The 72,089-nt window shown below is 39.3% G+C and overlaps 1 protein-coding gene across 1 annotated transcript; it reads right to left on the minus strand.

Annotated features, from left to right (window-relative positions):
* Nucleotides 1-26,118: 26,118 nt before the first annotated feature.
* On the minus strand, nt 26,119-39,389 carry TBX22 (T-box transcription factor 22). Its single transcript, XM_002720231.5, has 8 exons — nt 38,677-39,389; nt 37,905-38,085; nt 36,952-37,053; nt 35,434-35,608; nt 34,368-34,532; nt 33,938-34,002; nt 33,504-33,589; nt 26,119-31,205 (listed from the first exon to the last, which is right to left on the minus strand). Exons 1-8 carry the CDS (start codon nt 38,849-38,851, stop codon nt 30,592-30,594), a joined length of 1,563 nt encoding a protein of 520 aa, XP_002720277.1. The 5' UTR covers nt 38,852-39,389; the 3' UTR covers nt 26,119-30,591.
* Nucleotides 39,390-72,089: the final 32,700 nt, after the last annotated feature.

Below are 72,089 nucleotides of genomic sequence, written 5' to 3' on the forward strand. Positions count from 1 at the left end.
TTCAAAGCATGATTGCTTAGCACCAATGTAGTATTCAGATTTAGAACTTAAATATCATGAAAATATTTGAGTCTTACTCAACCCCTGCTACCCAATTCCCTGGTTGATCTACATGATTAGAAGTATTACAATAGGGGGCCAGCACTGTGGTGTAGTGGGTAAAGCCGCTGCCTGCAGTGCCAGTATCCCATATGGGCACTGGTTTGAGTCCCAGCTGTTCCGCTTCCCATCCAGCTCTCTGCTATGGCCTGGGAAAGCAGTAGAAGATGGCCCAAGTCCTTGGAACCCTGCACCCACATGGAAGACCCGGAAGAAGCTCCTGGCTCCTGGCTTCAGATCGGCGCAGCTCTGGCCGTTGTGGCCAACTGGGGAGTAAACTACTAGATGGAAGACCTCCCTCTCTCTCTGCCTAATTCTCTCTCTGTGTAACTCTGACTTTCAAATAGATAAATAAATCTTTAAAAATAAAATTTAAAAAGTATTATATTAAGCAACCCTCATGAGAGCTTTCAACAAGTCTTTGTTAAGTGGTTAATGTGTATCTACCGCAGCACTGAGCATCTTGGACGTATAAGAGCAATATAAAGAGTCATTCATCAGTTTGCTTCTGTGTAGCTCTATGATTTTAGTCAAATCCTTATCTTGCTCTTCGATGATTCTTTCATAAATTACAATGAGGGGAAATGAGAGATAATCTGTACAGTTCCTTTCAGTTGTAATATTTCATAAGCCTATAACTCTCAAATTATACATAACCAAATTGAATTCTTGATTTTTCTCCCACTTCCAAATCTATTGTAACCACTTTTGTCTCTAGCTTAGCTTAGCTTCTATCTTCCAGTTCACTCCTCAAATACCCACAACAACTGGGGCTGGGCCAGGTCTAAGTCAGGAGCCAAAAACTCCATCTGGGTCTCCTAGGTGGGTGCCAGGAATCCAAGTATTTGGGACATCATCTAGTGCCTCTCAAGTAAATTAGAAGGAAGTTGCATGGGAAGCAAAGAAGTTAGGAGGTGAACTGTTACTCTGTTATGGGATGTGGGCTTCCCAGGCAGCAGCTTAGCCTACTGAGCCACAATGCACAATCCTAGTGTAAACACTGAATTGGAGGGTTAATTTTAACCTTCTTATGCTTCTTCATAGTAATCCTTAACTGTTCTGCTTTATTACAGCATAATAATATTATTAAAGTATTATGATATAGTTCATTTTAGGTTGTAACTTGATTTGTTAAGAAACTGTGCATGGCGGGGGCGGGGTAGCTGTGGTGTAGCGGGTGCAGCCACCACCTGCAGTGCTGGTATATCATGTGGGTTCCAGTTCCAGTCCCCACTGCTCCACTTCTGATCCAGCTCTCTGCTATGGCCTGGGAAAGCAGTTGAAGATGGCCCAAGTCCTTAGGCCCCTGCACCTGTGTGGGAGACCTGGAGGAAGTTCTTGGCTTCTGGCTTCAGATCAGCAGAGCTCCGGCCGTTGCGGCCAATTCGGGAGGGAACCAGCTGATGGAAGACCTCTCTCTCTCTCTCTCTCTCTTTCTCTCTCTCTCTCTGCCTCTGCCTCTCTGTAACTCGGTGTTTCAAATAAATAAATAAATCTTAAAAAAAAAGAAACTGTGCATGGGAGAGCAATAAATACTTTATTTCTTACATAGCTGATCTTTCTTACATTTTCCTCAGATATTACTATTTTGCTCACCTTAATAAGTGGTAATTGTGTTTTCTATCTCTGTTTTTGCTCAGGTTATTTCTGCACCATCATGTGCTATACCTTACCTCCACCTATTCTACACCTACCCATTCCTCAAGTCCTAACTCAAATCTTATTTGCTTATGAAATTATCTACCATGAATATTTCAGCTCAGAGGAATCACTTTCTTCCTATTCTAGACTCTCACAGCACTTAATTGTTTTATTTAATAGTTCTGAGAGCATTTTCCAGTTTTCTCCCCTCATATCATAAGTATTTGAGAGCAGGGTTCATGTTTTATATGTCATATATCTTGCATGCTCTAAACATACTGCCTGTGGAGGTAGAGGTGTTTGCTATACCATAAATGTATTAATAGTTTCTAGAATAGCAATCCCAGAAGTGTCATGACTAAAGACATCTAGCCAAGATTCTGGATCTTAAATCTTCTTGGAAGCTGTTTCATCTCAGCACTAAAACACCACTGTTTACCCAAATGGGATTCACAAACCATCAGAAATTCCTTTTGTTGTTTTGGTTTATCCTGTACAAATCCCTGAGCTGAAACCTAGCTAAAGAAATTTGCTAAGGAAAACTCAAATGTATATAGACTGAATTTTGGTGCCAAAGGGGAGAAAGGAGGAGAGATTCAATGTTTGCCAAATGGAAGAGAGCAGATTTTAATTTGGCATGAAGTATTGATGATGACATTCGACTATCAGCATGTGGTAAGAAACACGCCAAGTGATAAACTAGCCAACCGTGGAGGACCTTTTGTTGGTATAAGTTTGCAGTGATGTTTGGTAGAAGAGGGCAGGCTGAATCAATGCCATCCTTTAATATATACTGGGCCTGGTATTGCACTGAGATGGGAGAAGGGCTGGTAACAAATGTCTCTTTGTACCTCTCTAAACCTCAAGATTTGAAGTCCCATGGAATCAAGTTGAGATGAAAATTAAAGGCAAGCAGGAAGAGTCACAAAAGGGTGACTGGAGAGGTGGTGTATATAACTCCGCACACCAAAGGTCCTTTCACACTCTGTCTCTGAAAGTAGAGGGAGGATGGTACTATGTTACAACTCAATGTATAAATGCCCTGCATTTTTAAGTAGTTTTTAAAAAACTAACTGGGAATAGCTCCCCTGTTTCTTGTCACTTTGCCTGAGTCATCTTGCTGGCATCCCCAGAAGGCCAGCAGAGTCTGCTTTGACATCCTAATTCATGGAGCTTTAGTATCAACTCCATAGGAAATCAGGACTCAGTAGGGCCCAGAACTCTGTAAACTCTGAAGCACACAATGGCACTCTCAAACATGTTGTCTATATGCTCTGTCTGGTTTACAGTGGGGCGAAAGATACAGTACAAACTGCAGACGTTCTGCTTTCTGCAGTCTAGCTCACATCCTTCTAGCATCCTTTCCGTCTTTCATATATAATAACCCTGCATTTTGGTAAATGTCAAAGATGCTGTCAGGACTATTTTAGGACTGGTCCCTATAGTTTCAATAACCCAAAAGAATATAAATTCAGTGTAGCAAGTTGTTCTGGAATTTCTAAGCTTGTGTGCTGTTTGCAGCCAGCAATACTTTGTTCAGTGATATCTTGATATATGAATTGAATAGGAAAGCAAATTAAGAACACTTTGAGCTCTCAGAGTTCTTGATTCCCCATATGGTGGCCCTTCTCTCTCCCCTGAAGACAGTGAACATCTTGAAGATCAATTTGCACACCCATGTCAACAAGTCATCCCTATGCAGTTATGGCATTTCCTCATGCAGCACTGTTGATTGGCATGTGTCTGTTGAAGAAGAGGTATCTTATTTCAAACAAAATACATGGCAGGTGCACATGTTGGAACAAGGCACTTATCTGCTTTAGAATTAACAACCTTCAATAATTTGATTTGGTTCAACTTATCAATTGGTAAAAACAAGCCAAAAGAATGTTGAGTTGAGATGATTAAATGTGATAGGTCTATTTTTTAAGCAGGGAAATAATACTATCAATCTGACCAAAGAATTAACATGCAGCCTCTAAATAGGCTCCAGGGAAATTTCAAAAGAGAAGCAAACAAAAATGAAAATAACCTCATCAAACATGTCTCATGAAAAAAAGCTGTCTTCGTATAAACATGACCAATTGAAATGGGCTAACTCAATTCACCATGTGAAACAAAGCTCCATTTCTCCTGGCACCTGGGAATTCCAAGATGAAAATAATACTCCCTAATGAAGATCTTGCTATGTGTTTGAGCTCTTGACAGGATGGCCAGCTGTCTCTGCCTATTTGGACAAGTTTGGCATTGGGTTACTGCTCAGTTTGGTTGAATGAGAGACCTCTTTTTGCTTTCAAGTAAACCCTTAGATTTTATTATCTGTTTAAAGTGTTGCCCACCATTTACGGAATAAACATTTCCACTCATTTTAATTTCATATCATAGAAGAATAATAAAGACAGTGCAGTTATTGGTCACAGCTGTGTTAATGTGCTACATGTAACCTTAAGAATTATGCTGTCAAATCCACAGAGCCAAGGTTTCTGGTTTTCCCTTACAATCTGGTCACAAGATAAAAAAGAGACTTTATTTAAAATATTCACGCAAATTAAAAATCTATTTTAAAGCAGAGCTTCTAAGTAATAAAGATTAACTCAAAGTAACAAATTTGTACTCCAGAACTCCCAATGTGTAACAAAATAACTTTGACATCAAATTATGAAATTTTAGAAGACTTTTTTTTCCTGATCCTGCATTCTTACACTGTAACATAGTACAGGGGTTCCTTGCTATACTTGGGCTCCTTACTTTTCAGGGTGAGATGGACAATAATTTCTTTCATCAAGAAATTATTAAAAATGTTGTGAAGTTTAGCCCTCACTAATATTGTCCACTTCAGCATCTGGACAAATTTAGCAAATAACAAAATCTTACATTTATATCTATAATACATTTATTTTTCTTATTAACAACAGGAAGCCTAACATGAATTGAGAAGGCAATCTTGAACTGAAGTTGAGAGTGATAACTTAGTTTTTTTTCTTTTACAATTAAACTAATAAATTGTTTCAAAAGTTATTCAAGTAAGGCTTGCTGTATCCATTTGGAATACACTGAAAAGGAATATAAAAGGCAAAACCAAGTCTGTTAACGTTAGCAAAGTCTCTTTATTCATAAACTTGTGTCAAGGGAATCTATCGGCCTTCACTTTGATTTTAACAGTAGTTCAAACGTGTTAGAAAGGAGATGTTATACAGTAAAAAGATGCAATACTGAGAGAGAGTCTGATTGGAAAGCATTCCACGAAGGTGGGATATTTTTAAGTGGGAAAGACTTTCCAGTTGGTCTTCAGATACGGTCTTTGGTTGGTTCCCAGGACACAAGCAATATGGGGACATTTCAAAAAAAGAGAAAATTTTTCAGTGTTAGGGGTGGGGGGGCTCTATGGCTAGTCTTTTCCTAAAAAAGCAAAGGTCAGTGGAGTAATTTTCTATAGAGATAGTTGTGTGAAACACTGACTGACGAAGCAGGCAGTTTCTCAGAGTGTTAACCCATCACAAAATCATGTCTCTACTATATTTGGAAGTGGTTAATCTACTATACCCAAAAAGTCCCAAATATTTTTATACTTCCTATTGAAAAAAAGAGCTCTGTATTCGAAAGGCAGAATGAGAGAGAGAGAGAGAGAGGAGAGAGAGAGAGAGAGGAGAGAGAGAGAGAGAGAGAGAGAGAGATCTTCCGTCTGCTGGTTCACTCCTCAAATGCTTGCAATAGCCAGGGCTCTGTCAGGCTGAAGCCAAGAACTCCATTTGGGTCTTCCACCTGGATGGCAGATACCTAAGTATCTGAGCCATCATTGGCTGCCTCCCAGGTGCATATTAGCATGAATGTGAGTCAGATATGTAGAGTAGCTGGCACTTGAATCAGGCACTCCAATATGGGATGTGGCTGTCCCAAGCAATGGCTTAACCTGCTGCACCACAAAGCCTGACGCAGTTTTCACACTTTCTGACAAACATGCAATCACAAATCCCACAGTGCTTGGCTGAATTAACATACACACATATACTGATACACATTCATATGTATACAAACACACATATGTAAACCCTTGACACTGACCTCTGTGTTTGAAGAGTTGTCTAGCAACAAACAACTGTTGAAGTTGATTACACTGATCAAAAGACATCTGCTGGGGCTGGCGCTGTGGCATAGTGGGTAAAGCCGACGCCTGCAGTGCCAGCATCCCATATGGGCACTGGTTCAAGTCCCAGCTTCTCCTCTTCTGATCCAGCTCTCTGCTATGGCCTGGGAAAGCAGTAGAAGATGGCCCAAGTGCTTGGGCCCCTGCACCCACATGGGAGACCTGGAAAAAGCTCCTGGCTCCTGGCTTCAGATTGGCGCAGCTCTAGCCATTGTGGCCAACTGGGGAGTGAACCAGCGGATGGAATACTTCTCTCTCTCTCTCTCTCTCTCTCTGCCCCCTCTTCTCTCTCTGTGTAACTATGACTTTTAAATAAATAAATAAATCTTTAAAAAAAGATCTCTCTCACTCTGCCTCTGCTTCTCTGTAACTCTGCCTTTCAAATAAATAAATAAATCTTTTAAAAAGTCATCTGTTGGTGAATCCCAGACAACAAATCATAACGTTATGTGATTACTAGAGAAAATCATATGAAAAGTTGCCAGCACTGTGGTATTGTGACTTAGGCTGCCACCTGCAATGCCAGCATCCCATATGAACACCAGTTCAAATCCAGGATGTCCCAATTCCCATTCAGCTCCCTGCTAATGCTCCTAGAAAGGATGTGGAGGATGATCCAAGTGCCTGTGCCTCTGCCACCCATGTGGGAGACCTGATGAAACGCCAAGATTCAGCTCTGCACAGCCCAGATCATTGAAGCCATTTGAGGAGTGAAGCAAAGGATGGAAGAGCTATCTGTCTCTCCGTCTCTCTACCTTTCAAATAGATAAATAAATCTTTAAAAGAAAAAAGAAAAATCTAATGCCAAATATATCACTGGCATATTGTCCAACTTTAGCATGTTTTCCATAACACATTGTGCTGGTGCATTTTGTTTTGAGAAGATAGTAGTGGATATAAAAGCAATAATTGGGCTGGGTCTTGTGTTATACCACATGTGATCAAATTATAATTATTAGTGGTTATAGTAAGTACATTTTGTTTTGCTGCAGCCATCTCTATATGATTGTTATTATTACCTTCAGCTCAATTTCAGCAATGAATGTGATTTGCTCTTCTTAATTGTATAGTTAACCTTATTCCTAGTTAACACTCACCACTACTACCAATTTCCGATTATTGATATTTCATTTTGAATGACAAATCCTTGTTTTTTCATGTGTTGTGTTGAAACATATTGGACAGGGGTTGGTGATTATATACCATAATAAAGGGATTTTTAAGTGTTTTATATTGCGGACCCTGGAGACAAAAACATAAAGGAAGAAATGAAATAGGGTGAAGCATACTCAACCCCACATTCTACCTCAACCTCAGGATCTAATAACAATGACTTTCTCAAGCAGCATAAAATGGTGGTTAAGGATTTGGGTTCTACAGCCACAGTTGCCTGCGCTCAAATTAAGAATCTGCTGCCTTATTAGCCATATAACATTGATTACATGTTTTAATTATCTGTGTCTGAGTGTTATCTCTTCTAAAGTAGAGTTAATGTTAGCAACCAGCTATTAGAATTGTTGTGAGGATTATGGTGAACTAATATCTGTTAAGTGCTTGAAAACATGACTGCTATGTAGTAAAGTAGTTTAAGTTTAGCTTTTAAGTAATTACATCAACTACTGACGGAATCAAAGATGCATTTCCAGACAGGCCCAGGTTTCTATTTTTACCTGAGATTGATTTCTCTATGCTCTATCCTCCTGATTTTCCTGCATCAAAAGTTTTTCTTATATGAGAGATGCTCATTAACTGACATTTGCCATACTCATTCATTCATTCAACATTTACTGAGTGCTCCTGTACTTCATTCACTGCAGAATGCTGGCAGTCCAGACATGTACAAAACTTGGATCCCTTACTCCAAATATGAGTGTTTAAGTGCTACCCCCTTCCCCATACAGGACTTTCCTCTGACTGTGACAGGCTAGAATCTCAGAAAAAGTGAAAGGTTGGAAGGAAAAGAAGATAAAAAAATCATACTTGTGGAGAATCTTAAAATTTCTAAGAGAATCTCCAGATGTATGGTGGTAGAGGAAATTAAGGAGCTAGTTTACCCACATACTCTGTTATTAGCCTGTCAGTGACTAGGTCACAGCTATTTTCATGGAGAGGAAGCTGAAGTCTTCTTCCATTTCCCACTCCCTCCTCCCCCAGTGTTGCTGAAGGACATGCTTTAGAAGTCAGGAGTGGAGAAAGAGATACAGAGTACTTTGGGTAAAGAAAAAAATAAGGTATCCATTTAAGTGATAAACCTTAAAATTTCTTTCAAATTAATATTGGGACAGATGGAATCCCACTTTTACTCTCCAAGCTCTAATATCTCTGTAATAGATCTTAGATGCTTTGGGGCTTTGATGATCACACTAAGGGCTAGAGGGGGGTTTTACTGAAAAACTTCTAACAGGGAAAACTCTAATTTAAACCAACACACACACACACACACACACACACACACACGGCAGCCTAAGGGTAAAAAGAGTATTGTATTTTATGTATGAGAGCCCTTGGATTATTTTTATCTGTCTAAATAAGATAGTTCTGGGACTTAAGAGTTTGGTTTATTGCTCAAAGCTTCATTCAGACCTCCATCGTATCTTCTAGAAGTTTATCCTTTTAGTTTAAGGATTGCACTGTGTTGTATGCAGAACCCAGCTGCTGAATACAGACAGCCCTAGAGTCTACTCCCCACTCAGCCACACAAAAGGTATGATTTCAAGTTATTGAACCATTCTAAGATTACTTCTCTTTATCAGGAAAATTGGGCCAATAACAGTCTGTGCAGTATTGTCTAAAGACTGCAACCCTCTGAAGAGCTTAGCATAATACTCGTCCTACAGCAGATGCTCAGGTTGAAGCATATCTCTCTCTGCCTTCCTTCCTTTCCTTCTACTAAATCCGTCCCTGAGCCTGGAATGTGAATGAATGCCTATAAAAAATCATTTGGAAATGTGGGAAAAGGCTCCATTCAGGGCAACTGAAACCACAGAGGATCTTTTAGAATTTTGCAAAGGGGCCACTCTGGATCCAGATGTTAATTTTTTATTCTTCAACTCTTAAGTCCCTGCACAATTGGATTTTGCTAGTTTGGTGTTTTATTTCTAGGCAGCACTTTACTTTTGTTACTAAATCATCACTTGTTCCCAATTTCATTTATTGAGACAAAGTTTTGTTTTATTCCTGGAAATGAGGCATCTGCATTCTTCCTGTGATTTGAAATGAATTTTTTTCCCTGCATGCTGATGCCTATGAGAAGCAAAATATATCCTAGTGTAGGTTAGTTCCAGAATTTATTTTATACAGGTATGAGGATCAGATTTCTGGAAAATCAGAAGCCCTCAACGCACTGCCCCCATAAATAAACAAGTAAATAAGTAAAAACAGGCAACTTCAAAGAAGCTCTGGAGAAAACAGCTGTCAGGCTAGAGTGGACTAACTTCCTCTGGGCAGATGAAGTCCAGGTCCCTACTGAGAGTCCAACAGATTCCTTCTCTAAGGTGCACAGAGCAGCTACCTAAAGTACTGCTTTAAGAAATGTATTTAATGTTAGTAAACACTAAGCACTTGTTGTGAGCCACGAATTGTCCTAAGTTTTTTATATACTTCATTTCATACAATCCTTCCAACAGTTCTGCTAGACTGGTATTACTAACCTCATTTCAAATATGAGGAAACTGAGACTCAGGTTAGATAAGTTGCTCTGGGTCACGCAATTAGGTAATGGAAGGAACTGGTAATTTGAAATCAGGTCTGTCCTGCTCTTAAACTCTGAAATATCTCATTGTACCTCATAAATAGGTACAAATTATTGTGTGACAACCAAAAAGATAAAGATTTCATGCAGGAAAAAGCATTGTCCCCTTTTGCCACCAATAACAAATACATTCCTCTTTTAATGAAGCCTGATTCCCTCTCCCCTTAAATTTGCAAATATACCTGGAAGTTATATAATATAAGATTTATCAGTCACTGACCTTTCTACTTGTGTGTTTCAAATACTTTCTTCATTACTTCCTTCATCCACTAAACATTTATTGAATATTTAGTTGGTCTCAGGGATTATAGATATTAAATTATAAACATAATATATAGTCCTGGCTCTCTAAGAATTCACGGCTTAGTAATGTTTTGCCAATGAACAGGTTTGATTTGCTGGGGGCATGTAGTATATTGATAAAAAAAAATTTCTGCTTTGTTGTTTATACCCCAGATCCTAGATTAGTGCTTGCCACAGAGTAGGTAGTTTAAATAAATGAACAAATGGGGTCTGGCATTGTGGCATAGCAGATAGAACAACCTCCTGTGACCCCAGCATCCCATATGGGTGCTGTTTCGTGTCTCACCTGCTCCACTTCCCATCCAGCTCCCAGCTCAGGGCCTGTGAAAAGCAGCAGAGGATGATCCAGTGTTTGAGCCCCTGCACTCCCATGGGGGACCTGGATGAAACTCCTGGATCCTGGCTTGGGCCTGGCTCAGCCCTGGCCATTGCCACTATTTGGGGAGTGAACCAGCAGATGAAAGATTCTCTCTCTCTCTTTCTCCCACTTCCTCTCTCCCTCTCCCTCTCCCTCTCTCTCTCCTTTTCCCTCTCTGTAACTCTTTCAAATAAATAAGTAAATCTTTAAAAAAATGAATAAATGAATTGGGGTGTGTATATCAAAGTTCACCATCACCATAGTTCTGTGAAGGAGATGTCCTCGTGTGAGATGTCAAGATAAAGATGCCAAGGGGTAGTGACCCTGAAGAAATGTGAAGAAAGAAGCTTCCTCCCCAGGTCATCAGACTAACAGCAACTTTTCCCTTTGGAATGGCCTGTACCTTGTACAGTCACAAAACAGAAAATGAAAGAAGAAATGAAACAAATACAATCTGTGTGTCAAACATTTCTGGGACTTACCTGGGAGTTTAGTTCATTACATTTAGCTAAGCAGTGTGGTCAGTGTTGGAGTAACTGTCTAATTTCCTATGTAGGCAAAGTGGTTGGCCATATGGTATAGTAGGAGATGCTACCACAATGCCAATCAACATTTTTGTATGCCTGAGATAAGGCCACTGCCTTATTCCTAGTACTAGCTGCTTTGGTGCTTGCAATTCCCATACTTTTAGTCTAGGATAGTATTTAAAAATTAAAAAAAAAAAGAACTGTGATCAGCCAGATATATTTTTAGAAAGATTTTATTTATTTATTTAATTGAGAGGCAGAATTACAGACAAAGAGAGGGAAAAACAGAGAGAAAGGTCTTCTACTCATCAGTTCACTCCCCAAGTGGCCACAATGACCAGAGCTGGGCAGCTCTGAAGCCAGGAGCCAGTAGCTTCTTCTGGGTCCCCCACATGGGTGCAGGGACCCAAGCACTTGGGCCATCTTCTGCTGCTTTCCCAGGCACATTAGCAGGGAGCTGGATTGGAAGTGGAGCAGCCAGGACTCGAACTGGTGCCCATATGGGATGCTGGCACCACAAGTGGAAGAGGCTTAGCCCACTATGCCACAGCTCTGGCCCCAAGCCAGATATTGATAAGAGCTATCAACAACTGAAAACTAAACTACCAGGAGGTATGAGGCATTGGCCAAGGTCCTTTTGATGAGATACGGAAGATGGTTAGCACTGGATATACTAAGACCAAGTTTAGGTATGACATCTCAGTGAGCTGGGTGAGACTGTGGCCTAACTAGCCTCAAACATCCCATGCGATTTGAGTTTGCCAACATCCTTTGCTCATAAATCTCCCATTCTATTTTACAATTCTTATGGTAACCCCATCTTCTGTCTACAAAGTCCTGGAGCACATACAACTCCTTTTCCTATGTAGTCTTGGATACTTCCAATAAGCTTGTGATGATCATACATCCAATAATTTTGCCACTAAAATCTGATAGTGCCATTACCTCTGTGGGAGTGGTATATAAACGCATCAGAATATTTACTGGGTACTGACAAAGTGATTGTGAAAGAAGGTATACACATATATAAGAATACTTAAAAAGTTCAAGGGGGTAGGCATTTTGCAAAGCAGTTAATACACTGCTTGGGACACATGCATCCCATATCCGTGTCTGGTTTGAGTCCTGGCTCCATTACTGATCCAGCTTCCTGCAGATGTGCATTGTGGAAGGCAGAGGTGATGGCTCAAGTAGTTGAGTCCTTGCCACCCATGTAAGAGACCTGGTTTGAGTTCCATTCTCCTGAGTTCAGGTAGGAATAGCCCTGGCCATTTGGGGCATTTGTGAAGTTAACCAATGGATGGCAGGTCTCTCCCTGTCAATCTCTCTTTCTCTCTATCTCTCTGCTCTCAAATAAATACAACATTCTGAAGTTCAGGAAAAATGAAATTAAAAGTTCATTTTAGTGAAACAATTTTTGAAATCCATGCATAGTTTTTTCATTAATAAACATTTCCCAAGAGGTTTTTGAAAACCCCTCATATGTGTGTGTATATTGTTGTAGAGAAGTAGATGACTGAAAACATCAATGAAATGTAAGAAATACATAAATACATAAATACAAGTTTGCCAACAGTCACAAAGAACATTTTTCTTTCCCAAAATAAGGAAAGATCGTTTTATTCATGGAAATATAAGCAAAACATTATAAATGTAGGCTTCTACTTAATGAAGCTATCTACATTCTGGATAAGTCAAAGGACAAACCTCGTTTCTGAGCAATATAATTGGTCAAAATCTAGCTCCTGAAGGAGAGTTAAGTCACGTGGAGTCTTACTATCCCCCCAAAACAAATGATCTACCTATAGGCATTTGTTCTGTCTTCATAATTTTTAATTATTGGAAATCATTGCCTTAAGAATAAAGATGCTGAGTAATGATAATACCTTATATTTTACAGTATTGTGCTGTTTACCAAATACATGGATATATATGATTTCATATCATCATGCCATCAGCTCTCTAAATTAGTTACTGTCCTGTTTCATAGTTGAGGGAACTGCACTGGTAGTGAAAAGACTGGCTTGTTGCTTTTGCAAGCAGAGCCACATTTAAACCCAGCATTTTGGGATATCATTCCAAAGCTTTAGCCATGACTCATTACTGTTGTTTTGGCAACCCCTTACTTCTGTCCATTGATAAGAAGTTTACTTCCAGTTCTTTGGTAAAAATTCCTGAAAACATTATGCCATGTAAGATTTTCTTAAATAGCAAATGTAAGAAAACTGCCTTCTGGAAAATATCATAAAGTGGCTATACATATTTTCCTATTTAAACGGATATTAGAATGCTTTGGAGGATAGGGCCAAGGGAGAAATAGTGAGCAGTTTATTGTTTATTATGGTTGCTAAGGCAACAGGAACTTTTCCCCTCTTTATGTTTTTGAAGTTCAAGTGTTTTGAATGAATATCAAAATAAAACAGGTGCTGAGTTGTTGCCAAAGGCCAGTGTATCTGAACATAGCATTTGATTTGAGGGGTCTTTATTTCTGAAAGAGAAAATACTTTCTATAGAATCATTAAATCATTTCAGCAGCCAAACACTAAGAGAAATGCCATACTTTCACAGGTAATCCACAGGGCAAGACATTGTGTTATAGACCTATGGGGATAACTTTCCTGGAAAATCTCCAGTGGCGTTTAGCAGAAAGCTATTCCAGGAAGCCTTGGACCAGTCTACCCACTACTCTCTACCTCAGTTTCCCCATCTACACAATGAAGAAAGGTTTTGCTAAGTAACATTTAAAGGCCCCTTCTAGCTCTGATACTTTATAGTTCTTTGAAATTTAAGCAATTGGCTTACCAAAGAGTTCTTTCTTGAGGTATAAAAAGTGTCCACATTTACGTTCTCCATAATTCAATCTGAAAATTCAGAAGAGGCAAAAGAGCAGAGCCCTCTTTGGCCTAGGCAGAGGTGTTGTTAACCTTGTGTCAATTCCAGCCCTGAAATTTAATGGAGAGCACCTGGACCTTAGATCAAGCCAGGCAGTTCTACCCCTGACTCTACTGACTCTAGACAAGACACCCTAGGCTTTCTTCTTTGATGTTGAGAGCAAACAATTGGGCTGCGTTATATAGGGCTATTATAAACGGGAATGAATGAATGACTGGAGAAGGCTGAAGCTTCTCAATTGTGAAGGTGTTTTTAAAATAATAGTTTCTTATTACCGCTAGACTTGGCAATAAGTAAAATGTATTTCATAGTTAAAAGCTCCTCATTGTTCTTCTGGGAAAATAAGTCTTTCATTGGCTGGGTGAGGTTTTTGATATTTTTATCAGATGTCAGCTTCCACACAGAAGCAGTGCAGATCAGTATCAAAGGATCTAAGTAAGAGTAAAAGCAAGTCAATAGTTTTTCCACCTTACCTCACTGACTGCCTGAAGTCTTGAAAAGCCACACTTCTTTAAAAAATAGTAATGATAAAGACAAAGGTTTGTTCTCCCCTAAGCCCTCAATTTCCATAACTATGCTTAACAAAACGTTACCCTCCTTGTGGGTATTAAAGACCTGCCCTTCCAAAAGATTTAGCATTTGCTTTAGCTATATGGCAATTGCTGCCACATTAAAGAGCTTTTACAAAGTTTTGTGTCTTTAAAAATATTTCAGCCCAGACTTTTCATTTTTAGCTAAATATTTTCTCAATTTCTCTTTTGGAATCCATATCTAACTTGAGTCGTTTGCACAATATTTGCTGTTGATAGCATTTATTGCCAGTAATATGGCAGCCATTTGTTGCTAGAAATATGAATTAAAGTAAATGAATTTTTAAAAACACTTTGTACCTTGAATTATGCTCAAAATAGCTGAAAGCAATCTTGCAAGTTCATTAGTTCTTTTCCCTTTAAGTCTCTTAACAAAAAAAAAAAAAAGAAGGAAAGAAAAAGAAAGAAAGAAAAGAAAAAAAACCTTGACTCAAAGCAGATGGAGCTGTCAAGGATCACTCACACAGGTGAGCTGAATTGAGCTGATTAGTTGTTAAGTGCTTACAGCTGTTAGGTTTGACTTTGAGGAAATTGTAGAAGATCCCCCCCTACCTTTACTGGAGAAGATTTGGAGCAAGCATCATAAAGGAAAATAGAATTGTTACAAGAATTATGTTTCTTGGATTCGCAAAGGAAAATAAAGGAAAATGAAAAGCAAAAACACAAACTTCCAAAGACTTCTTAAATTAACAAATACAGAAGGAGAATTTGAACAGCTTCTTGTCTTGAGAGCAAGTTTATAGTGGGAAGTAATTCGAACATCTTAAAACAAACTTAATGAAATGTAGAGTCCCTTTGTGAAATAGCTAACATATTCACCCTCAAATTTTGGTGACAGCCTGAAATTTAAAGGCTCTCATTGAAAGTTGAAATCTTGCATATTCTGTACAGATGCATTGAGGCCTCCTAAAAATTTCAAACACAGAAGCCTGTGTGACAGATCACCAAAAAAAATCCTCCATTTAATGTTAGGTCCATACGCATGTGGATGGGAAACTTGAAAAGTTTTTTTTTTTTTTAAGATTTATTTATTTATTTGAAAGGCAGAGTTACAAAGAAAGAAGGAGAGACAGAGAGAGAGATCTTCCGTCCCCTGATTCACTACCCAAATTGCCACAATGGCTGGAGTGGGCCAGGCTGAAGCCAAGAGCCAGGAGCTTCTTCTGGGTCTCACACATGGGTGCAGGGACCCAGAGACCTGAACCATCCTCCACTGCTTTCCCAAGTGCATTAGCAGGGAGCTGGACCAGAAGTGGAACAGTGGGGACTCATATGGAATGCTGGCAATGCAGGACCCACTGTGCCACAGCATAGACCCCAAAACCTTTTTATTTTTTAATAGAAAATTTTATTTAATAAATATAAATTTCAAAAGTACAATTTGTGGATTATAGTTGTAAGATCATTGCAAAACACACCAAACACCGGAGTTAGGGAAAGGGTTTATTGGGGAAAACCCAGAAGGCCAGAGGGAAGGGGCGAGGAAGGAAAAAGAGAAAGGGAGAGGAGAAGAAAGGAGAGGAGGGGAGGGGAGGGGAGGGGAGGGGAGGGAGGAGCGAGGAAAGGGGAGCAAGAGAGAGCCAAGAGAGAAGAGAGCTACGTGTTCAGGAACAGGTCCTTTTAAAACTTTGCCAGAGGGCAGGCAAGGAAGCAGAAGCAGTGAATCCCATTAGGATGAGGGTGGGCCACCTGGCCACCTGGCTTCCAGCAATGGCCTCGGGGGTGGGGTGGGGATAGAGCCTGGGACGGTGTCAGTGTGTAGATCGTGCCATAGATAAAACTGTGCCATTTTCCTAACAATAGTGGTCCCAAAACCTTTTTAAAAATAACCCAATAACCTTAGAGTTTTTTCTGACCATATAGCTTTATTGCCTAAAAGCAGAACCAAGCCTAGCAAAGTGAAATCTGGAGAGGTTGATTTCTGGATATTGACCATCTATAAGGAGCTTCCCAAAGTTCAGGAAATTTCACGTTGCTTTTTAATTCCATTTTTCCATGAACTTTCTGAAGCCCCCTCATATTGTCCTATCCATCCTGCCACACAAAATGCCACCATGATTGCAGGATTCTCTTACTCAGACACTTCTAATGATTTTGAGGCTTGAATTCTAAGGCTAATTTAGTAGACAAGGACCTCAAATGTCAAATCTTAACCTACATAATACTATATATCAGGACCCTGGTCCAAACTGAGGGATTTGGCAGCAGTCATGGTGTAAACATCTAAAATGTAAAGCCAAAGTTATTGATACATTATGGGAAAAGGCAAACATCGCACCTGTAAACAGACAAATTCCAAACCTAAGAAATTACAGTTAGAGAAAATGAATAACTGAAAAACTGGGTCAATAAACTTTAACTTGCTGAGCATTGGCAACCTTGTCCCAGGGATTAATTGTAGCTAGAAGGGGTGAAGGGTCCTAACCTCAAAAAGAGCAAGAATGGAGTAACCAGGGAGATATCGCCTTTCTTATAAAACAGCCTGCTCTTAGTCTACTCATTGTTCGTTAAGTACACTGTACTGTGTCTTTGTTCATGTGCTTCTTCCAGTTGTAGGATATCTACCAAGGGATAATACAGCATAGTGATTAAAACACAAATTACCTGCGCTTTATTCTACCACTTACTACCTGTATTACCTCAGGAAGTTGCCAAAATTCTCTGTGTTTGCTAGGGTGACTGAGTGCTAAACAAACTAATATGTAACATTCTGAAAAAATTGTGCCTAGCACTTAATAGCTACTATGTAAATGTTGGCTACTACTGCTACTACTACTACTTAAAGATTTATTTATTTATTTGAAAGGCAGAGTTAGAGAAAAAGAGAGAGATCAATTTTCCATCTGCTGGTTCACTCCCCAAATGTCTGCAACAGGAATCTGCAACTCCATTTGGGTCTCCCATGTGGTTTGCAAGGTACCAAGTACTTCTTACGCTGCTTTCCCAGGTACATCAGCAGAGAGCTGGATCAGTTGGGACAGGAACTGGTACCAATATGGTATGCCAGCATTACAGATGGTGGCTTAACCACAATACTGGCCCATGTTACTATTATGTTTGTTCCTCATTCCTTTAAAGGCCGGTTTGGCTACATCATCTTCAGACATATAACATCCTTGTGTTCCTTTAAACTTCTATCATGTGTAATCATTATGAGACACCTTTGGTATTTAATTTTGTCACCATGGAAAATAGTCTACACTATTTTATACTGTTTTTTAATATGTTAAGCCTTGCCTCTCCAAATATACTATATACTGGAGAAAATGAATCATACCTTATATTTTAATTCTCCTTATGAACATATCATTGCATAAAGTAGGTGATCAAGGAATATTTTTCACGTGAATATATCAATAGCTGGTCAAAACAGGTGGCAAGTTTCACAGGCTTTCCTCTAGAATTAAATAATTTAACTATAAGAAAGTAGTATTTCTTTGAATTATAGCAGCAGCAAATGCTGGGAAGTTCTGGTTTTTCTCTGAACAGAGGGTAAGCTTATATTATAATTACAGGTCCTCAGCCTCTTTTGAAGATTTATTCTATTTTAGTCAAGGAAAGTATTTCCTAATAGGAGAGCGAATGTTCAGTGTTCATAGCTTCAGCAAGATTATGAACAGTTTAATACATTTTATTGAATGAAAAATACAGATGAAACAGCAAAGATAAAATTCCCATGAAAGTTTTCTAAGATATTTCTTAGATACTGTACATGTAAAACAATACATTTAGGCAACCACAGAACTTGATTGAGTATTATACATTAACATACTCACAAAAATACTGAAAATTACAGAATGTGCCAGGTTCTACCAACCACTTCACATCATGACACTTGTACAGGTATGATGATATACTTACATGGCATGCTGAGGTAAGCAGAGATGGTTTCACAACACAAAGGTTGTGATCCTATGATCCTATGACTTTCATCACTTTGCCCCTTGTACTAGTACCTTTAGGTCCTGATTTGACACTCTGAGTGCCAAGGGAACACAAAATTCCACACACCTGCAACCCATCCACAATCAGTTGGGGTGAACTCTGCTGTGCTTGCAACATGCAGCTCTTCAATTTGTTCTTCTCAATACAGAACAAGAAAATTCTGTGATAAGAACATGTAAACCCAGATGTGGCATTCATTTGTTACATTCCTATGTCGGATACTCTCTGACTCTTGCTCAATTCAACAGTTGTAGAATCTGCTGCAAAGGGCAACTCCCAGCAAAAACTGGACTCATTACAAATGATGCTATGTGTCCTTTCCTTTTTTCTCATTTATTCATTAATATACTCAATGAGCATTGACTTGGTACAGCTATGTGATATTTTCTTAAAAGTGACAACATTGAATTCTGGTGGATAGTGCTGTGAAACTGAGCCTGACATACACCCCTAAAGCCATACTGGCCCCAAGCCAGAAATGCTGTCATACTGAGACTTAGAGAACTCCCTCAGCCATTAACTAACATGGGTCAGGACTCTAGGCAGAAATGATAAACACATGAAAGATACCTCTGTACTTTCAAGTCTGACCCTGTTCTGTATGGTTTAGCAGCAAGTGGGATGGGGCAAGAATGGAGGCTTCTGGTCACTAAGCTGCACAGACTTGGGGACTGTTCCAAGGTTCATGATATGCCACCTTGTCTCATCAGTGATGGACAAAGGCTCCCTGAAGAACACAAATGGAGGGGCTGGTGTTGTGGCATAGTAGGTAAAGCTACTGCCTGTGTTGCCAGCATCCCTTGCTCCACTTCTGGACCAGATCCCTGCTAGTATGTCTGGGAAAGCAGCAAAAGATGGCCCAAATTCTTGGGCCCTTGCACCCTCGTGGGAGACCCAGAAGCTACTGGCTCCTGGCTTCAACCTGACCCATCCCTGACTGTTGCAGCCATTTGCAGAGTGAACAGCAAATGGGAGATCTCTCCCTCTCTCAATTTCTCTCTCTCTTTCTCTGTTTTTCAAATAAATAAATAAATCTTAAAAAGGGAATATAAGTGGAGTACACAGTAGTTATCAGCCATCCATCAGTTGCTCTTCATTTTAGCAGTCCTTCATATTACAAGAGAGAAATGGTAGAGTAGCACATCACAGTTGAGCAACACAAAGTGTACACCACATTTCAGAAAGTTTACTGGCTGTTTATACAAGATCTGTGTGTACAATATGTGAAACTTTGCTGTCAACATTTGGTATAGTATGATAAAATTGAGTTAGAAAAAACACAGATCTTGTAAAACCAATTTGGTAAAATAAAATCTTAGAAATGTCTTCTGGAAATGACTTTTGGACATGGATATGATAGAACACCTACAGCAATGACACACTTTCATGTTTCCTCAATCCATTAGCCAATAAGATAATCTGAAGGCAAAAAAAATATGTATAACTAAATAAAAATGAAAATTCAGCATATCAAAATATGTGAGATGTACCTTAATCAAAACAAGAAGGAAACGTACATCAGTAAAGGCTTATGTTAGAGGTGAAGAAAGTCTCAAATAAATCAGGGAAACTCTAATATTAAAAAACTAAAAATAGAAGTGCAAAGTAAGCCCAAAGTATGTACAAGGAGGGAAATAAAGACAAAAGCATATAAATTAAAGAGTTTGAAAAGTAGCAAAAGCAAGATTGGCTCATTGAAAATATCAAAATTAACAAGCTTCTAGATAGATTGACAAAGAAAAAAAGAGAGAAGACAAAATTCACCAGTACTAGAAATAAAACAGGAGATATTGTCATCATTAGAAGGCCAGGGATGAAATGCTATAAAGAATTTTGTGTTCAAAATTTGTTAGTTTTAAAGAAATGGACCAATACCTCTAAAACCACAAAATACTAAAAATGAACCAAGAGGAAATGCACAGTGGTAATTATCATATAATGATGTTAGAAATTGGATTTGTAATTTTTAAAAGATCCCAGTGAGAAGCACTTCTGTAGTGGAAGAACAAGTAGTCTCAAAATCCATTTCTACATGAATCGACAAGAACTGGACAAAAGTTTGTCAAAGTCAACTTTTTAAAAATTCTGGAAGGCCAGTGCCGCGGCTCACTTGACTAATCCTCCGCCTGTGGCGCTGGCACCCTGGGTTCTAGTCCCAGCTGGGGCGCTTGATTCTGTCCCGGTTGCTCCTCTTCCAGTCCAGCTCTCTGCTGTGGCCCTGGAGTGTAGTGGAGGATGGCCCAAGTGCTTGGGCCCTGCACCCGCATGGGAGACCAGGAGGAAGCACCTGGCTCCTGGCTTTGGATCGGCCGTAACAGCCATTTGGAGGGTGAAGCAATGGAAAGGGAAGACCTTTCTCTCTCTCTCTCTCTCTCTCTCTCTCACTGTCTAAATCTGCCTGTCAAAAAAAAAAAAAAAAAAAGAATTCTGGAAAATAACCAAAAGCTTACTATCATCAGAGGAGTATTATTCTAGAAGCACAGTAAACTGTTAGTAAAAACAACTAGGTTTGAATTGTTCCTTGCCTTGCCCTAGTCCCATCCTCCTTGCAAGCTCAGAGGTAAGCTTAAAAAATAAACCACTGTTCTTGGGGCAGGCATTTGGTGCAGAAGTTCTGATGGTGCTTTGGATGCCTGCATCCCATATCAGAATAACTGGGTTTGAATCTCAGCTCCACTTCAGATTCCAGCTTCCAGCTAATGTGCACCCTGGGAGGCAGCAGGTGATGGCCTGTGTACTTGGGTCCCTGCCACACATGTGGGACACCCAGACTGAATTCTAGCTCCTGGCTTTGGTCTGGCTCAGTCCTGGCTGTTGCACGTATTTGGGGAATGAACCAGAGAATGAATGATCTCTCTGTCTCTCTCCCTTCCTCATTCCCTCTCTCTTTCAAATAATAAAAAAAAAAAACCAAGAAACTATTTTTAAACCAGGTCTCAATTATTGTAATTGTATCAATTAGAAGCCTACCGGACACTGGCTGGGAAAAACAGATTTAGAGCTTTACAAAAGTATAATCCCCAGTTCATCAAAGAAATACCCACATTACGCCATACTGTAGAACAAATGGACCTAACAGTCATTTATAGAACAATTCATCCAACAGCTGCAAAATACACATTCTTCCCAACAACATATGAAACATTCTCCGGAATAGACCATATGTTAGGCCACAAATCAAGTCTCAGTAAATTAAAACACAAATCAAGATCATCATGTATCTTCTCAAACAACAGTGAACTAAAGATAGAAATCAACAATAAGAAGAACATGAAAAATCTATAAATACAAAGAAATTTAATAACATGCTCCTTTGTAACAAATGGGTCATCACAAAAACTAAAAAAGGAAACAACTAATGAAAATGAAAACACAACATATGAACATATTGACTACAAGTGAATATCCCTGATGAACATCAATGCAACTCTTCAAAAAAATTCAAGGGTCTTCAAAAAGTTTATGGAAAATGTATATTATTTTTAAAAACTATGGGGCCGGCACTGTGGCATACCGGGTAAGGCTGTCACCTGCAGTGCCAGCATCCCATATTGGCACTGGTTCGAGTCCTGGCTGCTCCACTTCTGATCCAGCTCTCTGCTATGGCCTGGGAAATCAGTAGAAAATGGCCCAAGTCCTTGGGACCCTGCGCCCACATGGGGGACCCGGAGGTAGCTCCTGGCTCCTGGCTTTGGATTAGTGCAGCTCCAGCTGTTGTGGCCAATTCAGGAGTGAACCAGTGGATGGAAGACCTCTCTCTCTCTCTCTCTCTCTCTTTCTCTCTGGCTCTCCTCTCTCTGTGTAATTCTTTCAAGTAAATAAATAAATCTTTATAAAAAAGACTATGCATGAATTTTAATTTTTGACTGAAAATAAACCTTTTAATTGTATTTCTGTGAATTTGTTGAATTTCCCTTGTTTGCAGTAGCAAATTGAATTCAATACTACATTAAAAAGATCATAGGAAAAAAATATCATAGAAGTATGGGCATATGGTATCATGGTTAAAAGCCTCTTGGGATCCCTGCAGCCAATATTGGAGTGCTGGGGTTTGAATCCTGACTCCACTTCCAATATCAGCTTCTTTTTGATGTGCATTCTGGGAGACAGTGGATGAGAATTCAAGTGGCTGGGTCTCTGCCACCAACATGAGAGACCCTAGTCTTGGCTCTTGGTTTCACCTGGCCTACCCTTGGCTGTTAAGCACTTGAAGAATGAACTAATAGGCATGTGATCTCGCTTTCAAAATAAATAAATAAATAAATAAATAAATAAATTTATAGAGATCACTGGTAGTGAGCATTTGGCTTAGAGGTCATGAATCCCACATTCCACTTTGGAGTACCTTGGTTCAATTCCTGGCTCTGGCTCCTGACTCCAGATTCTTGCCAATACAGATCACAGGAGAAAGTGATGATGGGTCAAATAATTGGGTTCATACCACCCAGGTGGGATATCTGGATTGTGTTCTCAACTCCTGCCTTCACGCCAATCCAGCCCTGGCCATTGTGGGCATTTTGGGGAGTGAATCAGTGGATAAGATCTCTCTCTCTCTCTCTCTCTCTCTCTCTCTCTCTCTCTGTTTTACTGCAGAAATGTTCACAAAAGTCAAGCTATGTAATCAATGTAACTAAATTCCCATGAATTAATGCATGAGTGGGTAAAGAAAATGTTGTATATATACACAATGGAATACTGTTCATTCACAAAAAAATGGTGAAATCCTACATTTACATCAATGTCATGAGTCTTGAGAACATTATGTTAAGTGAAATAAGCCAGGCACAGAAAGAAAAATACCGCATATTCCCATGTGTGTGTAGAATACAGAAAATTTGATTTCATGAAAGTCAATAGTAGAATCGTGATTATCAGAAGCTTGGGAAAATAACAGAGAGGAAGGTTTGCAAAGAGATTCTGGTATTCTATTGCACAGTAGAGTGACTATACCTAGCTAAAAATAATTCTTAGTAAATATCAGACAGCTAGGACAGAGGATTTTGAATGTTCTTACAACACAGAAATAATAAATGTTCAGTGTGTTAGATATGCTAATTACCTTGATTGACCATTGCACAATGGACGCATTATCTAAGGATTACATTATTCCCTTTGTATCTGCAATTATTAAGTGTCAAAAAGTCTAAAAAGAACTTTGAGAAAAATAGGAATAGAGGGGAACTTCTTAAACTTGATAAAGAGCATTTACAAAAATGCTACATATTCACTGGTAAAAACCAGGAGCAAGATTAACGTGTTCACTCTCACCATTCTTATTCCCATTATTCCTGGAAGTCCTAGCCAATGTATAAGTCAAATAAAGGAAATAAAAGGCACAAAAAAAAAGTGAAATGGTCCCTACTTGCAAATGACATGGTCTACCTAAAAAATCTCAAAGAACATACAAAAATACTCTCAAAACTCAAAATATTAGTAATTCAAGTCATGATGTTTGCAGCATATAAAATCCACACAGAAAAAGCAATCACATTTATGTGTACTATAAATGAACATCCAGAAATCAAAGTTAAAAATAACTTACAAAGGCTCCAAAGAAATGAAGTATTTTAAGTGTAAACCTAAAATGACATATACAAGATGTACATTGAAAATTGCCAAATGATGATGAAAAAACTAAAGAAAGACCTATCCAAATGGATTGATACATCATATGTGTGGGTTGGAAAACTCAACATGTTAAAGTTGTCAATTCTTTCCAAAATTATCCATAGATTTAAAGGAATTCCTATCAAAATCTCATCAAGGTTGCTCACAGATTTAATGAAATTTATTATAAAAATATGCAGAAGGAAAGCAAGAATCAGCATAGTCAAAATACTTTTGCAAAATAATTAAGTGGGAAAAATTATGCTACCTGATGTTATGAATTATTATGTAGCTATTATAATTAAGGCAACATGGTATTTGGCAGAGAGCTGGAAACATGTATCAATGAAACAATATAGAGAGCCCAGAAATAAACCCATGCAAATATGCTCCACTGATTTTTTTACAAAGGCACAGAAGCAATGTAATGTTCAACATTCAGTGGATCAGGGGAGTAGGGAATTCAATGAATTATGCTGACATAATTGAATATCCATAAGATGCAAATTAAAAAATAAGGAAAAGCCTCAATTTAATACTCACACCTTACAGAAAACATAACATATAAAACTTAACACAAAATGAATTGTGGGTTTCACCTGGAAATTACTTATATGTTCATCCATGGATTAATAAACTACAGTACATCCATACCACGGAATGCTATTCATTGAAAACTTATCTTCTCACTAATATTTTAATAGTACTTTTCCCATAACAAATTTTCTTAGAAGCCACATTATGTTTATTGCACGCTATTGCTTCATGTCTCATTTTTAATTGAGCATTAAAGGAATGCAGTATTTTAACTGTAACTCTCTCAACATCTTTATCCAGAGGCCTGTTGCAATTTTTGTCTTTTAAAATAACATGTCCTTGTGAAAGGATAAGATTACATGTCTATCCTGTTAGCTTGGTTTAGTGCGTGAGGGACCAGCATTTAGCCTAGCAGTGAAGATGCGTGCATCCTGTATTGCAGTACCTGTGTTGGAGATACAGCTCCACTCCAGCTTCCTGCTAAAGCAGGAAGTGATGGCTTAAGTACTTGGGTTTCTGTCACTCGTGTGGGAATCCTGAGTTTAGTTTCCATCTCCCAGCTCAGCCTGAACCTTGAATTCATAATATTTGTGACATATGATAAAATGTTATTTGTACTGTGTGACCTCAGTCACATAAAGTGTATGCTCAATTGTATGTAGACATACACAATGACTAAACTGTATATGGCTAAGTATCTTTTTTGTGTTGTTTGCTTCTTATGTATTTCAGTTTTCGGTAAAATGCATATAAATTTGTAGAAGTTGGAAGATAAATATATTATTTTTGAAATTACCCTTTCTTCCACTCCCATAGTCTAGTAGGAGATACATTCCCAATGGACAACTAAATTAAAATATAAAATAATTTATGTGTAAAAAGTTTCAGGTTTTTGTTAGTATTAACTTGAGCACTCACCCCAACTATCCACTCCAAGATGTATCTTGACTAGCCAAAGGCTCAGGGCAACTGCCCTGATTCATCACATTCAGAGAAGTGCTGAATTTGGCTAGAGCACTTGAGTGAAAACACTGGATTAGTTTATCCTAATCCCATATGTGTGGTGCTGTGGCCCACAGATCCTTTTGTAATGTGACACCTCATCTCCACCTCTGCTTCACTAAGGTTACAACTACAGAAAAAGAGTCATGATGACAGGTTATAAAGTGATGACATTTTTGTCAAACAGTTATTTCTCCTGCCTAGCGTCACGATTTGAAGAGGATCCAAACTTGGTTTTGCAAAACAAAGCTATTAATCTACCAAATACTATTTGACCTACGTATGGGTTTCTGTTAAAGAACCAATACAAAGTCTATGTAGGTAAAGCATTGTGTAACTTTTCTACTTCAATTTGTGTCTTAGGGAGAAACCATGCCAGTACCAAGGAGTAATCTATTTTGTTTGTGTTACTATGAAAGCAATTTTTCTAAAATTTTCAAGATTCAATAAAGCAGAAGATCAATATGATTAGATATTAGTATAATTAGTAAGAAGGTCACAAAATCTTTGTGTCACAGAAGCTATATGAAAATTCAATTTTAGGCAAAATTTAAAGAAATGTAAATTATTAAAGCATCAGTATTTTTAAAACAATTACCATAAAAATAAAAGATGCACTAAATATATACTTAATGAAAAGCCCTTTAAAGATATTAAACAGTTTTCAATATAAACTCATGATTTTATTCCTTTTTTGTTCTAGTAATATTCTGAATTCTTTATAAAATTTCTACAACTGAAATGTCATTTGTACTTTATTACAAATCCAAAAAAAGATTCTGCCATATTTAACAATAACAAATAAGATAATTTGTTTAAGAACTTTAGTGATACAACTTACTGTACTGTTATTTCAAGGTTTTCTATTATATTTAGCATTAAATGGTATATCTCTTTTAGGTACTTCAAAAATAAAACCAATAGGCATTTCAACTAAATAGAAATATCCTGTAACTATTCTCTGTACATCTGCTTACCATAATGTATGTTTACATATTAATGTGCAGTACAAATTTGTAAACATGAACATTTGAAACTTTGAAAGGAAATGATACTAGTCTTTCCTCTCAATATTTTATTGAAACAGCATGTCAAAAGTTGGCCAGCACCACACATGTAAATAGTTTTAATATTGGATATGTTTCAAATGTTCTATGTATCTATTTGTTCTGTTTTATGTTGCCATCCAAACCATGTTTATTTGTACAGCTTTAATACAAATTATCATTTAATTGCAGTCCAAACCTAAGAAGATTATATGTATACCAAGGCACTTATATCAAAGCAGTTGCCACTAATGCCTAAGCTATGCATTTGGTTTGTTTGAAACTGCTCCAAAAAACATGCTAAATTCCAGTGAAATCAACTGGTAAACTGTTGCTGTATACCAGAGTATTATTGTTATTTTGGCTAATTGAAAATTTTTCAGCACAATGGCAACATATCTCTAAATTGGTGTAAAAACATTGTACTTCTAACCAGTTAATTCAATTCACATACCACAATACATGCAACTAGACATTCCTAAATATATTCACATTTACCTTTCCACATTAGTATATGTAATTTATAGTATATGTATGCAAGGAGTAGGCATTGTTTGTAGCATCTATTTTTAGGAAGCAAAGAGAGGAAAGGCAACACAGTGTAAATTATTTAAGAATAAAATTAAACTAATACCCAACTGGTGTTATATGTTCCCATATACATGAGAGGTCTTCAAAACGTTCATGGAAAGCGTGTCTTATGAAGTAACTATGCATGAATCCCATTTTTTGCACCACAACAGACTATCTTTTAATTCAATTTTTCCATGAGCTTTTGGAGGTACCAGTGTATATTAATATTATAGTGTGACATATACAATTTATCAAACCGCACATTCAGATAGGGAAAAGACTTCTAGTGAGATTCAGCAAGGAATACACGCACTATGACTACTGTCTCAAAGCATCTAAATTTGTCATTGGCATGCATGTAGAATTTTATAAATGTTATTTTAATATTTATAAAAACATTTACTTCTGTCATGTTCTGGCTCAGCATTATACAAGGAATACATATAAGGTACATATTACCTGCTTTATGTGTAGTGTGATTTTCTCCAAGGTATATAACATAAATGATTAGGAGAATGAAAAGGAAATCTTCCACAATGTCTGATACAGATGCTTGTCTTTATTTTTGTTGGCACTTTGTCAGGTTGTCAGCGCATCATAGGACTATGATGGTTCAGACTGATTCACTGACTCATCACTTGCAGATTCTAATTCTTCGTTTATTTTCATGCCACAGACATGCTTCATCCTCACAAAAGAATGAAGTCATGTCCATTCCAAGACATATGGGGAAATCATGCCTAATAGCAGTGAAATATCCTTAACTTTTATTTTCATAGCTTAGGGAAAGTAAACCTCTTCATTTTCATAGTGCAGTGAATAGGAACAGTGATATTCATGAGTTTGAAGGCTCTAAAACTATGTAAAACCTGAAGTTCTATATCACACTTTAAAATGTAATCTCCAGATGGCTTAGCTATTTTGTATAGTGAAAAGAAATAATAGTATCAAAGAGTTTGATGCCCTAAATTGTGTTACCAGTAGTTATATATCTCTTTTTAAAATGTAATTAATAGATCTATCTATCCACTTAGACACGAGTTTTACAACGAGGTTCAAATTTTCAGTTCTTAATTTTAGCTTCACAAAATATTACCTTCCTGACCAAGGAATCTGACTGCAAGTCTGAGCTTGATTGAGCATTGTGCAAACATAAGGTAACGTGTTTTCTGACTTATTTTAGAAATTTTACAGAATTGAGGCAAAGTTTGCTTTTTCCTTAGATTTCTTTTGGGTTAAGTCATATGGGCAAGTCAGATTAAGAATCAGACTTTATCAATTCAGTTACCTGAATAAAGACATTTTCTTTCAAGAGGGAGGGGGTACTCATATATGTGTGGTCAAACTATATGGAAATAGAGGTTTTAATTAGTAGATTTAGAGGCCTATTAAGTATAATTTGGCCACTTTCACTTGTTAACTATTTCACATCTTGTCTACGTACCTTTTGATTTTTGTAGGCTTTTAAATCAAACCTAATGTTTAGTTCATTCAGTTCAAAGTGATAGTATTCTATCACATTTTGTTTTTATTCTGCCACCAGAGAGTCAATTTACCAAGTTACTCGGGTTTTGCAGAGTTAAGGAGTAGGAATTTCTTCAAACAGAAAAAATAAGGGCACTATATAACTATGTGTATTAATTAGTTATTTACAGATTCCTACAGATTTATAACTTTCTCAGAAGCAGGGATTATTTGCTACACCTCTTGAAATTTCTTCCAAGCCTAATTTTATGTGAAGGCTTTTCATTGGGTACTTTTTCAATTAAATGTGTGAAATGATAGTTTATAAAAATGATACAAAATAGTTTAAGATATATACATACCTAACTTCTAGCATTCAGACTTTGATTTTTTATATTAATCGCCATTGTCAATGTAATTCCATATTATCAGTTTTAAGTGGGAAATACACAGCAAATCTATCTGATACATAAAGTATGGGCTATTTGTACTCTGTACTATCTATAAAATTAATGCCTCTCTTAAATAATTCTTTTAAAAAACAGATTTTCTTACTTGTTCAATTAGATACTTTCTCATCAATTACTGAGGTTCTTCCTTTTAAGCCCTTGGAGTAAGTTTCAGTATAATCTGACATGGGAGTTTCTGCTAAAAAAAACTTCCTAATTATTACACTGATTGAAGTTAGCCTACAGATTTCCTGTTTTGGAGTAGACAAAGATAAAGTGTGCTTGTTGCTTTTAATCCTGTTTTAACAAATTTAGATTAAGACAGATTTTATGCCTTGAAGACCTTTGTAACAGATCCCTACTATGTATAGGCCACAAATACTTCTTCTTAACTAGAATACTTATTTTGAAAACTGTGTGCTATTATATCCATATTTCCAAGAGTGAAGAACATATAATTTTTATGAATACATAGCAGGGCACATTTATAAGGCATATTTTGGATTAAATAACCATTTGAACATAATAAATAATACTTATATGTTCTTCCTAATTTATTTAGGAAAATCTTGAAAACTCAGTTTAGCAGTTTGGGTAAATTGTCAAAAGTCAAGTCATGTCATTGTGATATTAAGGCCCTTGAATTAATAAAATGGCTAGAGTTACTGGCATAAAAAATTACAATCTGATTTATGTAAAAGACATACAGATTTTATATATAGATTGTAGTTCATAATTCTGTTCAGAATTTTAGGATCTCATGAAAGAAAACTTTTGAATTTTGTGTTACTTATTCTACTTTCATCTTGTCTAATTTAATGCTATTGATACACAAGAGTGGAATTAAATTATACTCATGTAATTCTATCTTCATAATTATAGCCTCAAATGTAGTTTCCTCCTTCAAGCCATAGTTTCTTAATCTTTTTGGAGAACTATAATCATTTTTTTTTTAAATTTGTTTTTAAATATCAAGTTTGTTAAAGAAGTAAATAAGCTTCATCTAGGAATGATCATCGAAAAAGGAAATAAAAGATCACATTTATTTAGAATAGTTTACTTTTCTTTTGATCTTTGTGCTCCTTCAGGATTAAATAGTTCTTAGGCTACAAGGATTAATAAAAATAATTCTAGAAAGTTTATTTCCTTATTTGTACCTTGAAATTAGTATTTCCTTCAATAGCAAAGTATAAATGTATAAGGCAATTAAATTTTCTTCTACAATAACTCTGATAGATAATCACAGTGAAGCCAATCTTCATTAATGAGACTGAAATTGTTTCACCGCTTTCATAGGAATGACATACGTCTCTTGGTTATTGTCAATACGCTAAAAAAAAAAGTTGGTATGGTAAACTGGCCTCACCATAATTGGAGAGCCCATCACTCGACATCAGTTTCACTGGAGGACTCTCTCATCAAATAATATTTACCAAGTTTCTTATTTTGGAGCCCAAGGCCACTGTAATCAGCGATTCTGCAAGTCACATTTGAGTGTATACCCAACTTCTTGTGAACATTAGATAAGGCACTTAAAAAACTTAACAGAGCAATGCTGTCTGGTTATGAAGCTTTTTAAGCTCAATAGCAGTTTATCTTTCTTTGGCTACAAATAAAGAAAATATGTGCTTACATGTAATTGTATTAGAAATTGATTGTTCCATTAAAGACAATGGTTAATTGTTGAATGCCAATGAGCATGATTACATTTGCTTTCTCTAAAGGAAACTTGACTGTTGTCATTCACTTTGAGATGGTTGGCAGCATTTACCAGTCTAGATGGCATAGAGAAGTTATACCTATAAAAGCCATAGGGAGGATGGAAAGAGCAACTGAGTGCTTCTCGGGCAATGGAGTTGGGTGGGAAAATGTTTCCAGATGCCTGTAATCCATACAACATTTGACTGGCAGAATTAGATGTTTGAAGACACTGCCCATTGAAGTCTTCAGAGGAACCACTTTTTGAACCAACAACCCCCAGAGAAGATAACATGGGCACTTCCATCATGAGTGGGGCTAAAGGGTGAGAACTGTTGCTGCTTGCTAGCCTTTCAGAAGTAGGTAAGACAAAAGGTTGCTGTCGCCAAAAATCAGCTGGACAAATTTTGTAGCAAAGGGGCAAGTTGATATTGTGCAAGTATGTCTCCGGACAGGGCATTCCAAGGGAGCTTGTAGGTAAGTGAAACGTTGGTGGAGAGCAAGGTGGAGAAAGTAAGGAGTTCAAAGGAGAAGGAGCTCCTCCACTAGACGTCACTGGAGATGAGCCACTGCTTCCACCTGTGAATGACAGTTCAGTCAATGAACAATGAACTTAGTATCCCAGTAGGATCAGTAATCATATCCATCACCACCCGTTTCGTTTTTAGATTAATTGTCCATGCAATTTCAAAGCTCTTTTAGCTAGTGTGATAAAGGACGTGCTCATTTCTTTAATCAGAGTTGAGTAGAGCATCTCTGCTACTACCATGATTACTTTTAGCCTGACTATTATGTATCAGGTATTGAGCTTTCACTATGCTCAAAGACTGTACTAGGCACTTGAAACATATTTAACCAAAGAATTACAGAAGAAACCCAATTATTATAAGATCAGGAGTCAATTACATCTTATAAATCCAAACTAGCTTTATATTTTTAAACTTTAAAATATTATAAAATAAAAAAGTAGTTAAACAGATTGAACAAATGGATTGCTTGTTTTGGATTCTATAGAATGTTCCAGTTTAATAAAATGTCAGTGTACATGAAAATAAACTTGTATAAATGAAAACAGCACATTTAGAAACATTATTCTTAAATTTTTCTTATATGAGAATTATGGATGGAGCGACTTCCATGTCACACTGTATCAAGAGTTTGAGACAATTTTACAAGTTAAGAGACATCAAGAAGTGAATGGAAGAGTTTGTATCAGTGATATCTGATACAATTCTTTTATGGTTTTCTAGAACCTACTAAAACTAGGGGTAATTATAAGTTCTAGGAAAATCTAGATTCTTAACTATTTTTGTAAATGTTTGAATTAAATAAAACAATTGGTTATTGACTGGATTTAATGAAGTTTTTTTGGTGTTGCTGTTTTATTCTTTTTTATTTTGTTTATGTAAACATAGATTATTTCCTATAAACAGGTTGGTAGTATCTTTTATAATAAAACATTCAAACATTTTAAAAATTGGTACTCCTGGGCCGGCGTTGTGGCATAGCGGGTGAAGCTGCCATTTGCAACCTTGGCATCTCATATAGGCAATAGTTCAGCTGCTCCACTTTCGAGCCATCTCCCTGTTAATGGCCTGGGAAAAGCAGCAGAAGATGGCTCAGGTGTTTTCACCCCATTTGGCAGACCCAGATGAAGCTCCTGGGTCCTGGCTTCAGCCTGGCCCAGTGCTGGCCATCGTGGCCATCTGAGGACTGAATCAGTGGATGAAAGAGCTTCCTCTCTCTCTCTCTCTCTCTCTCTCTCTCTTTCTCTTTCCTTCTCTCTCTCTCCCTCTAACTCTGACTTTGAAACAAATAAACAAATCTTTAAAAGTTGGTATTCCTTTTGTTTGAAATTTGAGAGCATACTGGACATCTTTTAAAACACTATTTTAAATTATACATTAATGATCATCTTATACATTTCTCCTTTGTTAATGCATATTTTTGGCTTCAATATTTTAAAAGCATGCTGTCTAGATGCTATTAGTTAATTGATTTTGCAAAATATGTGTTCATATTTTCATATGTAATTCCCTAAACCACATCAATACAGTAGTACAGTGAAATGTCTCACTAAATGCTTAGATTTGATTTCTTCATCTTTCAATTGATTTTTATGGCATCATGTAAAATTCAACCCAACTATAATGTTGATGGTTTGATCTATAATGATACCTTGAATTAAGGCTAAAAAAATTCATATTGCTGGCAAATAAAAATTCTTCAATTTATTATTAGTTATAATAGTAAAGGAAGATATTTACTTCTATTATTTTTCTATTACAGGCACCAAATTATCTACTTATTATTATTATCATGTAGTCATATAAGGTCCTGGGAACAAATATCTTGTAAATATTTGAAAAGCTTATGTTAATGAAATTAATAGTGATCTTAGTATTATTTGCAGCATTTACTTCCCCACTGTCAAAAAAAGAAAAATTATACCTAAGGGACAGTGTAATTTAATAGAAATCACTGTAACTTATGCTTCAAGTTTCTAATAAAATACAAAATATTCATTTTAATAGCTAACATATTTACAAATGAGGCCAAAAATGCACCACAGGCAGATCTTGAGTATGAGACAGAGAGATGTTCTCGGAGATCCGAATGTTATCTAGTATTTTCAGAGTATAAGATAACTTGAGGAGACAGATGTCAGTAAGTCCCCATTATCACAGCTCTACCCTCTTCCTTCATAACAACTTCTTGCCCTTTTTATATCTTATCTCCTTATCCAGGTACATATACATCCGCTTGTTTGTAAACACACATTTTCTGGGTTGTATTTATCCCCTTGTGAAGTATTTGGTTCAGGTTTCTGGCTGTTTTTATGCCCTTAATATGTAGAAAATTTACAAGTTATCTTACTTTGTGTATCTGCACCAAAGGTTTTAAAATCCAGAGTGAGAGAAGGCCTCCATGGGTAGGTTTCTAAAAGCCCATCCAATACACCCCTAAAAAAGAAATTCAACTTTCAGCAACTTCAGAATGCAATTCCCAAAAGTAATGATTTACATGAACTTCTGAGTGATTTTCTAACATCTTCTATGAATGATAATCTGAAATATTTCTCTTTTATATCTAGAATTTTGAAAAAAATTCAGTCAAACCCAGAGTTCTAGAATAAGCAGTACCTTAAAAGTGGGTAGGAGAGAGTGTGAGAAAAGGTAAGATTTTAGAGACAAAACATCTGGTTCTTACCCTAACACCTACTAATTGCAGAACTTAGAGTCAGTTTCCTTATCTTTAATACTTGTGAAAAAGTGTACATAAATAGCAGGTGTGATTGTTAGGTTGCTTACCTGTTTCTTCCAGGATCTCTAAATCCTTTAGCAAAAGGATTCCTGTCTATTTTCAGTTTGGTAATCTATGGATTCAAAAGGGAGAGAAAGATACAGTGTTCTTAGTAACAAGACTGTCACTATTGCTTATAATTGTTACAGTAACCACCAAAGACTTTGCAACCTGTAATGCGGCACCTTGAATAAACGTAATCATATTGATAAGTCATATTTGGAATGATTAGACTGTTTTCTCTTTGCTCGCTTTGCTGTGCTTTCCTTTCTAACATCAGATCCACACAATTTATTAGCAAACGTGACTTAATGGCAGTGCAAGAGAGCTATGAATCTTTTAAATTTTCAAAAATGTAGTCCATAGAGTGAAGCTTGCCTCCATCTCAAAGTTCCTCTGGGGGCCATTCCCACTGCCCTGAATCCTGGCCAGGTTTACCTGCTGGTTCTGGTAAGCTGTCACTGTAGTGAATTCCGTTTCTTTAAAGGAGAACGTTTTGATCCCTTCAGCAGGCAGAGACTGAATCCGGGACAGGTCAACCCTGCTGTCTTGCTCCATCACGTGCACACGGGGTTTGTACTTATGCATGGACTGCAGAATGATCTGGAGGAGAAATAATCAAATGCTGCCAGAAAAACTAACTTCCCCTTCCTAACACTTTCCCCCTCTCAGACAATCCCCAGTGCTAGACAAATGTGAAGCTAAACTGGGGAGGCCCCGGAAGACACTCAAGAGGACCTTTGTTGTGCTATTTGGCCCCCAACAGAGGCGAAGCGTTTCCCCAGCAAGGAACTTCTGCTGTTTCTTCCAGGAATGGTTGTATTTCCAGATTGGGACCCTTTTGTGTTTCCCTCCGTGGGTGATCATGGGACATAGAACTGTCACCTTAATGTCATTGCTTGCTGCAGATTTCCGGGGCAGTAAATGATAGGTAACTCCATCTCCTAATCCCTAGAGCCCCCTCTCTCCTTTGGGGGCTGGCAGAGGAAGAAGCACACCCAGGAAGAAGGTTGAAGGACCAGATCACTGGACCTGAAAAGGCCTTCCATGGGGGTGGGTTGTGGGGGAGATTTCTAGACTGTGTTCTGGGATTCCATGCTTCCATACTGGCACCACATCACACCACACTGAAGGTGCGCACATGATAGCAGTGTGAACTACTAGAAGGAAAATCAAAGTCCCCAGTGTGTCCCCAGGAAGCCAAGGTGTTTGAGAGCCCTGGGAATGCATTCCCTGACACTCTCCCTGACCAGATATTTTGGCTTAAAAGGATTTCTTTGGATCCTAAAACTCCTGAGGCTGACCATCCCTAACCTCCACAACTCTGAAAGGTCAAACGTTTCAGGAGCCCTCAAGTGGCTATTTTACTCACATACCCACTACTTGGACAGGCACTATAGGGTACAAGATGTGCATTTCGGAGAAACCTACTTCTCCAGGGTGCTGTCAGGAAGGAGCTTGGCACCTCCCTCCTCAGGGAAAACGATAGATCGTGCTCACTTACATGGCCTTTGTCGTCCATCTCATTGTTGGTGAGTTTCACACGGTCGAAGCTGATGATCTGCCGCATCCAGGTCTCTCCCGAGCAGGGCGAGTCCGGGTGGACATAGAATCTGGGAGTGATGCACGAGTGGTCTGTATTCCCAGCTACCATCCACTGTGAGCTGTGATACACGTACCTGAAAGGCATGGAGTGTGGTGCTAGGCACAGTGGGCCAAAGCAAGGAGTAAGAGAAGCAGGTAGTTGGGTTTTGGTTCTAAAAATTTGGCTCAAGATTAGCCCACGGATCCGAAAGGCAAGTAGCAGAAGAACCAACTTGATTTTCAAGGAGCATCCAAGGGCAGAAAACAAACTGTAGATAAGCATAAGTTATCAAAATACAATGAAGTGCCAGGGCGAGTAAAATTTCATGGGATTTCCGAGTCTGGTTTGTATTTCCTCAAAGAATCTGCAAGAGAATGGATCCGACCCATTTTACCGCGCAGAGACGCAGGAAAACTCCACGAGCGTCGGAAAAGAAGAGTCGGGGAAGAAAACCGGCGAGGAGGATGTCCGTCTAGCCTACTGTCACCAGACGTTTTGAAGCCCTTTTGTCAAAATGTCTTCGCATCAGAAAACCCTCGGGAATCCCGCCCCATGCTGCGCCAGGGCTGATTTTCAGTTTCCAATCCGAACCTCTCAGCTGTGCGCGGTATTCTCAAAGCAGCTGCAGTGCGAAAAGCACTGCTTGTTTCCAAGCCAGGGCCCCAGCAGGCTGGTGAGCTGCGCTTCCTCCTTTGCCGTGAAAACCAGCGCTGGCAGTGAGACAGGCTGTCTCTTTGGAGGGCCAGGCACTCACCACGGAGTGCCACATCCACAGTCCTAGTGTGGCTTGCTCCTGCACACTCCCCTAACTCAGAGTTTTAAGGCAGAGCGCAGCCCCCTGGAGCCTCTAGGTTGCTAAGTCTGGAAGGACGGACCTCTTGGTTTTAGAATAACTCGGGTAGTTTCACTCTGCTCTAAATCAAAGGCTTACACCCTCAGGCCTCACTACCGCTTCAGACGAAAGGCTAGAGAAAGGAGGAGAGACCCGCCCAGCGTTCTAACAGACCCACTAGACGAGCGAGGGTTAATAACCAAGGCATTGCTTCAGGTGCCTGCTGCCAGAGTCAGGCAATTCAGAACCAGAGCATCCTCAAAGTCGGAACCCACCTCGAGCCTCCAACATCTCCCTCCCCCCTCCTCCGACTTCCCTTTGGCCGCTAGAGCCCACTTTGTTTTCAGAGACCCCCGCCCTTCCCGGGTACATTAAAACACCAATTGCCGCCCAAGGCCTAGGAATGGGTGGGTGGGGGCAGGGAGTGACTAACAAATCTGCCCTTCTCTCACTCTAAATCCTGATTTCAGTGAGAAGATTCCACTCCCAAAGCCCAGGGACAACAAACCCCCAACCCTCCTGTTAGAGTTTTCAAAATACTCTCGTTGCAAGGCTCAAGATGGGGTTGCCTGTCTCCCGCTAGGTCCTCCTGTGGGCCCAATTACCTATAGCGTTTGGAATCCACCGGTACCACATCGATGGCCACGTAGTACTGCTTTCCTGGGTCCAGTCCTTTCACCTTGACTCGAACTGAGGGGAACATCCGTCTGTGGCAAAGAAAATAAAGGCTAACCCAGGAGCTTTTTGGACATGTTTGGAAGGGGAAGGGGTGGTAGATAAATGCTGACTCCAGTGAACAGAGAAGGGAGTCACAATACCCTTTCCACTTCATGACAGGTTCTTGCTACATAAGGACAGATTTTCGTAGGCTTGATTGAAAAAGTCCAGGATTTCTGACTGAAGAAAAATATGTCATAGATTGTGTCCACCTCCCTCCACCTCCACCATCATAATAAAAAGCTGCAGAAGAGAAAATGGGAGAGAAAAATCTCTGCCTCTCCTTCGAATTTTCAGAGGTATTTTCTGTGAGGCAGATTTGGAAAGGCTGAAATTAGGAAGATTCCAAAAAAAAAAAAAAAAATCCCCCTGCTGCTCTGACGGGGCTGCTTCATCCATAAGGTTGCCTTAGGAAAGGGCCACCGTTAAGTGGCCTGGGACAGGGACAGGGGCAGTGGGCTGGGAGCCTGGATGAGGAGATGCTGTCCACTGATATCTGTGAGGCTGTAACTGAAAGATCTGAATACAGCCTAAGATGTGGGGAAGGCATCTGGCACCTGCCTGGGAAGATCTGAGTTTTGTCATATGCAACCCAAGTCAGAGCTGGAGGAGTCAGTTCTTGGAGTCAAGGTGTACAAGAAAGGAAAACTGAGCCACTTAGTGGGGCCAAGTACAACCTAGCTTGATCAATGGAGGGGGCAGTGGCTTTCTAGTGTCTGCCAGGGAATTGGAGGGGGGAGGGGTATCAGAGCCTGAAACCAGTGACTCCACATCTTACTAAAGCCTCACATTAAGCGCGAATGATGTGTGACCCTTAAGAACAACTTGAGCGGAACCGAACCTGCCAGCCTTGGTAATGATCATCTCAGTTCCAATGTCATGGAATCGCTTCCACAGCTCGGATCCTTGAAGTTCCACGTGGATAACATCTTTCTCCTCTAGACTGTCGCGGCTGTTGCCGTCGCCACCGCCGCCGCCGCAGCCAGAGAGGGTAGTTGAGGGTTCTGTCTTGGGTCGCTTTTCTGTTAGACACAGAGATGCCCAGGGTTTGACAGAGCTTCGAAGGTCACGCGCACTCCCTTCTAGATGGTGCCTCTCTTGGAGTAGGCAAACCTAGTTCCCTCCCCAGGAACCCTGGTCGGGGGAATCCCCCAGCTCCCCACAACCCCCTCTGTGGTCTCTCGTTGGGGGTGGGGGGCCAGGTCGCGCCCTGTGAACGGCGAGACCCTTTGGTTTTGCCCGTCTTCGCTCTCCTGGAGCCGGTTCGTATCCGAGACAGGATCCCCTCAGGATCTGGGGAAGAGTGCTGCTTTCTATCAGGAGGAACAGTCACCCTCTGGCTCTCAGAGCTTTGAGGGGGTCGGTAAACCGCAATTCTTCACAGGAACGAGTACCCTCCCAATCACCGCAAAGGCGCCCCAGGTAGCTCTGAAAGTTTCTGCCAAGTGCCAGAGATGTCTCACAGCCCCCAGCGCAGCTGTCCGATTGGGCCAGAACGTCCGTGAGTAGGGCTTGCCGCCTTACTGCAGCACCCAGAGCCAGGTGGAGAGATGCAGGTCCAACTCGGCACGGACGGCAGGTTTAGGGTTTCGGGGTTGAATGGGGCTACTCACCGGGTTGCTCGCTCTTCCTTGCAGCGCCGCTCCTTCTCTCCTCCTGTTCCTCTCTGCCCTCTTTCTCCTGTAACTCAGACTGCGCCTTCGCTCTTGGATCTTGCAGTTTTCTTTTGCTGGTTCTCCCCACCAAAGCTTCCACCGAGAAGGCGTGTGCGCGAGAGCTCAGAGCCATCCCTGAAGGGGGTGAAGGGAACGCGCGCCACGAAGTTTCAACCTGAGTTGGGTTAAGGAGGGAGCGGGGAGAGAGCAAGAACGCAAAGGATAGCCGAGCGAGGGAAAGCAGAAAAAACCTCCAAATCCGGAAAAACAAGTTCTGGATCTATATTCAAAGAAAAAAAATTCTCCGCGTGTGTGTGTGTGTGTGTGATTTTTTTATATATACATGTAGTTTTTCTTTGAATAAACAAAATGAAAGGAGAGAGAGATTAAACTGGACTCTAAGTCCTCCGGAGTCTAGTCTCCCTGCCTTTTGCGGTCTCCTCCCTCCCAGTGGACATGTGCGGACCATCAGTCCCGGATTCAGGCATTCCAGGACCTGGCAGAGAACAGAGATTGGCAAGCGCGGGGCCTTTTAGGGAGCGGACCTGCCGCCAATGGCCGCTCAGGCTGCTCGGATTGGGAGATACTGTTGCATCCGACTGAGTGAATACCCGCCGGTCGCAGCCTCCACTGTTTGTTTTGGAAACTCTTGGAAGCATAAAGAAAAAAAAAAAAAACTGTGAGTGACACTTCAGAGTCTGACAGGGAGGAGGGGCTGGGGTTGGTGGGAAAGGGGCTTCAGTTGGGCTGGGGTGGGGCAGAGGAGAGGAAGACACAAGGTTACTGTTTTACATTAAATTGTAAAACTCAAAGACACGAGAAATAATTGCCCACGAGGGGCCACTTTTCCAACAAAAGTGCAAATATTATTTAACGAGATCCAGAGAAGTGTACTGGGGACTTTTGCTCTCCAGTTAAGGCGCCGGGGAAAGGAAGAGAAGTGCAAGCTTTGTGTGTTGCTGGGCTCTGCAGTCAGCATCTGAAACTGGGTGGATGATTGTGCCAGTCTGTCCTCTCTCTCCTGGTAGGGGGGCGCAGGCAGGGGCAGGCAGGAGGCTTCCACTGTCAAAGATCAGAGCAAGCCGGGGCCTTCAAGCTCCTACTCTGCCTGAGCCCAATAATTTCCACTCATAGCCTTTTCTCACACAACTTGATCAGCACACACACAGCCTAGGGGCTTTAGGGCCACCATCCGAGATTAGGGCAACAACAGGGCTTTTGCTCCCAAGGATGTGCGCACCTCAAAATGTTGCGATTAAATAATTGATTCCAGTGTCTCACGAAGTATCTTCTTGGGCTTTTTATTTTTTCTAAAATGGATGAAAATGTTCTTTGTTTCAGGAAGAGATTTGGTGACTGCATCCCAGTAGCATGTTTCTGTATGCAGATGTGCAATGTCTGCTTGTGTGCCTGTGAGTTGGTCATCCACTTTCCATCAGAAATAAAAAAACCAGGTGCTTCAGGACTTTTATACAGATTACATCTGTACGAAAAAATATTTGTGCATATCCAAAAAAAATTCTACTGTTTTCTGCTGATGCAATTGTTCAAAAGTCATTTAAAGTCAAGTTAACTCCACTTAAAATGCAATAGAACTTGAATTAACTTAAAGGACCCCAGTAGTGCAGTTTGAGGGTAAGAGACTTGTGTGACCTTTTAATTTCAGCTACTTAGGTACAAGTGTGCCCTGCTAAGATTTTCCCTGTGATTGCAGTGGGAATGGTAGTGGTGGTGGGACATTTAGCTATGGACAGGACACCTTCTGGCAATTGGGTATGGTTTTAAGTGCTCCACTGTTCTCAGATAGCATGACAAAGGGTTAGTTACAGTTTGAATGCTGCTGAATGCTTTGGCCCATTAATTAATTATATACTGTCACCATGCAGAGCTGGGAAAGACACTATCACTATCCTGGAAGAACAGAGTGAATCTCAGTAGCCATAGCCAATTCCAGCATACAAAGGTACTTAAGCCTGGAAAATAGCAGGTCTGGCTGTCATCTTTGCCACATGCTCATGGGCATTTGTATCTTTCTGGAGTCATTAAGAGGGTGGGGAGAGGTATTTATCCATTCTCTGTTACTCAGATTACTTTTTAAAAAATCCATTGCATAAGTTTGTAGCTAAAGACACAGCTCAGAAGCAGAAAAGTCAGGAGTTTATTTGTTAATTTTAAAGTGGTAATCACCATGTAGCATTTTCGCTGGTGTTTTGTAATATGGGCCTTTTCTTGCCTTTGAACTCTGGCTCACTTTATTGTTATAAGACAGGGCATTACCTTGTATAACTAGGAAAGTTTTTTCTTGATGAGCTTTAAAAATAAAAACCTATTTCTGGAAAAGTAAGGTAAAACATGTTTACTGCAATGTCCTTTCTGGTACTATAGGATGTGATTTTTTTTAAAAAATCAAGTCAATAGTATATCTTGGGATGTAAGTTTCTTTCTTTGAAGAAAAAGTATTCTTTAATACTTATTACATCCATGAAATTTAGTCATCCAGGACTTCTCTTTGTAATCTAAACTTTCCCCATTCTTATTTCATTATATTTCTCATAATGTCTCATTTCTTCCTCATGTGTGTTGGGACTAAGGTATAGTTATTTTTTGTTAACTTGTATCTGAGAGAAAAAAAATGCAAATCCCAGAATCAGCTTTGCAATCTGTTCAGCTGCTGAAGCACTAGGCTGACAGGTACTGGGGCCTGACAATTATGCCAGCAATTCATTCTCCACACCTGGAAATCTCTTTTGAGTAGTTTTTCTGTTTCATCCAGTAACACCAATAAAGTTTTAGAAGAGACTTTTCCACGCAAGGAGAGGTAGTGGACCATGTGGAGAGAGGCGCTGGGAACTACAAGTGCCCAAATTAGAAGGAAATGTCTTTAAAAAATTAACAAAAGGAAAATCCTTAGAGTAAAATGTTGGTTTAGAATTGCCCCCAAAACTAACAACTGGGAACACAGTGAGAATTCATTACTACAAGGAAAAAAATAAATTTGTTATTAACACAAATCAAACCTGTTCATCATCTATGGGGATACATAGGAGACTGATGTACCTTAAGAGATATATGGTTTATTAGAGCACTTACTGAATATGAAACCTGAGTCTGTTTTAAGGATACAGAAAGTAGTTTGTATCTCTAATGAAACTCTAAATATTTTATTAATGACCATAAATAGGTACGTGTATTAACTCATACACATTACAAACCGGGCCCTGAAAAGTACTGCATTTTGTGAAACGTAAGCATGGATGGAAGTAGACGTTCAGAATTATACTAATGTAATCTGAGAATTTTATATTTATGAGAAATTTATGACTTGTGAAGGGCAAAAATTCAGTGTTTCTCTGGCTTTCTATATAAGAATATGGTTTTTTGAAAGACAATTTATGTTTGAAAGGAACTATGCCTTTCTAAAGGAAAAAAAAATCTCGTGTTCTGTAGTACTTACTAACTAAAGGGTAGATGCCAAACCCACATGGAGGGATTCTAACCCCTACTTTTATTTATAAAGAGAAGACAGGAAAGAATGAAATAAGTCAATATATATATTTCAAATATATACATGAGACTATATATGTATGTGTGTATATGCTATTATCTATATATAGTATATGGGAGATTCAAAAACTTCATGGAAACATTGCATTCCCTTTAATTCAATTTTTCGATAAACTGTTTGTATACCCTTTAATCTCCATGTTTACAGTGTATATTATAAATAAATAAAATATTTGGTACCTAGTACCATTCTTTGGCAGAAGCACAAGCAACTTCTTGATGGAGATTATTTCTTCCAATTGTTATTAGTGTTTCTCTCTCTTGATCCTCACTTTCTCTGAGTAAGCTATTTTGGCATAGTTCTAAGCTTCTAGAATATGAATTTAGGTAAGTTATTCATGACTATTTCTTAGCATTAGTTGTGAAAGACCTCCCTAGAAGGAACACTGAGGAAAGCAGAGTCAAGAAATATGGTCAGCTTTCTCCCAACATCATTTGAGTACCTGAATTCAACATTGCCTGAACTAGGCAAATTACATGAGTATTCTTAGTATTCTTGAGCTTCAACACATGCAGACAAAAGAATCCTGCCAAATACATTAATCTTATAATAATTTGGAATATCACCTTCCCTCCAGTTGTTCTTTTCTTGTTCCTCCTTTTTCTTCAATACTACTGACTCTGTCAATAGGAAAGTAATGTACTATAGACTCTCTCTGAATTGTAAATTCAGAAAGCCAATTTGACTTCCTCAACAAAGAACTTTAATTCCTAAATGAATTCCTAGGACTATGATAATAAGTAGGAATAAGGCTCAACTGGTACAGCATTTAGGCAGACTCTGGTTCTAAACTGACCTGATTCAATTTCTGACTCTGCTATTTTCTATCAAAGTGATCTTACACAGATCTTTTATTTTTATTAAGCCTCTTTATTCTAAGCTTTTCCTTTTAATACCTTCATTCACAGTGTATATTTCTGTAAATGTGCATCTGAAGGTTTAGTAAGATAACTTATGCAAACTATTTAGCACTTTGCCTGTAACATAGTAAGCACTTAAATCTATTTTCAACATCAGAAAGATGAACTAAGTTAATTTCTAAAATGTGCTGATCTTTGTATCAACTATGCAAATATAAATATTTTGAGGCCTGACACTAGAAAGGGAAGAAATTTGGGTCAGTGTTGGAAATAGCAACTTTTTTAAAATTTATTTATTTATTTGAAAGGCAGAGTTACAGATAGGGAGATGTCGCTCCCCCTCTTCGTGGAGGAACGACACAGGACCCTGCGCTGTTCTTTCGTCTGCTCGGCCCTCCCCGGGTTTGCTGCTGGTTCTTCCCGGGTTGGCCACTATCCCTTCCACCTCCGTGGAAGGGCAGTTCCCCCTGGCCACATTCCCCACTTCCGCAGGGGAGCGGCACACCGCCGGCCGGCTCTCTCGGGGGCTGCACAGGTGTTCCCTCAGATGTTCCTGTTAGATGTTCCTGGTGCATGCCGTCTCTCTCCTCCTTTATAGTCCTCCTCCGCCAATCCTAACTCGGCTGCCCACACGCCGAGTACGCTGCTCTCCAATCAGGAGCAAGTCCTACAGTTTATTGGTTGAACTGGAGGCAGCTGTGCGGAAGCTGTTTACTTCTCTCCCAGCGCCATATTGTGGGAGAGCAGATGCATAGAATAAGTCTTAATTCCAGTAACTCAGTCTAGTCCGGTTTGCTCCCCACAGGGAGAGACAGAGAGAGATCTTCCATCCACTGGTTCATCCCCCAAATGGCCACAACAATTGGGACTGGGCCAGGAACAAGCCAGGAGCCAGGAGCTTCATCTGGGTCTCCCACATGGATGACAGGGGCCCAAACACTTGGGTCATCTTCTGTTGCTTTTTCCAGGCCATCAGCAGAGAGCTGGATCAGAAGTGGAGCAACCAGGACAAAAACCAGCACTCATATGGAATGCCAACAACATTGCAGGTGGAAGCTTAACCTGCTGTGCCACAATGCCCTCCGATGTTTTCTAAGGATTTTTTAAAAATATTAATTAACCTTTAACAGATTCAATATGGTTCATAGATACAATTCTAAAGAAACACCAACTTTCGGTTAAATCCTAGAGCAGATTCTAAGTTCAGAAGTCTTTAGGGGAATCACCTTCCTTAAATAAAGTTGAGAACTATATTAATAGTTAAAATTAGTAAAAGTGCATTTGAGTGTCAAAAATGCATGGAAAACACATCTTACAAAATGTATATTCTGATTTTATCAACTTGATTCTTGGAAAACATCTTTAATATTTTACCAATTCAATGTAGATATATCTTCTGCTTACATAATTAGATAGATCAGAATTTGTTAATGACAGGCCCCCAACACATAGCTGTGTTCTCACTCCAGGTAAGGAAGTGAACTGGTCTAATTAATATTAAGCTAATTCTCATACTGAGTCCTTCAATTCTGATTAGCTTTATTACATAGTATCTTGAGAAGTCTGTGCTTTTACATTTAACAATTCAGTTATGCATATCAAACTTTGTCACCCTTGTTTTCAGGTAGAGTGGAGAAAAAAGGGTAGGGAGACAAATTCTTTTTTCAATGTGTTCTTCCCATGGGGAGGACTGGAAGCTAAATGTTTATGCTTGTAAAAACATTACTGAAGGAAAATTTATTCTGTTGAATTTAATTGTGTGTCCATACTGCTAGAAATTGGTGAGAGTCTTCCTATGATAATAATTATAACATTAAACTTGGGTTCATTATATTTCTTTTTTTTTTTGACAGGCAGAGTTAGACAGTGAGAAAGAGAGACAGAGAGAAAGGTCTTCCTTCTGTTGGTTCACCCCCCAAATGGCCCCCAAGGCCGGCGTGCTGTGCCCATCCGTGCTGCTTCCTCCTGGTCTCCCATGCGGGTGCAGGGCCCAAGCACTTGGGCCATCCTCCACTGCACTCCCAGGTCATAACAGAGAGCTGGCTTGGAAGAGGAGCAACCAGGACAGAATCCGGCGCCCCGACAGGGACTAGAACCCAGTGTGCTGGCGCCGCAGACGGAGGATTATCCTAGTGAGCCGTGGCGCCGGCCGGTTCATTATATTTCTCAATGCCATTGATGTATATCACTAAAAAAAATCTTCATTTTTCCCACTTGATTCATAATTTAAGGTTGGTAGGCTTTTTAGAAATTCAAGACCTGGGAACTTTACCCCAAGAATTTTGAGAACAAATTTTCCATTGGCTTATATTGGGCAAAGTAGATGAATAAAAGAAAAACACGTAACGAGAGGAATAGGTCCATATGTGACCCGGCGTACCCTGTATGTGACCCAAGTAATTCCCAGAATAGAAATTTTAAGATCACCGTTTAGTTGCCTCTGATGGCTTGGAACTGTGTAAATAATCAATAATTATAAATGTATCCTTCATCTTTCAAGTCTCAAGCCCTCCACATCAGAAAGTTGAGCTTGAGTCAAAACTGGTCCTTCCTTATGTCACTTCTCTGGTGCTTCATTAGCACTTAGACAGTTATAGATAAACTGAATGCCCACTCAGCATTGCCGGAAATAATAATTCTCTATAGCTTGCACTTGTGGTGTGTGAATTTTAATGAGGCCTTTCTAACTATGGTTTTATGCCTTATACATTTCCTTTACCTCCTCTACCTCCAATCTTCTCTTTCTTGGTCTTTTCTTTCTTACTGACCTTTTCTTTTAAGATCACAGTTACATTCAGATATGCTTTATACATCATCCCCAAAGCAAGTGGTCTAGACTTTGAGAAATGGCTACAGGTAACAGCTTGACAATATTTAAATAAGTCATTCAGACATGCAGAAAATATCACTACTTGAATTACTTGAACTGGAAGTGCCAAGATTATTCCATTAATGAGTTGTTAGAAAAAATGCTGTTTATGAAGAGTCATCGTAGCTCTCTAAAACCAGGAAAAGGTCTGCTTTATCTCCTTTCCCCATACATTTTCTCACCAGATGAATCTACCTGCAATTAACACAGCCAAAACCCTGACATTAGATCATTGTCTGTCTCTATTTAACACTATTTTTCTTCTCTCCGTTTGTATCCCTTTTTCTCTTTTTTTCTTTTGCTTTCTGCTCCTTTTCCTTTTCCTTGTTTCTTTATCTGTTTTATTTCTCCCCTTCTTCCAGTAACGCTGCAAGACCTCTGTGGGGAGGAAGGGGATATAGGGGCTACTGCACAACCCTTCAGCCAGTTCCCTGACATCCCTTTCACTGCTAGGTGCCTTCCATAGACTTTTTTTTGGCTTTGAAGGCAGTTGTGGCTTGTATGTGTGTGCTTGTGTGTGTGTGTGTGTGTTATAATTTCTCTTGACCTGAAGCTCTACTGAGAAAGAGCAGGAACAAGTAAAAGAAGAAGCAATGTACACACCATTGCTCCACCCACTGCCCCCATCTACCCTTGGGTCAGTGCCCATGTTTTGTGTCTTTAGGCGTTCTTCTGAAATCCTGTGTGTGTAGAGGATTCGAAAATCCTTCTGGCTCAGTGGTGTAGAGGTCCTTGGGCGAACAGCCTGAGGAGAAGGCATCACTGCTCCCAGACTTTGGCCAGGGCAACCTCTGAGAGCCAGATACCTGCCACTCAGCTCAGTCACTTCTGCGCTAGCCACATTCCTCATCTTCCAGGGAGACACACTGGCCTCCTGCACTCACTCCATGGCTCTCGAAACTCATTCTCTGACTCCACCCCCTCCCCTCTTCCCATCCATGGGCATAGTTTTCTGGGCCTGGGGGCCTTCTGGCAATATCTCCACCCAGGGAGGGACTGTTGAATTCTTCAGGTATCACAGCATACCCTCAACACACAGGCCAAGTCTAGCATGCATTCATTTTAGGGGACACTAATATCCCACTTTGGGTCCCCTGAAAAGTGGTGATTTCAGGATCTCTGCCAGGAAGTTCCTAGTTGAAGGAAGATGATACCAATTACAACTTTAGCTGAACCTCCCTAATGATACTTGCCATGTGACAGCTAGCAGGAGCAGCAGAGGCTGACAATCCTGCCTGAGGCCCCCAAAGCGAACCCAAGGTAAGACAGGGGCTGTTAGCTGGGAGGCAAGAAGCTGTGGGTTGCTGTGTCAGGAGGCCCGGCTGGCCTAGTAGGCTGAAAGTTGAGTCTCGGGTTTACTCCGTGGCTAACCCTTCTCAAGACTCTTCTCAAGAACTCAGAGTGGCCAGGAGCCAGGGCGGCAAGAGGACGCAGCAGCTGGGGCAGTTGAGGGATCTGGGTGGCACACCCAGCAGGGTGGATCCTCCTTCCCCTCTCTGGTCTCTAGAAGGAAAACCTCTTTTGACTCAGGGCCAGCCGCGAAGGCTCAGCGACACTCTGATAGCAGTCTTCAGGGCCTCAAGGCTGCAGGCCCCTGACATCCTGCCTCGCTTCCCCTTGCCACCTGGCTGCACCCTGCTGTAAGCAGCAAGTTCTCACACCTCTTGGGAAAAAAACGCCTCTGAACCAGTAGATTGACTTTGCAAGTCTATGGGGCCCATCTCTATCCCCAGCGGGAGCACTTGCCTTTGGAGAACCTTTTCAATCCTCAATCCACAACAGCACAGCAGCTCCGCCCCGGGCCCAGCTCGCGGACTGCTCTGCTTTGCAGTCATCCATTAAGCGACCTACTCTGTCGCAGCGACCCACTCTGTCGCAGCGACTGGCGGCTCGGGCCGCTCGCGCTCTGAGCAGCTCACAGACACCCAGCGGCCAGTGTCGCTCTTCCAGTCCCATGTGTCCTGTGTCCAAACGTTCACACTCCCCTAAGACTTATGCAACACATATACTTTTTAAGAAATTCGTGGCGTATCCCGGAAATACCTGGGCTGACAGATTTCCCTGATGCCGAGGAACGCAAGATTGATTTTATTTCTTATTGATTTATTTCTCCAGGTCAACTCCGACAGAACTGACTTCTCAATGAAGGCTAAGGCCTTGAGCCGGAAGACTTTGCTAGCACCCAGTGCTCTATAGGGACTTGAAAAGAAAATATCACGGCTCATTTTGAGTACAGAGGCTCTTCGAGAAGACAGGTTCCGGATCAGTGTGGGTTCATTAAGCGAACGCTGGACCGTTCTTTCTTTCTTTTTTTAAAAATTTCTGATTGCCGGGAGCGCCATGCATTGCAAGAATGCGAGAAACCCTGTCCAGGACTCCGCATTTGGCCACCACAGCGACGTTGTGGGTCAGCCGGAAGCTTCAGAGGCCTCCTGAATAAAACGTCTGAATCAGGTAACTCGAGTAAGGACATTGGGAGGCAAAAGAGCGGCCAAGGCGCGCCCGCGTTGCTCATCAAAATCGGACGCTAACTCGAGAGGGTGAGATGCGTGAAGGGTCTCTAAACACATTCCCTACTTCCTGAGGTTTCCAACTCAAAGCCAACAAGGTGTAAATCTATGACTTGTCGTGACTATTTCCGGAGAGAGTTATACATGTCTAAAGAGAGCTATGCTCTTTCTAAAGTAATTTTTGTGGCAAATACTTCTCCTTCTCGCAAGGAAAGTGAAGGGGAGATTTTATTTTTCGTTTATGATGTTTCCCTTTCGTTTTTAATTTTTTTCAGCTCGAAAATATCAGTGTAACAAACAGGTTCAAGCCATTTTTGAAGAGAACTCAAAACAGAGTTTTTCAAGCGTCTTTTCCACAGGGCCCCTGAAAGAATGTGTGTGTGTGTGTGTGTGTGTGTTAGCGTGCGCGAGAGCGTGTGTTGAGGGGGAGGGGTTTCAAATAAGAACAGCATGCGGAGCCCATCCATGGGACAACGTGCAGTTTGAAGCACGGATAAATCTGTTTCTGGTCCTCGTTTCATGTCGGGAAATGTGTTTCCTGTCGTAATTGGGGCTATTCACTTTTGGTGATATTTAAAACGGGCCCGACTGAGTCGAGTTGATGTTTGGTTAACCATGAAGGAAATGGCTCTTGATCAGGCAGGCAATTACCAACCAAATCTGATCACTTCCCAAGCAAAACAAAGGAATTTGTAACTATTTTTCTTCTGCAGTAATGCGCAAGGCAATTATTTCAGAATGAGAGTTTTCCGTGCTGGGAAGCGGCAGGAGGCCGGGAGCATACCAGGAGGAACAAGACTTCGATCCCCAAGCATCTCCGAACTCATGCCAGGCGCACCCTTACAGGTTTCTGTGCCTGAGTGTGTGCAGGAAGGGGGCTGAATGCGAGTTCAGGCAGGATTCTGAGGTGGCAAAGTCGCCGACCGCGGGAGCAGAACCCTCTTGTGGCTTGAGGATAAACAATCCCACCCAGACAGAGAGATTTGCACCCCGGCTCCCTCCTTCCACTGTCCACTGTGAGCTTCCTAGTTCTCGGTTTCAGGTCCCTGAGAGCTAGCTGATCCTTGACTTCTAGACTTCGGGGGTAAGGGCTTCTGAGAGACCACGTTCTGATACCCCGCAGAATTAGGTAGCTAGCCAGGGGACAAGTGTTTGCCAGAAATCCGCCTCAGCCCGCCAAGGGAAGAAGGGCTGGGGTTATGTCTATTCGGGACAAATGTGACCTTCCAAAGAGGATCCTATTTTTCCTCATGACATCAGCAGGTGTGCTACACTCACTGTGGCTGCTTGCAAATCCTGGGGACCTGGGGAAGCAGTCGGATAGAAGAGAGCAATGACTAGGCTCCCCCAGTTCAGGCGGTCTTGGAAGATCTTGAGAGACAAAGGTCACCGGTGCAGGCTTCTTATAACAACCACTGTCATTTTTTTTAAAGATTGCTAAGCGTTAGCTCTTTATATGCACTGTGTTAACCCCCCTAGCAACAATAAATGGAGCGTAGTTTCATTGCTCCTTTATCCAGAAGGAGAAATTGAGGTTCAGAGAAACTACATTGAAGGTAGAGCCAGTTGTCAATTTCTAGTGATGCAATGATCTTCCAAGATCACTGCCTAGGGATCAGAAGTAAGGAATTTCTACACTGTCTGCGTCATTAATTATATAGCCTTCTGTCACCGCAGATCCCTGCGGCGATTCTCGGAGAAAGTCTGTATAGGGCAGGGAGTAAAACCCAGCTCCGCCTCTCACAGCTCTTAGAGACTTATCCTGTTTTGCACGACTCTCTGAGGTTCAGACGCCTTAGGTGCTGCCTGCTGAGAAACCCACACCCGAGCCTTCCGTGCTTGCCTGGAGACTCGCCAGAACTTCTGGCGCTGGAGAACTCTACTTGACTCACTGAATTCGGTTAAAAGATTGGCTCTGAGGTTTGGGGAGAAGCTGCTGCCACTCTTCAGTGCCTCCAACTCCTGCCACTCCTGTTGTAGTAAAGCTCTGTCTGGGGCAACAGGCCTCCCCACACTTTAGAAAGTCAAAGCACAAGACTTATTTTCTGTATGCTGCTCTTAGTCCCCACCATCTTCCTGGACCAGCATCTTTGGATGATTGATTTATAGAACCATTTGATTCATTAAGAATTTGACTTTGTGAAAAGCCAAAAATGTTTTGGACGTCAGTCTTCTTGCTAGAATGTAACAAAATGACATTCTGATTTTATTTTTTAAATTGGGAAACTTGAGGAAGCTTATTCTTATTACACCTATAAAAGAATGATATGGGATACAATTAATGTAAAAACATGGGCTGGATTTTCAGGCAGCATTTTCTCTTGGCTTAACACGATTGCTTAATTGGATCTTGATTATCCACTTCCTTTATTTTCATTGATACAAATGGCCAGGTGTAGTTGACCATCAACACCTAGAAAACCCAAAGAAATGATTGAAAATTAAATATCAAAAATTATTTTATTGCAATTGCACATATATTAGTCTTTTAAATGTCATTATTTGGAAGAGACCTTTGAGTATTTATAAGAATTCCTTTGAATTTGGAAGATCTTGTGAGACATCTTTCATTCTGGTAGACCTTAAGCAAACACCATTTTGAGGAACTACAATAAAATTTCTCCCAAGAACCAGGAATGATGCTGCCAACTGTTTAACAGCAATGCTATGACTTTGGAAAAAATAGCATTCTACTGTATGAGATTTTATGGTGCTTGAATGTATAATAGTTTTGAAATGAAGTTTTAAAAAATGTAAATATCCTATTTTCTTTTCAATGCTTATTTCTCAACTCCTAGATAATCAAATCAGCTAGTTAAGATAGTTATGCTTTAATAAGATGTAGATTGTATCCTCTGGAAATTTTGATACATATATCCTGGATGCAAATTTTCAGTGAAGAATTTTAACACAATAGTATAAGTGTATATTTCACATTGGTGGACTAATTTTAACTATTTAAAGCCATATTTTTTAATTAAAATGTGAATTGATAAATGACTGACCTCCTGTTTTCGGTCATCGCAACAAATGAGGCAGATTGAACTGTACCATTTACTTGACTGAAGAGAGTTTCTTCCCAAGGGCAGTTGCCACAAAGTGATCTTACCAAAAGAAAAAAAAAATCAAGTAGACCATGTTTATTTTAGTAAAGAAATATTTATTGCAACCAATGGAGAAGTTGCGAGAATTCCAGGATTCATAACACTTTAACATGGAAAAGAGACTTAACTATAAAAAAGCGGGACATACTCCAAAGGGTTTATTATAGTGCGTGTAGTGATTTCTGTTTTACATATACAAATTTAATTCACAAAATACTTTTTTGGTGACAATGTTAAGGATAATGTCATGAAATAACATTATTGTACACTTTTACAGTTTTATCTTCCCATAATTCTTAATTTTCTGTTATTTGGTGAGTTTGATTTGGTTTCATTGGTATTACTTGCCGTTATTATTATGTTTATGTTCAACAAGAAAATAAAATGCATGAGGAAGTTTTTCACTATATAATACCAATGCCATTTTTTGGTTATAGTTTCTAAATTAATGAGGTTTCCCCTTCCAAAGGTATTTTTGAAACACAGAGAGCAAATGTGATTGTAATTATAGTGTCATTTAATTATAAATTTAATATTAAAAAGGACTACGAGATTTTCTGTATTTCATTCATGAATTGATCTTTTTATGTTTTATTGGTACTGATGGAACCCAGCTGAGAAATCTTTATCTCTAATCGAATGACATATTATTTTAAAGCATGTCAAATAATCTTTTATTTTGTTATTACAACACATTTCAAAAACTTGGACAAAGATCAACCAAATCATTTTAATTTTCTATGGTGAAAAATGAAAAGAATAAAAAAAAGATAATTGGGATCACATAATCAGGAACATTTTTGAAGTAGATGTAGCTTTATATGGCATGTTGGTCAGCATTTTCTGTTGAATTGAGAAAAAGCTTATCCATTATAGATCGGCTCAGATCATTATTGCAACCTTACTGAGTTCTAAGAAATGAGTTTTATGTTATGTAATAACGTTGGGTCTATAAGCAAAAGAAATAAAATCCAAACTTAATTAAGTTTAATTGATAATTATATACATGCCTTTAAAGGAAATATCCCATTTTCATACTTGTGAATATAAGCAATATGTCTACTATGTATTAATTTTTCAAAAGCCCAAAGGTTAACATCAAAGTTAAGCTGATTCATTTGGCAGTCAATTGAATTTTTCTGTGGTTCTGTTAACTGTTTCATTCTTGCAATAACAAAAAACTGATGTCTAGGTTTCAGGTAATAATTCCATTGGATAAATTGCCTGTATTTAATATAGTGACTGATAATATTATCTTTTATGTTCTCTTCTGGTTATCTAAAAGCTATGTCTTTTTTAAAGATTCATTCATTTATTTGAAAGCCAGAGTTACACAAAGAGAAGAGAGGCAGAGAGAGAGAGAGAGAGTGAGTGTGTGTGTGTGTGTGTGAGAGAGAGAGAGAGAGAGGTCTTCCATCTGATGGTTCACTCCCCAATTGGCTGCAATGGCTGGAGATGTGCTGATCCGAAGCCTGGAGCCAGGAGCTTCCTCCGGGACTCCCACGTGGGTGCAGGGGCCCAAGGACTTGGGCCATCTTCTACTGCTTTCCCAGGCCATAGCAGAGAGCTGGATTGGAAGTGGAGCAGCCGGGTCTCTAATTGATGCCCATATGGCACGCCGGCACTTCAGGCCAGGGTATTAATCTGCTGTGCCACAGTGCTGGCCCCAAAGCTATGGTTTTATACAGTTATAAATTTGAGACCAATTAGTTCCCACTGTACAATGTACTGTGAAAATTGTAAGGTAGAGCACAAAACTTGTAAACATATGACAAAATTATTTTCTTCCCTCATGATTTCATTATAGCTTGATAGTTTATTATAGAAAAGAATAATGCAGGGCCAGTGCTGTGGCACAGAAGGTAAAGCTGATGCCTGCAGTGCTGGCATCCCATATGGGTGCTGGTTGGAGTCCCAACTGCTCCACTTACAATCCAGCTCCCTGCTAATCCACCTGGGAAAGCAGTGGAAGATGGTCCAAGTCCTTGGGCCCCTGCACCCATGTGAGAAACTCAGAAAAAGCTCCTGGCTCTTGGCTTTGGATCTGCTCAGCTCTGGCTGTTGCAGCTATTTGGGGAGTGAACTGGTGGATGGAAGACCTCTGGCATTATGGTGCAGCTGGTTAAGTGGGTAAAAGCCCTGGCCTTCAATGCCAGATACCTGCATGGGTACCGATTCTAGTCTTGGCTGCTCCACTTCCAATCCAGCTTCTTGCTAATATTCTTGGGCCCCTCCACCCATGAGGGAAACTCAGATGGAGTTCTTGGTTTCTGGCAGTTATGTGAGGGAATGAACCAGTGTATGGAAGACTCTCTCTCTCTCTCTCTCTCTCTCTTTCTCTCTCTCCCATAACTCTGCATTTCAAATAAAAAGAAATCCTAAAAGAATAGAAAAAATGGCTCAAAACAACACCAAAAAGAAAATTCCTGAGATGAGACTGTGTCAAATGATTTTTTTCAAATGTTAGTTCAGACTGCTTTATAACTATCATCTATAGTATAATTCTACCTTGGCTTAAAATAGAATTGAAATACTTTAATTTCTGATACATCTACACTGTGATTAGAAATGAGAGCTAGTGCCGACGCCACGGGCTCACTAGGCTAATCCTCCGCCTTGTGGCGCCGGCACACCGGGTTCTAGTCCCGGTCGGGGAGCCAGATTCTGTCCCGGTTGCCCCTCTTCCAGGCCAGCTCTCTGCTGTGGCCAGGGAGTGCAGTGGAGGATGGCCCAAGTGCTTGGGCCCTGCATCCCATGGGAGACCAGGATAAGTACCTGGCTCCTGCCATCGGAGCAGCGCGGTGCGCTGGCCGCAGCAGCCATTGGAGGGTGAACCAACGGCAAAGGAAGACCTTTCTCTCTGTCTCTCCCTCTCACTGTCCACTCTGCCTGTCAAAAAAAAAAAAAAAAAAAAAGAAATGAGAGCTAGCACAGAATAGTATACATTTTTTAAAAACATTTAAAAAAGATTCATTCATTTATTTGAAAGTTGGAGTTGCACAGAGAAAGAAGGAGAGGCAGAGAGAGAGACAGAGAAAGAGAAGGAGGTCTTGGTCTTCCATCTGCTGGTTCAATCCCCAGATGGCCACAACAGTCAGAGAGTTGTGCCGATCTGAAACCAGGAGCCAGGAGCTTCCTCTGGGTCTCCCACAAGGGAGCAGGGGCCCAAGGACTTGGGCCATCTTCTACTGCTTTCCCAGGCCATAGCAGAGAGCTGGATCGGAAGTGGAGCAGTCAGGACTCCAACTGGTGGCCATATGGGATGCCAGTACTGTAGGTGGCTATGCCCACTATGCCACAGTGCCGGCCCCAATAGTATACTTTTAAAACCCTGAATCAGGTACTCTGATTTCTTTTCCCATACATTTTATTTATTTATTTATTTATTTATTTATTTATTTATTTTGACAGGCAGAGTGGACAGTGAGAGAGAGAGAGAGACAGAGAGAAAGGTCTTCCTTTTGCCGTTGGTTCACCCTCCAATGGCCGCTGCGCTGATCCAAAGCCAGGAGCCAGGTACTTCTCCTGGTCTCCCATGCGGGTGCAGGGCCCAAGCACTTGGGCCATCCTCCACTGCACTCCCGGGCCATAGCAGAGAGCTGGACTGGAAGAGGGGCAACCGGGACAGAATCCGGCGCCCCGACCAGGACTAGAACCCGGTGTGCTGGCGCCGCAGGGATTAGCCTATTGAACCGCAGTGCCGGCCTTCCCATACATTTTAAAACACTTTTTTAAAAAATTTGAAATAATTGTTAGATTCACATGTAGTTGGAAGAAATAATATGGAGATCCTGTGTACGCTTCACCCAGTTTCTCACAATGCTAACATCTTGCAAAGCACATTTAATAGCACAACAAGGTGTTTACGTAAAATTTATCCACTGATTTTGTCCAGGTTTCACCAGTTTCATAAACATTAATTTTTAAAAATTTATTTTATTTATTTGAAAGACAGAGTTACAGAGCTGAGCTGATCTGAAGCCAGGAAGCAGGAGCTTCTTACGGGTCTCCCACGTGCGTGCAGGGGCCCAAGCACTTGGGCCATCCTCCACTGCTTTCCCAGGTACACTAGCAGGGAGCTTTATCAGAAGTGGAGCAGCCAGGACTCAAACCAAGCGGGTCCCCATATGGGGGCTGTAAGTCAGGGCTTTAACCCACTGCACTACAATGCTAGCCTATATACACATTAGTTCTTGTGTGCATGTGTGTATATTTAGTACTAAGCAATTTTATCACACATATGGGTTTGTGTCTTAACTGCTGTACACAAATATAGAATAGTTTAAAGACTGGAATTTGGCTAAGCAGTTAAGCTGCCACTTGTGATTCCTACATCCCTTATTGGAGTGCCTGGGCTATATTTTTAGCTCTGATTCCAATTCCAGCTTCTTAATGTGCACCCTGTGAGGAAGCAGGTGGTTGCTCAGATGCCTGGGTCCCTACCACCCGCATAGGAGGCTCCCCGTTTTGGCCTGGTTGAGCCTTGGTTGTTGTGGGCATTTGGGGAGTGAACCAGCGGATGGAAGCTGTGTCTTCATAACTCTCTCTCAAATTAATAAAATCAGCACATAGTTTTTTTTTAAAGGATAAGATCAGTCACCACAAATACTCTTCATGCTCCATTTTTATAACTAAACTTACTTCATCACCATCCTATAAATGGAATATATAAAATGTAATCTTTGAGATATTTTAAAAAGTTAAGTCTAATTCTCTAGAGATTTATATAATTTGTGTGAATAAATAGTTTTTTTTTATTGTGGTACAACCATGGTATGAATGTACACAATTTGTTTAACCACTCACCTGCTGAAAGATATTGGATTGTTTCCAGTTTTTGATGATTTCAAGTGAATCTATAATGATTATTTGTGTAAAGGTTTTAAAAAATTGTTCCACGTATCACCACTCTTTACTGCTCTAATTTCCTTCAATTGACCACCATCTTGGATAAGAAATCATTCAGCTGCAGTTTTGTCACTGCTCAACTGGTCATTTTTGACATTCAAGTTAACAAGAAGGATCAGATTCTCTTGTTAAATTCTGATTCAACTGATCAATTTGGTGAAAAGGGATTAGTTTGATAACTATTTTCAAATAAATAAAAGATTGCTGGATTCTTGGGGTAAGTAATATTCAGCCTGTACCCATTGTTGAGGGGGATAGACTCAGAAAATACATTTAAGAAGGAGCAAAATCATGTCATAAGAGGATGTATGATAAAAATGTTTTGTAGAAGTATATTGCATTCACATATTAGTGAAAGTAAAAATTATTAAATTTATTACTTTGGACTTTAAGGATATCCTAATTACATGAAACTGAGTATCAGTTTTATTTTCATTTGGCATGCTCAAAAGAAATTCACAGTTCATAAAGGAAAATTTTAAAGGTTTTATCAATTGTAACACTGAATAAATTATTTTCAAGAATTGATTAGCATACAAAGCTGAAGCATTTTTTGAAAACTTTTATTTAATAAATATAAATTTCAAAAGTACAAGTTTTGGATTATAGCGGTTTTTCCTCTTATAACCACCTTCCCACCTGCAAACCATCCCATCTCCTACTCCCTCTCCCATCCCATTCTTCATTAAGATTCATTTTTAATTATCTTTATATACAGAAGATCAATTTAGTATATACTAAGTAAAGATTTCAACAGTTTGAACCCACACAGATACACAAAGTATAAAGTACTGTTTGAAGACTAGTTTTACCGTTAATTCTCATGGTACAACACATTAAGGACAGAGATCCTACATGGGGAGTAAGTGCACAGTGACTCCTGTTGATGATTTAACAATTGACACTCTTATTTATGACGTCAGTAATCATCCGAGGCTCTTGTCATAAGCTGCCAAGGCTGTGGAAGCCTCTTGAGTTCACCAATTCCGACCTTATTTAGACAAGGCCATAATCAAAGTAGAAGTTCTTTCCTCCCTTCAGAGGAAGGTACTTCTTTCCTTGATGGCCCATTCTTTCCGCTTGGATCTCACTCACAGAGATCTTTCATTTAGGTCATTTTTTTTTTTTTTTTACCTAGATTGCCTTTCTCTTATTGGAGTCATCTATTTTCACTGCTTTTCATTTTTCTTTGAAAGTAAATCCTACAAAAATATTTGTTTTCTTACTATACTTTGCAATTGGGCTTAGATGTGGGTTTTGTAAGCCTTGATTTCTCTTCATGTGTTTCCCATATCACATAATCAAGTATTAGTTTCATTTTGTTATTTGTATTAGTGAATGATTATCATACAGACACAGATTGGCAATATTCACTTTACTCTTTAAAATTATGCAACAAATCTTCATGTAATAAGATCAATGAGGCACTGTGACTATGGGCCATACTCTGCATCTTGAAAATTATTTTTATAACAGTGGATTGAAAAGTATACATAAAAGCATTTATTATAACAAAATTTTATTAAATTAGTCATTTATTGCTCCATATTTTTAGAACTCATCACAGTTGATTTAGTCTCTGAAGTGTGTAGATAAATTGAATTCCCTGAAGCTTGACTGCTTGAGTGTTTTTCATTTACTATCATAAACACTGAGTTCCTGCATTTTGTCAATTTTATGTAAGCATAGGTGAATTAGCCCAGTTTCAATGATCAGAATTTCCCCCCTCCCATGATGTACAGCTGACTGTAGTACAACTGTCTATCTGGGTATTTAATTCCACTTCAAAACACGTGCATTTCCTTTTGGTATGAAGGATAGTTTAGTGTACCCTGGATAAAAATATTGTTCAGTAAAGGGTCATTAGAAAATAAAAAAAACTTTGAAATGTATCAAAAATTGCCTTTAGAAGTAGAGCTAAAATTTGTTTCAGAATGATGACTTAAGGATTATATGCAAATATGTAATAAGTACATTCCATAAAAATGTTTTACTTGAAAATATACTGAAATAACTATTTATTAGAACATTTTTGAATATATATTACTGGGAATCTATGGGATGGAATGAGAAGTTGAAATTAATAAATTACAGACATATAAAGTGATAGTCCAAGTCCTATAATTTGTAATATTATGTTAAATATATTCAACTAATGAGCAGCTTTCATTTACGAAAATATAAATTTATTTTAATATCGTTGTCTTTTAACTACTTAATAGAAAATCTATTGCAACAAATGTCCTTCAGTTAATTAAAATTTAAAGCATATTTTTCACATGCACCATTATCAGTGAAAAAAGAGATAAAATTTAGTATAGTGAATTTATGATATTAAACCTAGTGGAAATAGTCTAGAAGTGATATAATAGTGTGTATTTGTGTTTGAAAAACAAAAATAATATTAAAGCATCTAGTCAAAATTCATTGAAATACAATGATTTGGGGCTGGCACCATAGCTCACTTGGTTAATTCTCCGCCTGCGGCCATGGCATCCCATATGGGTGCCGGGTTCTAGTCCCGCTTGCTCCTCTTCCAGTCCAGCTCTCTGCTGTAGCCTGGGAAGGCAGTGGAGGATGGCCCAAGTGCTTGGGCCCTGCACCCTCATGGGAGACCAGGAAGAAGCACCTGGCTCCTGGCTTCTGATCGGCGAAGCGCTGGCCGTAGCGACCACTTGGGGAGTGAACCAGTGGAAGGAAGACCTTTCTCTTTGTCTCTCTCTCTCATTGTCTATAACTCTACCTGTCAAATAAAAATAAAAAAAGAAACACAATGATTTATATTAGCACATTTTAAAGTTATGCTATTTATAAACACATGCTTAAGATGCTTCACCATAGTTTTGACTACTTAGATTATATTATTGCTCATTATCAAATTAAGTCAATAAAATATTTTAAATCAAATAACTCATTTCAAAATACCTCAAAGATGAAGTAGACATTAGCAAAATTATCTAGTAGCTTATTTTGATTCTTGAAAGATAGTTTTCCTCTGTGTTCTCGAATATTTTGTCCCTAAGCACAACTTTAATTTAATCTTCAACTTTATGTTTTTCTGTAATGAACTTCTATGAACTTCCAGTGTCGTATTTATATGTAACCTATGCTGTCATGCAGAACTGTGACTCCAAAAAAACAAGAATAATTCTGAAGTGAGCTCTACCCTGAAAAGCTGGGGAAAGCCATGTGCTAATGTGCATAAAAATAAAACAGAATTTTGAATATTTTCAGTTTTTCTTTTTTATGTTTGGTTATATTTCCTTAATGTGCTGTATTGAGGGAAATTTTTTCAGTAAATTCTAGTTATCCCTACCTCTCCATCCTATACAGTGAGTGCCTGCTGAATCTGAGAATTTTAATTTATATACTTGCTGTTAAACACTTTTGGTTTAGAAAATAATGACTGAGTAAGAAATTCTTCTTGATGGGGCCGATGTTGTGGTGCAGCAAGTTAAGCAACTGCTTGAGACACCAGCATTCCTTAGGGGCGCTGGTATGAGTCCTGCTGCTCTACTTCCCAATACCGCTACCTGTTGATGTGCCTAGGAAAGCAGTGGCAGATGGCCCAATGCCACCGACATGGGAAACCTGGATGGAGTTCAGTCTTCTGGCTTCAGCCCGGCCTGGCCGCGGCTTGTTGCAGTCATTTAGGCAATAAACCATAGCATAGATGATTCTTTCCACCACCTCCATCATTTTGTAACTCTGCTTTCAAGAAAATAAATAGATCTTAAAAAAAGGAAATTCTTCTTACTTCTTACAGTTTATTCCTAAAAATCAATATAGAATTGATTAATTATTTTAAGATATTTTTCCTCTTTTTGATTTCTGATATTTTCCCCTTTTTGATCATTTTATGTAGCTTAACCATCATCCATCAAACTTTACAGTATTATGTGCCTTGGCATATACTACTACTAACCAAATACATGTATGATATAAGAAGTGAACAGGGAGGAACTATATCTCTTCTCTTATAGGCAAAACAGCGAGCAATGGTAAAGCAAAAAGAAAACCCCCTAATATTGTAATTGGAAAGTGGAATATTCAAATCCTGTGGTGCGTAACTTTTAGAAGCTAATTTGAAGAATTGTGTGTCTTCTTTTTGCACATTTATTATTCTTATGGCCCGTTGACCATGTGAAGTGGGTTCCATGCATTCTTTGAACTATGTCAATACTTTATGTTGTCTAAATGATAGACTTCTAATGAGAGTTTCCAGTTTAATACTAGGGAAAAACTAAAATATTTGGTCCTATTTTTCCAGATATCAGATGAACAGTTTTATTTTGTGTATAAAACATAATTTATTAAGGATAATTCTGATATCTGTATACAAGTGTAACTTGAACAATGTATACATGAGTAGCAGTTCTTTTTGTGCTTCTTTATGCTTCATATATTTTTGTGTATATTTATAAGGATACTTCAAAAGTTTTGTGGAAAAGTAAAATTAAATGACAAATTTCTTTATTTTCAAAGATTTATTATTTGAAAGGCAGAGTTACAGAAAGAGCGAGAGTGAGCAAGAAAGAGAGAAAGAGAGAGAGAAAGAGAGAGAGAGAGAGAGAATCTTCCATCTGCTGGATCACTCCCCAAATGGCCACAATGGCCAGGGCTCAGGGCTGGGCCAGGCCAAAGCCTGGAGCCCAGAACTCCATCTGGGTCTCCCACATGGGTGGCAGGAGACGAAACACTCAGACCATTTTCTGCTGCATTCCCGGGTGCATGAGGAGGGAGCTGGATTGGAAGTGCGGCAGCCAGGACTTGAACTAGCCCTGATATGGGATGCTGGCATCACAGACAGCAGCTTAATACACTTCACCACAGTGCTGTGTTCCGACAAATTTATTTTGGTACAAAAATGTTAGACAAAAGATGGGTCTTCAAAAAGTTGATGGACAATATATATTATGAAAAAATTATGCATGGATTTCAATTTTTGCACCCAAACACTAATATTTTATTTCTGTTTTCATGATTTTTTGAATTACCCTTAATAATGGATTGTTGTATATTTGTGTATATGTTTGTGTTGATAATTAGTGTCATAATTACTCAATATTTTCTGTTTTTAATAGGAGTATGCATATAATTAACACACATTATTATTGCCCAAAATAATGCTTTCCGGGAAGCATATTTGACTCAGAAGTTGCTTGATCATATATACAAATAATTTTCATTTCACAAATTCAGAAGAAAAATAAAACCTTCGATTTTAAGGCAATAGGTATTTTTATTTGAGGTAGATTTTCGACATAGAGTCCATGGCTTCTTTTCTTTCTTCTTTTTTTTTTTAAAGATGTATTTATTTGAAAGTCAGAGTTACAGAGAGATAGGAGAGGCAGAAAGAGAGATAGAGAAGTCTTCCATTTGCTGGTTCACTCCCCAATTTGCCACAATGGCCAGAGCTGCACAGATCTGAAGCCAGGAGCCAGGAGCTTCTTCCTGGTCTCCCATGCGGGTGCAGGGGCCCAAGGACTTGGGCCATCTTCAACTGCTTTTCCAGGCCATAGCAGAGAGCTGGATGGGAAGTGGAGCAGCCAGGTCTCGAACCAGGCCCATATGGGATGCTGGTGCTTCAGGCCAGGGTGTTAACCCACTGCGCCACAGCGCCAGCCCCAGCTTATTTTCAAAATACACCTAATCTTATGATGGTACATTGTAGTCCTAAAAGAGGCTTGAAATGTGATTGAATATTTAATGAAGGTTGTAGTAATATTTCAATATTTTCCTTTTTAGCAAATCAAAATTCTTGCACTAACTTTAACTATTTGCTAATCCTGCCTGACCAACCTCCATTTTTGTTTACTTCTGCAATTCATAAAGTATTTGTCATTTGAAAAACATCCAATGAACATTTTTCTATGTGGTAGGCTTGATGATAACCAGCATATGAACTTTGAATTCAAATCAACCTGTGTTTAAATTCTGACTCATCACTTTCCAGAAGAATATTGTAGGCAAATCTGTTGTTCCATTCTGAGTTTCAGTTTTTCTCATCTGAAAAATGTAGATAACAATAGCACTCACCTTTCAGGTTATAGGGGACTCAAAATATGCAAAACTGCTCCACTTCTCCACTTCTTTGCTAGGATATTGCTTATAATGTCATCATAAAACTGAACAAATGTAGTCTAGTCCAAGTTTTTGTGCTTGAGCTGACTCTTGGCTTTGACCATAGTTCAACAATCCTATTTTACATGCTTCATATTCTTTCTGGCTTATGTTTCACATCAACCATGTCCTATTCCCCTAAATCCCATTTCCTTCCTCCATCTTTCAAGCTGATGATCTCAAATCTTTCTTTATTCAGTATAGAGGAAATTTATTTCAATCTATTCATCTTCATCTAAAAGCATCATTTTATACATGCTATCAATTTTCACATCCTTCCTCCTTTAATCTATGTGCTTGTCCTCATCTTTTTCCGGAGCTGTAGAAGCTATTCCCCTACAATTATCCTGAATTTTCTTTGTTTTGTTATATTTTATTTATTTATTTCCTTTTTTTAAAACAGTTTATGTCAAAATAGTTTTAAATTTACAATCAAAACATTGTGAAGTAGTAACACGAAGAGTTCCCATATACTCCTCACCCTACATTTGCTATTATTGACCTCTAATATTAGTATATTTTGTTGTAATTAATGAACCATGCCAAGCTTTATGTATTTTTTAATCCAAACATATGCTATCAATTCAAACCTCTAGTAGTAAACTTTCTGTGTTCAGATTGAGATTTAATTTTATTTTGAGTTCCCACATATGAGGGAGAACATGCAGTATTTGTCTTTCAGTGCTGGGCTTATTTCACTTACTACGATGTCCTCCAATGCCATCCATTTTGTTGCAAATGACAGGATTTCATTATTTTTAATGACTGAATAGTATTTCATTGTGTATATATACCACATTATCTATTCATTTGATGATGGAGACCTCTTTTGATTCAATATTTTGGCTATTGTGAGCAGTCTGTGATAAACGTGGTAGAGCAGGTATCTCTTTGATGCAATCATTTCATGTCTTTTTGATATATACCAAGTAGTGGGATCGCTGGATTATATGGCAGTTCTAGTTCTAGTTTTTAAATAAATCTCCATATTATTTTCCATAGTAACTGCATTAATTTAAATTCTCACCAAGGGTGTATAAGAGTTCCCTTTCTCCACATCCTTGCCAGCATTTGTTACTCTCTTGTTTTTTGATGATAGCCCTTCTGACAGGGTTTAGGTGATATCCCATTGTGGTTTACATTTTCATTTCCCTGATAACTAATCATATTGAGCTGCTTTTACATATTTGTTGGGTATTTGTATTTCTTCTTTTGAGAACTATCAGTTGAGATCCTGTACCCATTTCTTAACTGGATTGGTTGTTTTCTCATTGTTGAATTTTTTGAGTTCCTGATATATTATGGATATGAACCCTTTGTTGGTGAGTAGCTTAAAAACATTTTCTGATGTTCTGTGGGTGTCTCTTAACTTTATTGATTATTTCCTTTGCTGTTCAGAAGCTTCTCAGTTTGTCCAGTTTTGTTATTTCTGTCTGTACTTTTGGGGTCTTATCCAAGAAATCATTATTTATATGAGTGTTCTGAAGTGTTTCTCCTATATTTTCTTCTAGCAATTTCATAATTTCAGGTCTTACATTTAGGTCTTTGATCCATCTGGGGTTCATTTTTGTATATGGTGAGAGGGATAATTTCATTCTTCAACATATATATGTCCAGTTTTTCCAACAGCATTTATTGAAAAAAAACCTGCCCTTTATCCACTGTATATTCCTGACACCTTTGTCAAAAATCAGTTGGTGGTATGTACATGGATTAATTTCTGTGCTCTATATTCTATTCTATTGATCCATGTGTCAGTTTTTATGCTTGTACTGTGCTGTTTTAGCTACTGTTGTTTTGTAGTATGCTTTGAAATCAGATATTGTAATGCCTCCAGCTTGCTTTCTTTTGCTCAGGATGGCTTTGGTTATATCTGGATTTTACAGTTGCTTTTTCTAATTTTGTAAAGAATATCATAGTTATTTTGATAGGGTTGCATTGAATCCATTAATTGTTTTAGGTAATATGAGCATTTTAACAATATCAATTCTCCCAATACACAAGCGAGGAATAATTCTCCATTTTGTGTGTTTCTTGATGATTTCTTTCATCAGTGTTTCACAATTTTCATTGTAGAGATTTTTTACTTCTTTGGATAAATTTATTCCTAAATATTTTATGTTTTTTTTTCGTAGCTATTGTGAATGGGATTTCTCTTTCAGTGAGATCATTACTAGTGTATGAAATGCTGTTGTTTTTATATGTTAATTTTGTGTCCTGTGACATTACAAATGTTTTGGTTAGTTCTAACAGCTTTTTGGTGGGGTGTTTAGGTTTTTTCATGTACAGCATCATGTCCTCTGCAGTTGTGGCTATTTTGATTTCCTCCTGTCCAATTTTGATGCCCTTTTAAATTTCTTTTTCTTCTCTTATTGCTATTGCTAATACTTCCACTATTATATTGAATAAGAGTGGTGAAAGTAGACATCCTTGTCTTGTTCCAGATATGACGGGAAATGCTATCAGTTTTTACCCACTCAGTATGATATTGGCTGTACATTTGTTATATATAGCCTTTATTATTTTGAAGTATATTCCTTCTATACCTAATTTTGTGAGGGTTTTTAAAATCGTAAAGTGATGCTGAATATTATCAATCTTTTTCTGCATCTATTGAGATGATCTTTTTTAAAAAAGGATTTATTTTTGTGAAACGCAGAGCAACAGCAAGAGATGGAGAGAGAAGGAGAGAGGGAGGGGGAGAGGGAAGAGAGAGAGGGAGGGAGGGAAGAAGGGAGAGGGGGAGAGAGAGAGGGAGATGCTGGTTCACTCCTATAATGACCATAACAGCTGGAACTGGACCAGGCTGAAGCCAGGATCCAGGAGCTTCATCCAGGTCTCCTATGTGGATGCAGTGGCTCAAGCACTTGGGCTGTCTTCCCCTGCTTTCCCCAGCCCATTAGCAGGGAACCAGATTGGAGGTGGAGCAGCTAGGCCTCCAACCAGTGCTCACATGAGATGCTGGTATCACAGGTGGTAGCCCAACCGGGTGTGCCACCACACCATCCACACTTTTTACTTACTTTTTTTTTTTTTTTTTTTGACAGGCAGAGTGGACAGTGAGAGAGAGAGACAGAAAGAAAGGTCTTCCTTTTGCCATTGGTTCACCCTCCAATGGCCGCCGCGGCTGGCACGTTGCAGCCGGCGCACCGCGCTGATCTGAAGGCAGGAGCCAGGTGCTTCTCCTCGTCTCCCATGGGGTGCAGGGTCCAAGTACTTGGGCCATCCTCCACTGCACTCCCTGGCCAGAGCAGAGAGCTGGCCTGGAAGAGGGGCAACCGGGACAGAATCCGGCGCCCTGACCGGGGCTAGAACTCGGTGTGCCGGCGCCGCAAGGCGGGGGATTAGCCTAGTGAGCCGTGGTGCCGGCCTTTTTACTTACTTTTAATGTGAACTTTTATTGCTGTAATTTTTCCTCTTTATACTGATTTTTTTCAAGAAGGAGAGAAAAGCAAGATTTATTTAAGTCAGAGACCTTCTGTCGAAGTGGCTAGGCGTGGGGTACCAAGAGAGGCAAAACTCGAAGGGGTTGGTGGTAGTTGGGTTTTTAAGCACAATTTTTGGAAAAAATGTCAATCAGCTAACAATCAGTTACAAGGTAGGGACAAAAGCCAACAAAAGACCTGATTTGTATTTGTGCTGTCTAGCTTGCTCATGATTAAACAAAGGAGCCATCTGGGAAAGGTGGGATAGGTAACTTGTTTTCAGAGTAAACTGGGAGCTCAATAGGGTGGAATCACCACTCCGTTGCTATTCTCATGATAAAATTGGAAGCTCCTAAGGAGTGGGCAAACTTAATACTGCTTTTGACATATCCTACAGATTTTGTTATGCTCTGTATTCATTTTAATTTGTTTCAAGAAAGTTTTTTCTTTTCTTTTTAATTTCTTCATTCAGTAGCTTGTCATTTAATTTTCATATGTTTGTGAATGTTCTATTGTTCTTGTTGTTTATTTTTAATTTTATTCCTTTGTGGGTCTGAGAAGGTACCTGGTATAATTTCAATCTTTTCAAATTTCCTGAGACTTGATTTGTGGCCTAATATATGGTCTATCCTGGAAAACCGTTCCATGTGTTGATAAGAACGTGCATTCTTCGGGGCCAGCGCTGTGGCCTGAAGCACCAGCATCCCATATGTGCGCTGGTTCAAGACCCAGCTGCTCCACTTCCGATCCAGCTCTCTGCTATGGTCTGGGAAATCAGTAGAAGATGGCCCAAGTCCTTAGGACTCTAAACCCACTTGGGTGCATAGATATTTATGATTGTTATATCTTCTTGCTGAATCAACCCTCTAATCAATATACAATGTCCTTCTTAGTCTCTTTTTACAGTTTTTGATTTGGTCTGTTTTAAATTTTTAAAAAACATTTACTTTTTACTTTTTATTTATATAAGGGGAACACATTTTATTTATTCTATATATACAGTTGTAAGAGAATAATGATACTTTTCACTCTGCCCTCACTCCTTCCCTCACTTCCATCCTCCATCCTACCTCTTTTCCTACGAGTATGACAACTCCCACTCATTTGTGATTTCCATTTGCATGGTGTATCTTTTGCCAACCCATCACTTTCAGTCTGTGTGTATGTTTACCTGTGAAGTGGATTTCTTGTGGATAGTATATAGTAGTCTTTTTTTTTTTAAATCCATTAAGCCAACTTAGATCTTTTGACTGGGGAATTTAATCCATTTATTTCCAAGATTAATATTGCTATATAAGAAAAAAAAATAAATCCTGTTATTTTGTTGATTGGTTACTGATTGTATCTTATCTGCTAATGAATTTGGTATTATTCTCATAATGATATAGGATTTCTTATAAGGCTGGTCTGGTGATGTTGAATTATCTCAGGTTTTGCTCTTTTGGGAAATATTTAATTTCTTCTCCACTTCTAAGGATGACTTCGCTGGATATAATATTTCTGGTTGGAAGTATTTTTCTTTCAATACTATGAATATATCATCTTGCTCTTTTCTGGCCTGTAAGGTTTCTGCTGAGAACTCAGCTATTAGTCTAATTGGTTTTCCTTTATATGTAACTTGATGTTTTTTCTCTCAGTGTCTTTAGGATTTCTTCCTTGCCTTAACTTTTTATATAATTTTTTCTATAATATGCTTTAGAGATGGCCTTTTCTCATTGAGCCTGGTTGAGGTTCTTTTTTTAAGATGTATTTATTTATTTGAAAGTCAGAGTTACACATAGAGAGGAGAGTCACGGAGAGAGGTTTTCCATCCATGGTTCACTCCCCAATTGGCCGAAACTGCCAGAGCTGCGCCAGTTTGAAGCCAGGGGCCAGGAGCTTCTTCCAGGTCTCCCACGCGGGTGCAGGGGCCCAAGGACTTGGGCCATCTTCTACTGCTTTCCCAGGCCATAGCAGGGAGCTGGATGGGAAGTGGAGAAGCCAGGACTAGAACCAGCACACATATGGGCTGCCAGCGCTTCAGGCCAGGGTGTTAACCCGCTGAGCCACAATGCCGGCCCCGAGGTTCTTTTAATTTCCTTTATTCGTGTACCTATATATTTTTCAAGACTTCGGAAGTTTTCAACTATCATTTCACTCAGTATTTCTCAATGCCTTTTCCCTTATCTTCTCCTTCAGATATCCCTACAACACGAGTATTTGATCACTTACTGGCATGCCATATGTCACATAGGCTTTCTTCATTCTTTATTTTCATCTGAGTTGCTTCAAAAGTTTGTCCTCTAGATAAGAAATTCCTTCTTCCACTTGATTTATTCTGTTATTGAGGTTCTAATTTTTTATTTCATTACTTGAAGCTTTCAGTTCCAAAATTTCTGTTTCATTCTTTTTTCTCTCTGTTGAATTTCTCATTCATATCATGTATTGTTTTGCTCATTTCTTTAAGCTATTTGTATTTCTTACATCTCATTGAGTTTCATCAGGATCAATATTTTGAGATCTTTTTCAGGCATTTCATAGATTTCCTTTAGATTAGGATGTATTTGTGAAAAATATTGTGTACTTTTGGAGACATTATACTTCCTTTCTCCTTCATGTTTCCTTTGTCTTTACATTGTTATCTGCATATATGGTGTAATAGTTCCTCATTTTTAGGAGTAGGTTTAGTTTGAAAAGACTTTTTGTTTAGATGGAATGTAGTTTATTACCTAGATTGTTTCTCTGGCTTTGGTTCTAGGTAAGCCCGGAAATGTAACCACTGAGTGATTTCTTCAGCTGTGATTAGTATCAGCAGTGTCTGCATGCCACAGTTGTCTAGTCTATGGCAGTTTGTTTAGGTGGTATTAAGATGTTGAAGTGGACATGAGCTCCCAAAGGTGTGTGCCTTTAGTCCTCAGAGAGTTAAGTGTCACAAACAGTAGGGTTTGTGATGGCTGTAACCATGCTCTTTGTGCTATGGGACACAGAGCAGTTGTCCCTTTTTTCTACCAGAAAGGCTAACTGATACTGGGGCTTATGGTTTCAATATCTCTGGTCCTGGGACTGTGATATGGCTGGGACCTTCTTCAGATCCTGCTGTGTGGTACTGACTAATCATGGGGCTTATTTCAACAAGAGCTCAAGTCTCAGTATGGGGAATGCTCAGGGAATCTTTCCAATCCTGTGGGGTGAATACAGGTTAGACTGAGGACTGCACCCTGGCAGGTATGGGCCTAGTGCAGTAGAATGCAGGTCAGGTCAATTATTTCCTAGGTCCCACAGGACATGTTCTGGTGACGCTGAGGAATGTAATACTATTATTCCCAGCCATGGAACTGCAGGATACAGTGGGGTACCTACCCAGGTTTCACAGAGTGACTGCAAGTTATTCTGGGGATTGTGGACTGGGAGCCACCAGTCTTAAGCAAATGAATGCCAGTAGAACCTTATAGGTCATGCAGGCTAGTGCAAGTTATTCCAGGTGTTTTAGTACCAACAATGACAGTCATAGAGTTGTAAGCAACAGAGGGGACTTCCTTTGGTTTCAACAGGGCATATAAGTTTGATGCTGTGGCTTGTGCCATAGCCACCCAGCTCCCTGTGCTAAGAGCTGGATAAGGGACTTCCTTAGGATTGACCCTCGGGAATTGTGTATGGGCTAATGCTGGTGACTATCCCTAAGAAGCCAAGGGGAACTTCCTCGGGTTGCAGGGAGTGATTATTGCTTCAAGGCTTGTGCCCAGAACTCCTGCAGCTACAGGATTCACAGGGACCTCCTCTTTGTCCTAATAAGTGCCCTTGCCCTGTCTCTGGGGGCTTCTGGTAGAGACACAGCTGCTTGCTGCCCTTTAAGACCAATGGAGTTAAGCAGTTTTACAACAGCAGCTCAGATCTGGTGCTTTAGGAATGGATGGAAGTAATGTAGGTTCCTTCTTTGGAGCAAAGTCAGTCCTTTGATAGCCAGTTACTCCTCTAGACTGAATTTAAAGTCAGCGAGGACTGTGGAGTTTTCTCATATTTATGGCATCCACTTCACAAAAAAATCTCTAGAACAAACTCAGAATAGTCACAGGATATAAAATCAATATACTAAAAACAGTAACATTTTTATATACCAGTAATGATCTTGCTAAAAGGGAAATCAAGAAAGAAATCCACTCATATACCAACAAAAATTAAATATATTTAGGCAGGAATTTAACCAAAGAAGTTATTTTCATCTTTATTTGGGTAATATCTTCTGATAATTAGACATGCTTATTTTTAATGAAGTATCATTTGTTATTTACAATTTGTGCTTTATTTGTAAATTACCTAAAATATCCTTCCTTAAATTTTGAAGTTATTCTTCTGTATTTTTTTTTCTAGAAACTTGGTAGTCTCAGCTTTTATGTTTAGGTTGATTATCCGAATTGAGTGAACTTTTCTTCATGGCACATGGTAGAAGTTCAGGTTAATATTTTTGTGTATGCATTTCCAGATCTTCAACATCTTGAAAAGTCTCTGCTTTCTTCACTGAATTATTCTGGCACCTCTTTTTTTCCCATTTTATTTGAAATTCAGAGAGGGAGGGAGGGAGGGAAGGAAGGAGGGAGAGAGAGAGAGAGAGAGAGAGAGAGGAAGATAGAGAGAAAGAGGAGAGAGGGGGGCAGGTAGAGAGAGACACAGATAGAGATAGAGTCAGCCAGAGAGAAATGAGTCAAAGGGATCACATAAACAAGACTAGTGTCTGCTAATACTAACTGATAGAATAAAAAAGGGAGAGAACGATCCAACATGGGAAGTGGGATACACAGCAGACTCATAGAATGGCAGATGTCCTAAACAGCACTCTGGCCTCGGAATCATCCCTTAAGGCATTCAGATCTGGTTGAAGAGCCCATGAGAGTATTTTAGGCATGGAAAGCCAAGACACTCTGGCAAAAAAAGGACATAAATGAAAGATCTCTGCGAGTGAGACCCCAGTGGAAAGAACAGGCCATCAGAGAAGGAGGTATCTTTCTCTGAAGGGAGAAGAGAACTTCCATTTTGACTATGGCCTTGTCGAAATAAGATCAAAGTCGGCGAGCTCAGGGGGCGTCCATGGCCTTGGAAACTCATGACTAGAGTCTGGGGAGATTGCTGATGCCTTAAATGAGAGTGTCAATTTGTTAAGTCAACAACAGGAGTCACTGTGCACTTACTCCCTATGTAGGATCTCTGTCCTTAATGTGTAGTTCAATGTGAATTAATTATATGACTAGTGCTCAAACAGTATTTGGCACTTTGTGTTCTGTGTGGGGGCAAACTGATGAAATCTTTACTTAATATATATTAAATTGATCTGTATATAAAGATAATCGAAAATGAATCTTGATGTGAATGGAATGGGAGAGGGAGTGGGAGATGGGAGGGGTGCGAGTGGGAGGGATGTTATGGGGTGAAAAAGCCATTGTAATTCATAAACTGTACTTTGGAAATTTATATTTACTAAAAAAAAGTTAAAAAAAGAGAGAAATGTTTCTTCTGGTTCACTTGTCCAGATGCCTGCAATAGCTAGGGCTGAAGCCAGGATCCCAGAACTCAATCTGAATTTGATGGAAGGCAGGGAATCAAGTACTTGAACCATCATCTGCTGCCTCTCAAGGTACATATTTACAGAAAGCTGGGTGAGAAGCTTAGTAGTTGGAACTTGAACCAGGTTTTCCCATAAAGGATCTTCCTGTGTGGAAGATCAAGGTGCAAAGCAGGTTCAGCATCTTGTAAGGGTAGAGTGTCTGATTCCAACCTGGTGCCTTGTTGCTGCATTCTCCGGAGGGGACAAAATATATGGTACAAGGAATGGAAACCTCATTTCAGGATGATTAGTCACGTTTTTCATCCACAGAGAACCAAACTGTAACACTTTTTAAGTGTTTATTTTTCAACAGAAGATCACAAGGCATACAAAGAAGCAGGAACATATGGTCCATTAAAAGGAATGAAACTGACTTTCAGAAACAGACTCTAAAGAAACATAGATTTCAAACTTACCAGAAAAACTCTTTTT

Source organism: Oryctolagus cuniculus, chromosome X (genome assembly GCF_051225735.1).
Source record: "Oryctolagus cuniculus isolate XC-2025 breed Fujian yellow rabbit chromosome X, ASM5122573v1, whole genome shotgun sequence".
NCBI classification, from domain to species: domain Eukaryota; kingdom Metazoa; phylum Chordata; class Mammalia; order Lagomorpha; family Leporidae; genus Oryctolagus; species Oryctolagus cuniculus.

Bases quoted from the DNA above. Each gene is read 5' to 3' on its own strand.
- TBX22 (XM_002720231.5), bottom strand. From the start codon at position 38,851: ATGGCTCTGAGCTCTCGCGCACACGCCTTCTCGGTGGAAGCTTTGGTG. The intron at 37,054-37,904 runs GTTCGGTTCCGC...TCTTTGCCACAG, and splicing joins ATCATTACCAAGGCTGGCAG to ACGGATGTTCCCCTCAGTTC. The intron at 34,003-34,367 runs GTAAACCTGGCC...TTGAATCCATAG, and splicing joins CAGCTTACCAGAACCAGCAG to ATTACCAAACTGAAAATAGA.